At 42.9% G+C, this 72,089-nt stretch overlaps 1 protein-coding gene across 1 annotated transcript; it reads right to left on the reverse strand.

The window, feature by feature from the left end:
• Nucleotides 1–30,081: 30,081 nt before the first annotated feature.
• Nucleotides 30,082–32,919, reverse strand: MSX1 (msh homeobox 1). The gene is made up of 2 exons (XM_062493375.1): nucleotides 32,466–32,919; nucleotides 30,082–31,039 (listed from the first exon to the last, which is right to left on the reverse strand). The coding sequence occupies exons 1-2, from the start codon at nucleotides 32,917–32,919 to the stop codon at nucleotides 30,609–30,611; spliced, it is 885 nt and encodes a 294-aa protein (XP_062349359.1). The 3' UTR covers nucleotides 30,082–30,608.
• Between the last annotated feature and the right edge of the window lie 39,170 nt (nucleotides 32,920–72,089).

The following is a 72,089-nucleotide window of genomic DNA, read 5'->3' on the forward strand; positions in this document are numbered from 1 at the left end:
CTAGACAACAGTGTTTGTACTTTCTACTATGTTTTATGGAGATGGGCAGCTGTGTAACAGAAAGCCAGTTATTATGGCTTTGACAGAGATCTTTCCCTGGTGTAATTATAATTACCTTGCATAGCTAGGGTATAATTACTGTCTGGATAATGCCAAAGTGATTAATGACCATTTTTTCCTTGTGAAATAACATTTTTACAATTTCTACAATTGCTTTTAGTATCTGAAAAGTAGAAATCAGATCTATAATTCATTGTTGTCTAATCTTGTGTGTGCTCTTCTTGGACTTCTAATCTTAAAAGCACATTAACAGCAGTTAATTTGGAAATCTGGATTTTCAACCTTGGGAGCAGCCACATCTCACTATAATGAAATAGAGCACATTTTCAAATGTAGATTTTTTAAAAATCTCTTGTTTACTACAGAAAGGCTGCCTCGGGTCTTCAACATTGCTGCAGTTGATGACAGCTGTTCCTGCAGAAATCTCTCATGACAACTCCTTATAAGACTGTTTCATAGTAAAACTTCTTGGTGCACAGACTTTCCTGCAGTGGGTAAGGCAGAACATGTGGAAGGCAAAGCCAGAATGGAAATGCCGAGGGGTGTTTTCCCCATACAGTAAGATGAAGAATAAAAACATGAGCTATGACTTGTGAAAGTACCTGAAATCCAGTGGTCACTTACCCGGCTGGTCATGCCTTTCTGGTGTGACTCAAAGAACCAGATATCTAAAATCTTTCAGCATCACTGTTTAGTACTTTTTGAGAGAGATTTGATCTTTCTTTTCCTCTTTACCTTTCTTCCATGGGGGAGATTAGGAAATTAGATTTTTCCCTCACTTTCGTTGGTAGGAATAAGTGTGAGGGGATTAAGAAAGTTTTTCACCTCCCCTTCATCCCTCATCCAGTTTGGCTAAAAGAATTGTTCCACTTGTAAAAACTCAAGTGATTGCTAACACACCCACTAGTTCTCAGATCATCTGACACATTAATTAGAAAATCAAAGGTCTTTTCTAGCTGGGAAGAGAAGTCTTTACATTAAGTACTAAAATAGAAGCACTCTGGCATTCTGCAACCCTCTATAACAGATCATTATGCAGAGACAGACCGGGTTCCAATTTTCTACTGGGCAAAGCTAACAGTGTTTTACTGAAGAGAAGACCAAACACAAAGTTTCTGAAATATCTAAGCAGGTGCTGTCTTTTCCACAGTAAAACATGTCATGTATTTTGAAGTTTTTTCAATTGTTGTGACTTATTTTTGTGTGTAATTTGAAAGAAGTGCCAGATAGTTGGGGTGGTTTTTTTTTTTTTTTGCTTTGCTTTTTTTTTGTTTGTTTGTTTTCTGGGTTTTTTTCCAGATCAATCAGATTTATTTTTTTTCTTGTACCTAGGAGTTCAAGCAACTGTTGTTCCACGTATTTCCCATTCAGCTAAAAGACGTTTAGATTTCTTATTTTGTTTTTGAATTATGTTGCTTTGCTTTTAGGTATCAACACCTCTAATTTTCCCTCGGACTGTCTTGAATTTAAACATGTGCTGTAGAAATGTGTTAGGCAATACAGTCAGAAAAAATGTGGACAGTATGCAGTAGGGTACAGCACATGACTGAATACCCCTGAGCTACAGCAGCTCCCACAATGAACTTCCATTTGTTAACCAGTTTTTACTGTATCACAGTGAATTGTGATTCCAGACTTCAGCTCTTCTGACCTCAGCGAGTGACTAAAAGTAGGACTAGATAACATGACTGTAGTGGTGTTAGCACACAATGTACCAAGAGCTGTCTCAGCTAACAAGACATATCCAGACAGAAGAGGTTTTTTCTTGCTGATACATTACCCTGTTCAGTGGGACCCTAATTCTGAGACAAATTTCTTACACAATCTGTAAACAAATATACCTAAACAGAAGCAACCCCACAAGATAACAGACACACTAATAATAATAATCCATATGACCACACAAGTGGTGTAATTTAATACACAATTGTTCACATAAGGCTATATTTTAGCTATGGAAATATGAGGGAAAGTTTATACAGTTTCCTATCAGCTCCTGGTTTAACAAAGGCATGGTCTAAGATTGATTTTCCCTCTGCTTGCTCTCCTGTTTGTTAGCTACAACATAGGGAAAATTATTTAAAACCTTTGAATATGGATTTCTGCCTCCATAGCTTCTTGATTCCAAATGAAATGTCTGATCTCTGAGTCTTCTGAGGTTTCAGACTTGTGAAGTATCTCACTTTAGCAGCTGCACCAATAAAATTGCATATACAAGCAAATTAGTAGAGACCTAAATCTTTCCCTACATCCTCATGAAAATTCTGGAGCAAAACCAGCCATACTGATGTATTGCAATCTTCCCAGCTGTTTCTTACCACCACTGTAACTGTCAGAGGAATCAAGCATAAAGGTACCTGTGGGTATTGTAGGGAAATCTAGTGGGATAAACTAGTTCCATGTTTGCTAGACTTTGTGTTGAAGTGGATTTTAAGTGGATTTTTTCTTCTTCTATGATACTGATAGGTTCTTTTGATGTCATATTGTAGAGCTTTGTGCTGAGCAGTGCTTCAGTTGTCCAGGAGTTCCCACAGCTCTCCAAAAGGCTACTGCAGGAATAACCAGCAGCAGACATAGGCTCCTGCTTCCTGACATGCTCATACAAATGAACAGTGGTTGAAATGAGTCTTTTTTTTTCCCTCCTGGTTTGAGATTAGGAAACTAACTCACTACAGACTGAGAGATGAGAGTACCCAGCAGCAATTGATACCCACATCCAAAATCATCACCCTTGCATGGTAACTTAATGAGAAGAAGGGCAAGCAAAGTGTCTTAGCTTATATTCAACTAGTTAAGCTAGCTAAATAAATATTCAAACTGTTAAGGAGCCTTTTAAAATTACTCCTTCAAATTCCATAGGAAGGACATAGCTAGAAAGTGTTAGCAGAGAACAGCTGCCCATGGCCCCAGATTCTGACACTTAATACCTTTTTTTGCCAGGTACCAGCTCTGTTCTGCCAGCATCCCTCTCATTTTCTTCCAGGTTTTGACAGAAGATCTTTCCTTTTAACTCCAGCTTCTATTTTCCCAGTAACGTCCTGCTGAGAGGGTATCTGACTTCAATATTTCTTAACAGAAACAGCACTTCCAGATTTACAAGGCCCAAGAGAAAAGCTGCTTTTAACCAGATCAGTCTCTCTTATAGACAGAGTCTATAAGCAGAACTGTGAATTTTCACATGCTGGGCATGGGACTTACCCCACTGGTTTCTCCCTGAGGTCCCATGGTTAGGGATCTATCCACACAGTGCACTGTGTCCCCCTTTTCTTCTTGGAACAGAGTAGTCCAGAATCTGCTAATGAGCAGTAATTGATATAGGATGATGGATTTGGAAGGCTGGGGCCAGCAGGGCTGCCAGGGGTCCCATGTTCAAAGGTGCCATTGGAGACACGTTCCTCAGCTCCAGCCATGCACTTTATCTTTTCCTGAGCACCTGCATGAACAAAATACCTTTTGATGATGCTATTCATAGGTCCATCCTAACACATAATCTAGTGCCCAGACAGAGACTGCCCCTCAGCATTTGACTGGAAATAGAGCATTAGCCCATCAGATTCATATATTACACATTCGACCATGGAGGGGCTACCTACACCTGTTTGAATCACAGAAACTATTTTGATGTAAAAATCTTTTACACCCAAGAGCAGTGTGGTTAATGACTATCCGAGGCTGTTTGAGCAAGAAAGCCTGAGTTCACTATTTCTGGAGCCAAAATGCTGTCTGGGACCGAAATATTGTCACTCACACAGCGACCATGTCCATTAATGAAGCAAGACAGGCTTTTGTTTTCCATCTCCATCTCTTGCATCATGACTTCTCTTTATTTTGAATAAAGGCTTCAAAACTTTCACAGTTCATAGGCATGGGTACTTTTTCTCCATTAAAATTAGGAAGATCTCTAGTTTTAATGAGTAATATGCTGTGGCAGCAACTTGAAACTAATGAATTACAGAACAGATGTTTGCAGCAGAGACCCACCATAAGAAGCAATGTGCCCAGTTATGCTAACAGGCTGGGTAGCAACAAGTGAATTATTCCAACAGAATATAAACCAGCATAATTGTTTTCCTGCAATTTTTATATCAAATATCACTTTTTTTAAAAAACCACATTTCTTCTTTCCTTTAGTATAATCTCCTGTTGAGGAGAAGCTTAATCTATGCCTGATCAGTTTGTTGTACCCATTGGAAAAGAAAGAACCCATTGCTTATATGTGAATTAAGCTGCCTATTTCCTCACAGGTTTTTTTCCTCTGATCTGCCTTTAGGAAAGAAAGCTGCCCAAGGGCTTTCTCATGGACATAGTCATCAGCATTAACTTTCAGTGTGGGTAGGCTGCTACAAACCCTGAGCTGATGCAGCTCAGACTAGCTGTCGTCTTTTTGCTCATCTACGTTCTGAAACCCGAAGCAAAAACACAGCAGATGACAGGAGAAGAAAGGGCTCCCTGACAGCAGAGCTCCAGAGCTTCCTCACACAGGCAAGACGCAGTGACACCACCCTGGGTCTGTGTCAAGGGTTTTGCTGCACAGTTCCTTCCATGAGTGAATACAGATTCTTTTTATTTTATGATTAGTGGGGTTCTTTCCATGCTGTTATTCCATATTACATAGTTTGTTGGGGTTTTTTTGTTTTGTTTTGTTTTTTTTTTTTAAATAAATTCATTACAGGAATCTGGCCTTTTGCTGAGACTCTTTGCTCCGGTTTTGGGTGAGGCTAAGGAATCACTACATATAAAACATGGCTTGCAGCAGTTTTGACTTTTTACAGTAAGGATTTGAACCAAAATAGCTTCATGATGATGATGATTTCTAATGATGGAGGTCACTAGCAGGGACAGTTAAGAAAAAAAATTAACTCACCAACACTGATTTGTACTTGGATAATATTTGGGGTGAAATTTTAAATAAAAGTCAACAAGGAGCACAAGGGTAAAAGGAGTCTTTCAGTCTTTCAATTTGCCCTCTTCCAGGCGCACAGATTAAAAAGATATGACTGTTCTAATAGAAAGACTTTACACATTTCTCACTCCAGAAGCTTGTAAAAATAGTAGTCTGGGGTATATTTTATTTTACTTGATTTTATTTTATTCTATTCTATTTTATTTCATTTTATTTATTGCCTTATTTTCACAGACTTTGCAGATCACAGAGCCTTCAAGTATTCCAGCAGTATATGAAAGGGGCCAATGATTGTGGCCCTTTAGGAGTCCCAGGGATGCATTTTGGCATTCCCAAACAGCCCCAAACCATGGCATCTGGCCATGCACCCTGTGAGAGGCAAGGCCTAAGGAGAGAAACACCTTCAGCACCAGGAACACATGGACCATGCCGAGCCTCACCTTGGGACACGCAGTGCCATGACCTGAGAAGAACTCTGCAGCACCCTGGATTTCAGGCAACATTTTTGTCCCAGATGTAGCAGGGCATTTCCCTGCCACCACCCCTCTGTGCAGCCCCCTGCCCCTTTGTGGTGTGAGCTCACTCCAGAAAAGAATGTGCAATCAAGATCTACAGTTCAGACCCAGAAGCAGAATGCTGTCTTTAATTTATAAAACATATACACAAAGTGAACCCTCAATCTGATTTGTATTGTTTGTGCATATACTATTTTCCTAGTATCAACATAGACTTATGCATATAATTTCATTTGTTTCGGTTGGGTTTCTAAATTTTATAAATTATTTTCAGCTTCTACTGCACAGCACCCTTCCTGTCTCTTTCTTTCTCTTAGTAAATTCAAATATGTACATGTGGTTGTACAGATAAATGTGTACACACAGAGCCTCCATTCAACCCTGTTCTGCATTGAGGTTCCCAAGCTGTGCATTTCCTATTGCCCAGCTCCAGCATCTCAGGAGCTGGAATTCTCTCTATTTATGTGTAAATTGCTTCTTAATAATATTTCCTGCATCATATGAGAATTATTTCTGATTGTGTTTCCTGTGGCATTAGGAATGTCAGGTGAGGAGGGTCTTGAAGATGACAGCAGTTATTACTTCTGCCTCCATCACACAACAACTTTTAGAAACTCATCCCATCTTTAGGGTCTGCTGGTTACCAGAGAACTTAAAAAATTGTAACGAGCCAAATAAATTTTAAGAAGCAAAACCACTTCATACCAGCATCAAATTCAAGCAACATGCCTTTTAAAGCTCCTTATTAATAAGAAAAAAGTATTTTTGATTTTCACTGTATTTTTCTATGTTGTACCATGTCCAGAATCTAGAAGATCTACCTGGCAGATGTTTGAACACTGTGATTAGGCAAGCCAAGTAAGTTACTAAGAAATATAGGAGTTTTGTACACAATATTATGAACAATAGTGAAAAAATATTATGGCTAGCAAACAAACTAGAAACAGAAACAAAATTGTCTATGCTTTATAAAATATGCTAAATCGTGGGTTATGACATTTCTTCTTTTCATCCAATTAATTGGCCAAAAAGTAAAGTCTGGATACTTTTATTACTGCTGTTTCGGTACAGGATGTATTAAACATAATCCCATTGTGACTGAAGGGTGTCCTGCAACAAGTGCAGTGATTGGGAGGTTGATCAATGCCATCTGCTTCCAGGACTGGAGAACTTCTGGTCTGAGAATGCAACACTGGCACAAAGAAATGCAGTCCAGCCCCAGGACTGAGGGGTCAATGGTGAAAGGACAACTTGTGAATGAGTCTTCAAGGAACAGAATTTCAAAGGTGGAACTTGGCATGCAGGAGCAGGGAGAAAGCTCCAAGAGTAGGAATGAGTAACAAAAAAATTAAAATGCAAGTTGTGGGAAACTGAGACACAGGAATCAGTAATGAAATACAATCAGAAGTTATGGTTGAGAGATCCCAAAAAGAGGCGGAGAGGCTTTACCAACTTGTTTGTGGAAAAGTTGGAAAAAATGTCACATTCTATTTGCTGTGTATTTTGGATGTTTGAAAAACTCCTTGAAGTCTTCCAACATTTCACAGGAAAAGATTCAGGGATTTTTCCTGGGGGTGTCAGAAGGGGGAGGGGTCCTTTTTCATTTAACATTTTTAGTATTCAAATTAGAAGACTTTCAGCATCCTGGGGTGAAATTCAAAAGCCTTTCCCTAGGAAGCCTGGGAGCATATCAAAAATCAATGGCATAGAGGATGGAAAAAGTTTCAAAAATGTGAGACTGGCAGGAAATACTGGCACATTTCTGTTTGATATTTACTTTCTTGGCACGCAGAGGCTCTTTTAGCGCCAATGGAAAATCCTTTAGTGCCAAGCCACTCAGATAAATCTGCACACAAATACACTTTGAATTGGCATGTAGCTTTTGAGATTAAGGTTTAACCCTTGCCAAAATATGCATTTTTGGATCCTAGCATCTCTCTTAAGTTAATTAGGTAACTTCATAATACAAAAAATGCTACACATGACTGATTTTAATTTGATGCATCTAAGCTCAGCAAAACCAAATCAATGGGGAAGAGTGAAGACACCTGACATGGGAGAACAAACAACCAAGGTTCTGAATTTTGTAGAGACATCAAGGAAATTGCAGCAAAAAACCTATGCCTCCTAAACCTAACCTCTGGGAATGACTGAATCCCATTACAGGAGCAGAGGTGATTTCGCATGGGTGGGGAATGTGGAGAGGTTGAGGAAACAAGCCGGCCTTACATCTAGTCCTTATTAAACCCGTGCTTGCACTATAACCTACTCAAAATCATAGACTTTCAAGTTGAACTTTCAACTGAACAGTCTGTATAATCCTGAATGGAAAAACTAAAACCTTACATTATTCCAGAGTTCATGGTTTTCACCTTAGCCTTAGACAGTCAATAGACTGTCCTGTTCCTAGGCTGGTCAATGACTGGGTGGAGGTTTACTGCTGTCTGTTTTGCTAATAAAGCACTTATGTGGGAATATCTCAGATCAGTAGTGCCACTGCAGCAGTCTGGGAGCAAGTACTGGAGCCCCAGGTCATTGCAGGGGTTGAACATAACTGCATTTCTATATAGTAAAGCACACATGTCGTTATGGACACAGGCAGGGCATGTACATCACTGTAAGCAGTGCCATGGTCACTGAACCACGGGTGTGGTGAGGATCAGAAACCAAAGCCAGGCAGCACAAAGAAACATCTGCAGAGAAGAAAATTATGGATATCAACCAACGCCTGGGGCTGGATCTTTAGCCCATTTCCCAGTTACATCTTCCTTCTCATCCATAAGCATTGTGCAGAATATTTCTCAGGAAGGGAAGTTTCCTTGTACCCTCTTTTTTCTCACAACTTTGCGGAGCAGCACTTCTGCCATAGTGCCTTTCTGCTGTCAGTGGTACAATGAGAACTCATTGGCATTCTTGAGAAGCTGGAGAATACCACTGGATCAGCTGGAATTTTTGTAATTACAGTCTTTTTTCCTGGTGGTATGTGAAGACAATATAATTAATTGCAAAGAAATTAAAGGTATGAGGACAGAGATCAACTCAAGAAAATCTGCTGGTGTTGTTTTTATATAGAGTTTAATCAGGGAGTTTTTAAAAGGCTAGGATACATGAAATCAACATAAATCTGAATTACTTGTACTCCATAATCCCATTATTATACCTCATCAGAAAGCAATTACTTGAAATATAGCTCGGTCTCAAACAGTCCCTTTTTGGCAGCAGTAGAGCAAAAATCTTAAAGTTTGGCCACATCAGCTAAGACAAAGCCTAGTACTGGTAAAATCTGAAAGTATGCAAAGTCTTCCAGTGTAATTACTTCATTAAGTAATACTAACTTTTAACAAAATACAGTGGAGATTCTATTTAATAAGGTGTGACATACCTTGTTTATGTCATTTATCTCCTCTAATGTTGCTTCTTTGGCTTCAAACCAGTTGAGTCAGAGAACCCTAATACAGATTCTCTAGACCAGTATTTCTAGGCCTAACCAAAGCATAAACAATGTCAGACTCCAGATTATTCTGATTATCTCACTGCAAAATGACTTGAAATAGTAGATGTATGAAAAGAGGAACATCAGCTGTCATCCTAACTTCCCAGCATTTGGAGAACTTGCTTCTACCCTGTCAATAAAAGTAGGTTTTATTAACAGAGTAGGAACTCAAAGGAATTGCTTGAAGCCTGTTTCTTAGATACACAATTTATGGTATTGAGAGAAATTAACCAAAAATGTGTCAGGGGAAAAAGGTTGTTTCATATATTTTCTGATCAAAGAGCTCATTATTTAAAATACTGTCAGGTTGTCTTTCATCTACAGAACTGGCAAGCACAGGAAAACATATTGCAAATAAAAGCAGCCTTCCAAAATGTCATACTGATTATGCATTCACAAGTCAGCTACTTGAGGTTCAGTGAGACAACAAATATCACAGTAGCTCACTATGTGTTTTAGCTGTTGTGGTTGGAGAGGCTGGACCACAGCCTTTTCTGAACATATTGCCAGAACAGGCATGTCACAGTATGTATAACCAGTGACAGTATTTCCTAACCTATACATTTAAGTTTAGGTTAATTTCTTTTGGTGGTTGGTAGAACATGGTAGAGACAGGCATGAAGCTCCTAGCATTTCATCAGACCACTTATTTGACAGGACATTTGTTGAAACATTATGTAATTTGGTCAACTATTTTTTCCCCACTATTTCCCCGCACTATGACAACCATTACAATATATGGCAATTTGGCTCTAGGAACCTAGGAAAACTACTGCAATAGATGGCTAGACACTTTTTGTGCATGCAGGATCTTCTTCAGTGCTATGAGACGTTCCCCAGTGGGTACCTTTCCGACATTAATGGGGTGTTGAGAAGTAAAAAGAATGCATGTTAAATTGTAACTGTTAATGGACAACAATTCACTAACTTTAGCAGTTTTTCTCTCTCAGAAAAAAATCTTCAGTGTATATTTTCATTAGTATGGTATCCTCAGAAGAGCAGGGAAATTGAGACTATTTGATGTCTCTTGAAGGAATGCTTTTAACTGCTGAGAATGGAGGAGAAAAGCCATTGAAGTAATTTGCTACTGAATTTCTTCATAATTACAGGGTTACGACACATGCAAAAACAATGAGTCTCCTTTTGAAATTTTACGTGGGTGAAAGGTGAAGACCAAGCTGAATTAGGTCACTTGTTTACTCTGACAGTGATGACAAGCTTGAATATATAATAGTCAAGAGAAGCCAAGTGACATAAATGAAAACACACACTAAATTTCAGAAAAGCCTAAAATTATTCAGCCTTTCTTTGTAACTAAAAAATAGAAACTAAAAATAGTTTCTGCAGATTCTGGAAGCACCAGTAAAAGCTGATAAAACACCAATATAGCTTAATTATCCCCATATTTTTTCATGCCTATATAGTCTGTCTCTGTAGTAGTGTCCAATATGACAGCCCTTTCTCTGTCTTGGAAAGATGGCAATAAGTTAATGCTTGATAATGCATAACAATTCAGCTGAATTGATGTTTAGTGGTACAGTGATAAGGTTCCTGAAGAAGCCACTGCACTGTGTGCCACTGACATCTTAATCCACTAATGCTCTTTATCACATACAGGTAGGAAATTGTTCACAAGGATGGTGAGGTACTGGTACAGGTTGCCCGGAGATGTTGTGGAAGCCCCATCCCAGGAAGTGATCAAGGCCAGGTTGGATGAGGTCCTGAGCAACCCGCCTGAGTGAAAACTGTCCCTGCTCATGGCAGGGGAGTTGGAACTAGATGATCTTAAAGGTCTCTTCCAATGCAAATCATTCTATGACTCTATGAATTTCAGCTGAAATTAGAATCTCTTTGCCAAAGAGATGGTGAACAAATCATCATTCATTGTGACCAGTTCAAAGTCCTGCACAGATCAAACAGCATCACGGAGGGTGTTAACATGTGTTTATTTACAAATGTAAAAATGGTGTTGATAGGATTTCCTCTTCTGAAGAATTATAAATCTTTGTGAGCATAAGACACACCATTGCTTCATAACTTTTTCTTAAGCTGTTAGAATTCAACCTACATGATTCATGTAATTCCCAACATTTAATTTCCTGTTTTAGCTCTGTAGCTCCATACTGTAAATCAGCAAACTCTCCTGCTTTCTTTGGTTAGGAAAGGAGCCCTTTTGTGCTCAGATTAATTTTGTTGGCGTCATCCACTTGGGGATGAAGAAGCAGACTTTACCAGGTTTACATAGTAAAGAATTAGGGACTCCACATAATCAACTAGAGAGCAGGTAAATTCAATGAGCTCTTCACAGTCACTCTGAGAACACATAGCCAAACCTGGTCTTAAATCCAGACCTCTGGGAGCCAAATAACTTCCGTACAAGATCTTCTTTATTCATCACCATGAACACCCAAATCTTGATTAAAAAATAATCTAGGTAGACCTATAATTATAATTAAGGGTATTATTAAGAATGTGTCTTGAGAACATCTTGCAGGTGATCAAATCAGACTGTGATCTAAAAAGTGTTACTAAAAAAGTATTAGAAGAAAGAAATAATTTGAGGCTGAGAAAGAGTAACACTATGAACCAATGAATTAACATTTTCTTCTAGAAAAAATATAATGGCAGCAAGCCCAGTTTGTCATAGTGAACAAAGCAATTTATTAGGTTGCTTTCACCTCTAATTTTAAAAATAACTTATCTACTTTAACAAGATGGGATTTTTGACAAGGGCCAACAACAATGATGATGGACATACCCTTTTCATTTACAGGGTTTCTTTTATTTACATATATAACATTTTTCATAGCAATAACAGTATTCAAAAATATGCTGAAAAGGTAATTGAAGCAAGTCTGTATCTGTCTGTCATGTAAATATGTGGAGTGTAAATATCCATAGGATGATTATCAGTAGCTTAAGTGTCTTTTGTCATAATAGCATTTAAGCCTTATTTCATGTGTTCTGAAGTTATTTTTTAAATTCTCTTATCTAAGAAGAAAAATAATTTCTTGTGAGTTGTTCAGCCATTTGACTAAGAAATACTCTTTACCCTCCAAGGTCCTGCAGATGTTCTAGCATAAAACTTAAAGTCAAGATATTGTAAATATCAGGAATAATATTGCAATGATTTGATTTAAAGTGTATTTGTTTACTCATTTCGGTTCTCTTCATTCTAAAATATTCTTACAAATTCTTAAAAGCTATAGCAAGAACTAATTTAAGTAGCAGCTCAAAAAGCAAAGAACTCAACTCTTCCTCTTCCTTACTATGTTTGGTTTTAATTTTGTAAAATTATGCATTATATATACATATATATACATAAAATTATGAACTGAAGCCTGAAGCACAAAGATTAAGAAATACAGCTGTAACAAAAATGTCACCTTTCTCAGTGTATGGTTTCCTGCTTCTTCTGATCCCAGTATTCATTCCCCACAGTAGTATATCTATTTCTCTGCGCAGATATTTGGGGCAGAGGTTGATTTCTCAGGTATGGAAAAAATCAATAGTAGAGAATCTAAGTACATTCTTTTGCAACTTGCCTTACTAACCTACATATACCAACACCCTTCACTCCTGCAATGGTATGGTCAGACAGCATGCAAAGAAATGTCTGTTTCCAGAAAACTCAGCCTAGCAGTAATTGTGGGTTTGCAGGAATAACTCTGTCACAAGAATTGACCTAATCAGAGCCTAAAGCAAAGAGCAAACATTCCTTTTGCCTACACAGCCCCCTGTCATCCAGCTGTCTTCTGCACACCCTTGCAAAAGTCAGAAGCAATAACATGCTCTCCCAAAAGCAATTGTTATTTTGGATTAAAAAAAAAAGAACCAGGAGCCTTTGGCTGTACTGATCCACAGTACTAGATGTTGGTTCACAACACAATCAGATAAAGACAGAAAAGGGAATTGGGAGGAAATAATGGAAAGTGCTATATCAAGAGCCTGAGAAGAAGGTTTGTTGAAATGGGGAAATCTCATAATTATATTGAAGTTATTGAATACAAAGATAAAGATGGCTCCTAAGCTAGCAATGCCATGAGACACTTTTGATGGTAATTTTTGTATTATGACATCAGTTATTTAGAACTAGATATGTGCCCTTCCCAAGATGAAAAGCTTATGATGAAAACAGAAGTTAAAATTCATTTTTTCCCTATTAGTCTGTGTGATTTTGGAGAAAAGCCTTTCCACTAAGCCCACCTTTTGTCTCACTGGATGTGAATAATAAGATTAAAACTTCAAGGCCTCTGTCCCCAGCCAGTTTACATTTGAGTACAAGAGCTGAGGCTTAGGACTAAACTATTCAAAAGCTCAATTGTGTTTTAAAAATTCAAACAATCTTAATATTTTAATATTCCCCCTCGGGTTATTGAGAAAAATCCGATTTAATACTCACCAACCATCTGATTTATATAAATATCTTATAAACTTTAATACTGGTGCCTTTGCGCACTTAAGAGCCACATGGGATATGAGAACAGGGAAAAGTTGCAGAGAAAGTCAGTGGGAAAAGATCTGGTTTCTTAGTTATAAAGCAATAAAAACCATGCATTTAAAATTACATGTTTTAATATTCTACATAACCTGTGCTGGATGCTGTGGAGAATGAGGCCGTGGGCTCTGAGCTTTGCATGTGCTTGTTGATGGTAACAAGTCCAGGTGGGGGGCCCTTGCTGTATGCTCAGGCACTGTGTGGTCAAGCATGCCTGCTGAGGAAAAATCATCCTTCTGAACTCAAACTCCATGAGCACTCCTGCTTTTTGTGTTATTCTTATCCCTCATCTGTGGGATTTACCGTCAAGAAAGGTAACTGGGCTGCTGCTAACACTGATGGCAGTGATGTCATTTGCTGTATAGCACTAGAATGACAGAATTCATTAGAATTCATCACCTGACTTGGACGGAATTCCTCCCTGCATAGAGGCTTGATATGAAGTTAATGTCTGACAGAAGTTCCACTTAAATCTTCAAGACAAGCTTCCGGCTGGGGAACACAAGAGGGAAGCTGTGGGGATGGAGGCAAGGGGAATCAGAGAGTGGGGCAAGGTGAAAATGTGTCAGGTAGGCCTCAATGACAACCATGGTGCATGAATCCGAGGGTGTGAGCACCCCCTGTGCTCCCCTGGAGATGGAGAGGAGAGCTGGGAGGTGTCCCAGGGGCTTTTGGCATGGGATAGCCCTGTAATGACCTGGGTGTGCAGAGGGAGGACAACATGCACAAGGGGACCGAGGAAAGAACTCAAACCCATACTTTTATCTGATGTCATCTGTTGCTGTATTACTTCACTGTACTGTGGAAGGTTCTATTTTTCCAGAATTGACAGCGTTATCTTATGCTGTGGGAACTGAGGCCTGAAAGCAGGTCCCTGTGCTGAAAGCTGCCATTGACCCAAGAGTGAAACGGCAAAGAGCTGCAAAATGCCAACAGCCACCAGATGTGACAAAAGCCAAATCCCACAGCAGTTTTCGACCCATGCAAACCCTGCCTCTGCTCAGAACAACACTGTACCCTGACGTCACTTTGGAATCTAAGTGTATTTAAAGCCAAAAGAAACTCTCTTATCACAGAGCAAGCCTCTCCCCAGACAGCAGTTCAACAATACAACTTCACTGGAGCCATGGGGCAGGAATAACTGGTGAAGCTTTCCCGTGATGACAAGTCCTCAGCTTGATGCTCCCTCTGGAGCTCTTATGGCTGCAGATGCAAGGAGACTCAAGGGAGAGAGGCCCATGGAAAGGCAGAACCAAGGGGCAGCCTCTGCACAGTGTCCTCCTCTTCTTCCACTCATCTTGGACAATGTCATCATAGAGGGACAGGATCACTAAAAATTAAAAGAAACTGAAAAAGTTATTTAGTTCACTCTCCTTTCCCCCTTTCAAATGCAGGATCAAATTTAAATCAACTCATGATAGATGTTTGTTTCTCTGTCCTTAAGGAATTTGTAGTTATGGACAGTCACATTTCCTTAGTAATTCGTTTTTGTCTTTTTTCAGTCTTTACTATTAGACCACTAAACAAGGATATTTAAGCTCATAATTTATTTTAGCAGACAGAGAAGTACTTTTTCCCTTCCTCAATGAGGAACACTTGACATGTTTGAGGCTTCTAGGACATCTTCCAGAACCCATCTACTCAATTCCAGACTGGGAAAGGCAGGCAGATGGTGAAGTACTTACACAGAAAGTTTATGTATTGGACTATTGCACCCAAGTCTGTTAGTGTAACACAGATATAACAGGATAATGCGTCAGGAAGAAACCCTCTACTAGGAGCAATAATTTTAATGGTGAAATAGAGCAAATAGTAAAAATTAGAGGAATCCAATCTTTTTATTGAACTCTGTGCTCCAGAACTGACCTTAATTTGATTTATAGAGCTTCTCTTTTTGCTGTCAGTGAAAGAGTGGTAAATGATCCATAAATTCAGAGTAATAGCTGGGAGTGGACTAGGGGTGGCAATGCTTAGTTCTGATAAACTACTGCTCCATGATCCATTTTGTATATGCTCCTCTTGCTGGAGACAGAAGTGAAAATGATTTGCACATTGGCCAAGCCTTTTGTTCCATAAGAGTGTTTTATAAGTATAAAATGTCTGTATTACTCCCAAAAGAGGAAAATATTAATTTTCTATAACATCTTAAAGTTCCAGATGTGTCTGTGTCTCACTGCACACTGAGACCTAAATTCACCTACTCTAACTGAATCATCAAACTGAGGTCCTATACAGGTAGTACAGAAATATAGGACCCTCCACAGAGCAGCAGGAAAATCACTAATTGCCCATTGGCTTAATTGAGGAATTAAAAGCAATTTTATTCCCAACTTTGTCACTTCAGCCAACCCAAAGTTTTAATTATGTAGGCCTAAGAGAGGAGTTTAAGGAATATGATCTCCTACAGACTCTGTTGAGGCTCCTAGCCTACATACATTGATACCAACAACATTCTCCTGCATACATCGTTTTGATTCCTGGCCCTAGCTTTTCTATGCTGACTCCAACTGCAATCAGTTGCTCTGATATCTCTACTACATTGTACTTATGATACAGTGCACCTATCCAAGCTTTTTCTTCTACAAAAGTGTTGGCATTTTGAGCAGCATGAACAGAAAAACAATTCCGAAACAAAGGAAAACAGGAATAATTTTATAGAAAATTTACATCTTTCTAGAAGGAAATGTAGAGAAGAAATGAAGGCATACAATTATGTAAGCAAAGAAACAACTCTGATAGATTGTCAACAGGTATAATTGGGCCTGAGAATCCACCTTCAAAGCCTGAGACTTATTTACTACAAGCAGGAGAATTGTAAAGGAATATGTAAATTCCCACATCAAGGTCACCTCAGAAGTTCTCCATGTTGACAGTAACCCAAAAAATTTACCACCTGACAATCACGTCAGTGACCTGTGCCAAACAAGTCGATGGTCTCAGCTCAGTTTCCAGATGTAAGGTGGCCACAGTGTGGAAATCTCCATTAAAATTAACAATAATTGGCAACAGTGCCAGCAAGGTCTCAAATGTCCCTGGGCAGGAATGGGAAGAACACCTTCAGAGTACAGTCACTGATTAACAGCTTGCACCCAGCTGGCTGTGCCTTGCTGGTCTTACAGTACAGTAACCACTGACAGCCACACAACTTATTTGCAAATGCAAGATCTGAAGTATTATTTTTTTATTTCCTTTTACAGCATTTATTTCTCAACACCCTGAGTGTGTGCACAACATTTTTACTGAAAACATCATTTTTGTGAAGAAATCCTCATTTTATGTACTTCCACCACATAAGGGGGGAAGAATATCAAATTCAAACATCTGTCCTAAATAAAATAAAACACAGACTCACAAATCTGACAGGGAACTTTGTCAGCAAAAGCTTTATTAAGATAATACAGGGCACATTGTTTTTATAACTGGGATGTGGCTGCTGAGGCAGAGTTGGACCCTGCTTGGACAGCAGATGGTGTCCTACTGTAACACTAAGATCCAGTGCTCAAAGAGGAATCTTAAACCAGCCTTTAAAATACTCTCCAATTTCCATTTAATTACTTTAATTAGCTTTATAGGCGATGTAATAAAAATTATGGATTTGTTTGAGCACTAGGCTGAATTAAAAAGTTTAGTGTGTCAAAATCAGTGATTTTGAAATATATGTCCCATTTCTATGAGTATTATCCAATATTTAAATGAACTTTTGAAAAATGTGATCACGCCTCTTAGGTGCCTGAGCAGTCCTTTTCAAAGGTACCACAGGCAAATAACACTGAGAATCCCACTGAGTATCAAGGGAATCAAATGCCTCCCAGTCCTCTGAGCCTTTGAAAATGTTCTCCTTACAGTAAAAGTTATCTGCATATAAAAATGAGAGATTTAAACTTGCCATTTTTCCAGTAAAGGCAATGCAAAGATTTATGAGCCTTCATGAGAAAGGACCATTTTTTTTTCTTTCTGTGCTCTATAGCATCCTGTGCTGTATAAAAACTTGTTCAGTGAGCATCTGTTCCCTAGTGGAGCTCTCAGATACCAACGGTATAATTAAAACTTAACAGAAATTAAATTAATTCATGATAAATTGCATATTGCTGCTGCAATACTAAATCTTAAGGAATAATTTCATGCTTTCACTCTCTGACCAAAGATATTTTTCCTTGCATATTTTTTTCCCCGATCTTTGGGATCTGCAGAAATTCCCAGCACTTTGTGATTAATAAGGTGAGCTGGATGGTGAAGAGAAACCTGTTGTATTAAGAAGGTCCAAGTCTGCTGAAGCCCCTGGACTTCAGCTCCTGGAAAGCAGACAGGTAAAAGTGAGAGATCCTTCCAGGATTTCTACTTTGAGGAGCCCCTAAAGTTGCTGCACAGAACCTGAGTCATGACTGAGCCTGATCTGAAAACCCTTCTCCAGACTGTCCAAATCACAGCTGTGGTCATTGTGGGGTCTGATGCATTGCAGCAGACCAGTGTGACTCAGCTCAGAAATATCTGGAGTTTGCAAGCGTAGATTGGATTTACTGTCACTAGGAGGGCAAAATTTGTTGGGAACAGTTTTGTCATTCATACTGGGAGGTGACGAAATCTTTGCCTGCTGGAGCAGATAATCATCATCTTGTACAGCCAAACCCAAGCTTGGACAGTGGAGTCATAAATGGTGTTATGCATCCAATCATCACTGAATCACTTTTTTTTTCTTTTTCCCCACACAGAGACTCTTGTAAAATTCTTCTGTCTTTTTGTTTCTTTCAGAAAAAAAAAAATATTCCTCTAGCTCCAAGCTATGAGAGTAGTCTCACTAATTTTGGTGAGATTCTTCACATGAAAAAGCATGCTGGACCTGATCCCTTAGAGAAATAGGGTAGTAGTACCTGTAAGAATGAGATACCTGGTTTCTAGAAAATGCTTTTATTTTCTTCCTCATCCTAGATACGACAGAGGAATCAGGGGTCAATATTCTCCAAGGGCATTTACATAACTTCTAAAGCAATAAAATGATGAAACCCAAAATCTGCAAATTGTGGTGATTTGTAGTGCTTTGATTTATAGCCCTGTTGGGTTTGGAGTGAATGATTTCTACAGAGACCAGTCCCTCTAATCGGAATTTTACAAGAAACGGATGTGCTAAAAGAAACAGAAAGCTAACAGGGCTTCTGGTTACATTTTCAGCCTGATTTATAGAGCTGTAAAACTCTCTGTATCAGGGAGCTGACACCAATTTCTAGAAAGCTGTGAACATTTGTTTCCATCTGATTTTCCTGCAGGGCTCCTAGGCCCACTTCGTTCACAAACAACCCCAGTGAAATCCATGTCAGGTGTTAGAGAGGGTGGCACACTGGTGAAACAAGCCAGCCGGCAGCAAAGGAGAACAAGCTAGTCCTGGAATATTGATTTTGGGGACAGAAGTGTACTTTCAAGGAATCAGGAAAGGAAAGGGAGCTGAGGTGGGAGCAGGCATTACCAGGTTGAAATGGCTAAGGGAGGTCTGATCTGGCACAGCGAGGGATGCTGTTGAGCAGTGCCTGGTGGAGAACAAGCAGGTGCAGGAGGCAGATGGCCAAGTCTGGAGCTGCAACAGCCATGCCACTGCAGCAGCAACTTGCACCTTGACAGATGCAAATGCCACCTGCATGTGGATGCATTCAGACAGCAGAAGAGCACGGCTGTGAGAAGAGGAAGAACTGGAGAGAAAATGGGCAACAAGCCAGGGACAGGAGGTGCATTCTAGTCAAGGCTGCAGCTTTGGTTAGAGCACGCAGCGCAGCACAGGGGCATGGTAAGATGGTCAGACAAGCAAAGAAGTGCCCCTGAGTTGTCAGCAGGGAGAGGGTGGCTGGAGAAGTGCCATGGCTGCTCTCCTCTGCAAACCTCACCAGAGCTGGGCTGCAGAACTCTTGCACTTAACAAGAGATGCCCATGGCCACTTGTGAAAGCAAAATTCCCCAAGGAGAATCAAATCAAACCAGCACATACACCCGGCCAAATGCAGTGGGTGAGATGAGGAAGAGACTGTGGTGGTGAGCTAGACAGAGCATGGATCAGAACAAGGATGGGGAGAGATGTGAGTGAACTCACACATCATTTGTGGGTAGATCACCAAGAGCTGAGAACTGTCCTCCAGAGCTCGGCTGTGATTCACAGTAAAACATGCTCTGTGAGGATACTAAACTATTTGACCCACAGCAGGGAAAATCCGCAGCTTGGATATTTCCAGTTCCACTCCTTCTGATAGCTAGAAGAATGTTGAATTGTTTGTCTTGCAATTTCATGCCTGAAAGGAAGATGGTGTAGAGGTTCAAACAAAATTATCTGTTTCTCTTTTGAAAAGGTAGGCTGTTCCCTTCCAGAAAACAAATTATGTGTCAGTCACAGGTTTTTACAGGTGCTAATTTACAGGAACTAGCATTCCATCCAAAGAGAGTTACAGAAGATTTTAATGAAAAGGAAAATAGAAAATTATTTTAAAGCAGCACTTTTAAGCCTAGTGGTTCTTCAGATCCAAGGTCCTGATCATTCACTGTTCTAAGGCCCTCTAGATTCAAGGGCACTTAGCCGGATGCCCAGTTGGCAAAGGTTTGGGGATCAAAGTCTGAGCTTTGATCAAAATTTGTGTGTAGGCTAACAGGTGACCTAAAATGACAGCTTCTGTTGACATAGCATTTAAGAAAATGTTCTTACTTTGTTATGCTGTTTGAAGAAACCCTATTAACCTGCTTCACTGTATACAATTATTAAGCCCTAAATACATTATTTTCTGAAATGGTTTAGTAGTATGTCAAGTTATTTTGGTTTTAGAGTGTCAAATTAAAAAAACAGATACTAATTAATAAACCAAGATGCATTTTATTGCACTAAGTGCAGCTTCAAAGTTTATGACCACTTTTCAAGGATTTACTTCCTTTATCTAAAAAGAAATGTATAGGTGACTTAAATTAGATCAATAAAGATCAGTCTTACATGGAGAAGCACTGATCCAGCAAACGCATATGCTTATGAGTAATTTAACTGCATGAGTAACTTCACATAATTCAGTGGGTGAGAGAGAAGATGTGATCCATGGAGCTCCTAGTGTGGGTAAAGTTATTCATAGGCACAACTGCTTGCAGGACTGGAGCCAAGTATAACACTTTTATGAATTTCCATCTAGAAGAAAAGGCAAATTAATACATAGTGAAAAGCAATTACATGCTATTGAATGTTCTAACAACTATATATTCTACAAAAAATACACAAACACAATTATGGGTTTGAAGATACTCAGGTTCCACGCATAATTGATGGATAATAAATTGAGAGGTGGAATGAAATGGAGAAGTGAAAGGAGCCCAGGATACCTCTCTTCATGTCTGAATATCTCCCTAATCTAGGTGTTTCATAGATGCAATAAGTATACACAGGAAATAACGCAAACAACAAAAAAAAGGGAGTTGCTCTCAACTACCATCTTTGGACACTGACTGAATGAAGGTGTTGTCTAAAGAGGTGGTGTTATGCCTTCAGGAAGCTGTGCATTCCAACACAGGAGCACCAACTGGTTCTAGATAGCAGAAAGCATGCCAAATTGCTCTCCAAGATGTAGGCACCTGGAGTTTACCTGTGCTCCAGGACAAGAAGAATCCAAACGGCCATCAGCTCTCCCACAAAACCAAAACCCTACAACTTGGAGAGACTGGATAATTTCGGTTTTGGCCTGTCCACCTTATTAAATTGTTTGTGAATACCTTCAGTCCCTCTGGGCCTGGCTGTGGAAGCATTAAACACTCTGCAAGTTCTCCTTATGAATTGCCAGAAAAATAGATGGCTTGCAAATGTTTATGTTCCTGCACTTATTTTGCTCCTATGAAATAAATGCTGCTGCCAACCACAACACAATTCACCCAATGGCTTATGCAGTGTTCTTGCTGCTGTTCACTCTAAAATGCATCTTTAGGAGTGTGTTTCTATCTGTCCACCTTCCCACCCCCAGCTGTACTTTGGCAATCCCTATATGGAGGAGGTTGTGTTTGCCCTGTTTACACCCTGGACATTCACATGTGTTCCACTGCACGCTAACCGCCTATTTTTCCTTTGCGCTGCTTTATTCCATTCTTATTTCTCTGAGTTTGCTCTCCTCTCTGGCTGAGCTTGGCTGTCTTGCATCCTGTACATCTCCTGAAAGTCCTGCCAGTCTGGATGCTGCAGCAGTATGGTAGGAATACTATAAAAGGTGCAGTTACTTTGCCAGCCTTTCTTCCTGGTGCATGCTCGGGATGCACACAGCTGGTGACTGGGTATTTTGTTCAGATATGTAATATATAAAGTATACAAATGCTTCCTTTCTGTTTACACAGGAGGAAAAGAACACAAGCAAGCCTTAATGAGCCCTTCTTTCTCATTTGCAATTAGAATTTAAAAGAGACGTTCCTCTTCATGTCGACATTGAGTTTTGTGATGGGGCAAGTGCCACGGTTTCCTTGGTGTTGTTGTCACCTTACAGAGTTCAGTGTGCTATGACTTTCTAACCACTTCTCCCTTACCAGTGCAGCCATCAGCAAAGATCGCAGCTTTAAACCTCAGGCAACAGATGCAGGCTTAAAAATGCCATTAAATGTTTTTGACACATAGCAAAAGGGAATGAGGCTGTGGGCAATGGAAGAAACGGGGAATAAGGATAATGAGGAGCAGATAAGATAATACCGCCTCTAAAAGCCTCAAAAAGTGAAGCCACATCTTCAGGCACAACACAACCACTCTGCAGGTCATCAGATGCTCGTTACAGGCCTGAACGTGCACATACCTGAATAATCAGTGCTGCTGCTGCCACTGAGTTTATATTCAGGCTAAACACTCAGGTAGGATGCAGGAAGTTTCATCTGAAGGGAGCAGCCACTAAAAGTAAGTGTTAATCGTACCTGCAACAGAGAAAAGCTTTCTACTGGATCATCCAAAATAGTGCCCCTTCTGGGTTTTTTCCACCTTTACGAAAGACTTGTTTTACTGTTCTTCGAATGTGAGTTAACTTTGCTTATCAGTATCAGAAAAGCAAGCCCCTGCAGGGTCCTCCCTGACAAATGCTGCAAGGCAGCCATGTCCTTTCCTCTGCTCTGAATGCAGTAATCAGAGAAATGCAATTTTCCAGTAGCTCTTGACAGCTTACATCAAAGGCACAGAAACTGTTTCTGGACATTGAAAAGATAAAATTCTAATACTAACTGATGACTCCTTCAGTTTTTATTGCAGTTCAATGTAAACAGAGGCTGCTGGTTTTGAAAGCATATGTTCAGATCTGTCAAAGTATATGTATGGCAGAGGTGATATCTGCTAGTAAAGGCTGATGTTTGCCATCATGTGCATATTCTTGATTCAATCGTCTCTATGGCACTAGCTGTATGTGTGTGCTTACACCGTCCACAGATGTCTGTCTTTACATGGGCATGCATACAAACACAAACACATGCATATGCATTAAATGGAAACTGTAACCCAATCGTAACCAGGGGTTTAAATTAATCGTAATACATACACACACTTACAAACATTGGACTATATTTAACTTTCATATAAGCAGTGTAGAACTATTATCTTCTGAGGAGGTCTGCAGTGTATGAGTCAGCCCCAAAGCCTCTTAGCTAGCCCATGGAAAGATGCCACTGACTTTATTGGGCTTTGGATCAGTCTGAAACCAATGGTTAATTGTCTTGTATAATATAACTTTCCCTTCCAGCAAACTTAAGATAAACTTAGATTCTAATTCCAACAACTCTATATTTTTTTCCAAACAAATTCCTTAGGGAATGGAAATGCCCATTCTTGTTCTGGGCATTTTTCAATGCTTTTTTGTTTCCTTGTTTTGAAAATTGATTCAGTCATGTTAAACATTATGTAAGCTTGAAAAAGATCACAGTCTCCAACAATGCAAAGTGAAATTCTCATGCATACATAGCTCGGAAATAAATGTCATTAGCAACATCAAACTTGGCTAGTATTAAAGCCATCTTTGAGGAAGGGAAAAAAAAATCACATTTGGAGAAATTAAGCCTGATGTTTTAGAGAGTAAGAGTAATTTAGGATTACATGTCCATCTCAGCTTTCTTATTTTATTATACACCCTGTGCAAACTTCTATTTGCTTTCCAGGTGTTTTGAGATGGATTTATTTGAGTATGTACTTGAAATTCGCACATATTTAGTGAAAAATTAACATACCTGCACAGGTCTTGAATTAAAGGGATAAGTGTCTGAAGATCTACATTTGAACTCTGAGCTATTAAGGCCATTAAGTTCATCCTAATTCAGGTATCTCACCAGACAAAAATGTAGTTAAACTCATATTATTTTTAAGAAACTGCTCTTGAAGAATCTTTTGACTACCAATCCTCCTTTGACTAATTTCTAAATTAAAAATTTGAGTTAGAAACTCATGACTAAGATTTCTGAATGCAGATTTAGTACACGCAGTTAATACTTAAGCTGTCCTTAAAAAGAATGTGGCTGTGCTAATCACTAAAGCTCACATTTGGGTTATTATCTATATTGATACCAGTGGTATCTGATATAATCACTGTTGTGGAGACATCATGCTGCTTCCTGGCACTGTAGGCTCTCAGCTGATGAGCATCTCACAGGTTACTGGAGTTTGGGTTCCCTGATAAGAGGCAACAGAGAACATCTCTGTTCAATAACATACAGTCGACATATTCACTGGGTGCCTGCAGTCTTAATTCGAGGCAATTAATGTTTAAAGTGCTAAATTGTTTTGAAAACCACTGAATCCTATTTCTATGTCTATTCCAGTCCCATGCCATATGTACTGTGTTTTGCAACTCTGTATTTTGTTTTATAAATAAAATTTAGTGTATAATATTTATGTAGCCTCCTACCAAAAGAGAAGATTGACAATGTCACAGAAAGAAAAATCTTTGGTCAGACTGACAACATCTACAACATCCCACTGTCTCTTCTTGTGGTATACCACAGACTCACAGTAAGTAAGTTTTCACAATAAGTCAAAAGCTCGTTACAAGGTTTAGAAAAGCATTTATGGCTTTTAGTGAGTCCAGTGAGAGGAGCAGATGCTCGCCAGGACTAATGCACACAAGCTTGCCATAATGCGAGGGCAAGTCTCAGAGCCTCCACTCCCTTGCTGATGTAAATGGGAGCAGAGCCATTGGCTTACATCTAAATGTAATGTAATGTAAGTCAATCACCCCTTGAGTTTTAAAGCATCCTTACTTCGGTATTTGTGTTTGCTGATATTTGCATAATAATGCCCAATGCACACAGAACACTGCATCAAAAGAAGGTTGCTCCTTTCCTCCAGCTTGTCTTTTGGAAACAATTCTCTTTTCCTTCATTCCTGAGAGTTCCCCATACCACTCGCAATCTTCCAGCTAACATTTTTGCCATCCTTTGCTACCAGATCTCTTTCCCTCATTCTGCTACTGCCTTTCTCTCTGACATGTAAATACAGCCAGAATTATGGCAAAACCTCTAAAAACTGCCTCACTTGAGTGGTTTCCCTCTTTGTACCCTAACACTGGCCAGCAGCGGCGGTGGTCAGAAGGTCTTATGTGTGTTTGTTGTTATAACTCTTTCTCCAATACACATCACGTGCACACCCGCCCTGCCTGCTGCTGTGTGCCTGATAAAAAACACGGCAAAAGCACTGCTCCATTAAGCTGAAATTAATATTTAGTTTGGGCTGCATTTTTTTGTGCCTGGGTGCCTGAACCTGAGGTCTGTCCGGTGCTAATCACTGTGACCCCCCCTTCTCCGTTGTCTGCCCCAGCTTCCATGAGAACGGACCATAGGCATAGAATCAGTCTCAGATTTTAAATGTTGCTCCTACAAAACTATGTCCCCAGGGCTTGTCTCACAGCTCACTGGCAAGGCCTGTACTATTGAAGTGGGTAGCTTTGATGGCTGTATGACATACGCAAGAGATGTGTTTCTCTTCTAAGCTAGAAGAAATGCAGAGGGTGTTGTTCACACCGTCGTGAGAATTGGTTGTGGGCCGAGGGGCTCTCTCGCACTCCGGGCAGCAGCGGAGTGCACGGCGGAGCCGGCTGCAGGCACTCGGGTCCCGGGAGGAGTTTGGCTCCGTGCACAGTGGGATCCTTATCTGCGCCACTTCCCCAGATGAAAAGCTTTGCACGGGGGTTTTATTGCACATTCCTGGTCGCACGAGGGGGACTGGGTCCAGGTAGCTGCCTCCTCGCTTTCCCTTTAATCACTGCAGGGTGGGAACCGGATCCAGCCTGGAGGGATAAAAGATCTCTGAGATGAAGAAGTACAATGGAGCGGAGTTAATGTCGGTCGGTTTACTGCTGTAAGCAAATCACTGCCACATCTCTCTGTGCAGCACGTTAAAATTTACAACTCGTAGTTAAATGAGTCAGAGCTGTTGCTTCAGGTTCTGCTTCCAGCTTCTCCTGCCACAGAGCTAGACAGACAATGGGTCCGTGTTGCAGAAGGGGCCTCGGGCCAGCCCCAAGGAGCTGTGTTGCAATGCCCATTATCGCAATGCCTCATTTTTAGGCTCCCTGCTGTGGAACAGATTGCTCAGGCCAGGGACAGACACCACTGTGCTTCACATAAGGTGTGGAGAGAGTTAAAAGCTAATAAAAGAAAATTCCAGAGGTCCACAAACTCCTTGGGTTAGAATTTAAATATATTCTACTAGAGATGCATATATATAGATTATATAGATGTAGATGTAGATGTAGATATAGATACAGACGATATAGGTGATACGGACATGAATAGATATCAATATATCGTGGGGGCTAGAACTATGAAAAGGCAGGAAGAAGGTGTCTCTTTCTGCCACAGACTCCCTTACACTTCGGCAGAAGTCACATCAGCATGCTTTTTGTGAAGAATTAGAGAGTGAGTGAACTACCTCATTGCATCCAGGAGCTCACTGGGTACAGCATATTATATTCCAAGCAGTGGGTTACTTACTCACCAGTCACCACTCTGCTGGATTAATTTGGACAGCCCCATGACTGCTCTGAGCAGTGTCCTGGTCTCAAGACTGCTTATGCAGCTGCTTTTTTTGCTCTCTCTGGCCACCTCCGTGTCTAATATAAAATCAAATGTATCATTAGAAGAGATGAAGAGCAATTACCTCTGAGTCTCTAATAAGCTGGTGATTGGTATTTTGGCTTTGCATACAGAATACCTGAGTTCAGCTGTTTACCTAAATTCAGGTAGTGTTAAGAAGTTAGTGCCAAACACCCCACTTCCTCCTGAAGGTGTCCTGACGGTTTGTTCAACAGACCTTTCACTTTCCAGATTTTTAGGAAAAAGGTTTGATGTGACTCAGGAGATTCACACAAAACTATGAGCCTGGATTTAAGATCATAAGCACTGCTGAGAAGCACTCAGCCCCCTCCCCTTCCCCTGGCCTTTACAATGGGCAAGTTAGGCAGCTTCCCTGGTTTTGCCTCTGATTTCTTAAGGTTCTGTTCTCAGGCACAATCCTGAGCAGCAGGAGGCTGCTGCTGCGCCTAACTCACTTGCTGAATTTAGCCTGCCCTAACTTTAGAAAGCAAGCTTTTAAGCTGCCACTTCGTTTGGGCAATACGGAAAGCATTCGATAAAGTATTCGACGGGGCACCGACTTGTGTTTCGAGTGAAAGAGCGAATTCGGAAAGAAACCCCCAAAGCACGAGAAATTCAGAGCAGATGACAAATGCGCGGTTTAACCAACCATTTGCGCAGCAGGTTTACCCGGTAGTCACCTTCTCTGAAGCTAAAACTGAAGGAGAGCCTTTCCTTGCTTTTTAAGTTCTCAGCCCTCTCTGTGTGCCACTCTGCCCTTCTGCCACAGCCGGAGCCGGGCGCGATCCTGCGGCGTTCCCAGCCGGGGCTCCCGAGCTTGCACGGAGCCGGTGCGGGGAAGATGCGCCCGGGGGCTGCCCCTGTGTACGGGTAACGGAGCCATTCCCTTCCTTGTGGGAATTAGAGTAGAAAAATGGCTCCTCTTTTATTTTGTATGTGTTTCTGCTTGTGTTTGCTTCCTCTCGGTGCTCTGGCTACTGTGAACTGTATTTCCTACGCTCCGTGGAAAGTGTCTCACCAAGGCGCTGTCGCTTTCCCACGGCAGAGCCAGCCTCGGCTGTGAGTCCGTGGCGGTACGTGGATGTGCTCGGGGCCCCTCTGCTTTCTCTCGTCTGCCGAGGCTCTCTAGGAGTGCGTGTGGAGATATGGATGGAGGGGAGGAGGGTACCGGCGTGACTGGGGAGGGGTGGCGGGGGAGAGGGGAGTTATTAGGAAACTTTGCTTTGGCTACTCTCTATCCTTGGGGCTGCGTGGCGCCAGCACCCTCAAGTTGAAAGGAAAACAGCCATTCTCACTTCCAACTGCCCACTGAGATCCTTAAGGCGACAAAGACACAAAAGTGAGTTTTATTTGCTGGTAAGCCAGAGGCAAGAAAAAAGAAAAGCCAATTCCCCCTTAAAAAGAGCCGACAAATCCTTTTTGCTCTTTTGTGTGAGCTTTTCCTATTCACATGGAGCGTTCATCCGTGTGATTCCCAACTTATTGTCATTACTTAGTTATTAATTGTTCTCATCTGGGTTTAATTGAGCAACCAAGGACTTTAGCCCAAGGGTCAGGGAGAAAACTTAAAGCAAAGACATGTTCAATAGGAATCCTGCGCTTCGAATATCCACCCCGAGTTAACATAATGTAAAAAAAAAAAAAAAAAAAAAAAAAAGACAAAGCAGAGAGATGAAAGGGTCCCGCTTTGCCCGGAGTCCCGCGCCGCAGCGCCCAAAGGTGCCGGCAAAGAGGAGCAGCGCTTGCGGGGAGCCAGCTCGAGGTAGCCCTCCCTGTTTAAAATTTAAAATCTCTCTCGGATTTTAAGGACATCTTTACAGGATAAACCCGGCCTCCTCCGCGATTAGATCTCCCCAAACCCGGGATCTAATCGCACAGAGGCTAGGTTAGAGAGAGATAAGTTGGAGATATCCAGCCTTTTTCTGCCAGAGACACAACGTGGGAAAAAGTCGACACAGATCTTTCCCTCTCCGGCGCGGCGTTGGGGTCAGGATCACAGACACTGTCATTTGCACAGAGAAAAGAAATGATCGGAAAAGAAAAGGGTTAGGGAAAAAGTACAGGAAAAAAAAAAGGGGGGCAAGAAAAGAAAACAAACAACTACAGAAGCCCCAGACTCACCCCAGCTCAAAAATGACTGGGCGGCCACAGCGGAGCGAGATACGAGAAAGGGGATTAGAGCAGCGAGCTCTGGAGAAAGTGACTGTGTTCAGGTATGTTGTTTCGCTGAGTTATTGAAAGCATCACTGATACTCAGGAGATGATAAAAGTCCTGCCTCGCCCCCAGCTACAGTCTCGCTGGAGCCACAGTGCCTGCAGAAGATTGCCGAGCCTCATTACAGTTAATTATTTTCCTTCTAACTTTGCTTCAACCTTAACGTTTTAAATTGCTGTAAATGAAAGCAGCGGGGTAGGGGGGAAAGACAGAAAAAAATATAGAGTCCCAGTTTCTCAGCACAAAGTACGAAATTAAAAGAAAGATAAAAAAAAGAAAAAGAAATAAAAAAATAATAAAAAGGAGGAAACCAACGCTCTCCCTTACCCGAGGGATTCGTCAAACCAAACCGGGTGGAGCGGCGCACTGAGGGGGCTCAGGGCGCAGCCGGGCGGGGAGCGCGGCGAGGCGGCGGCGCCGGCACGGGCGGGATCGGAGCCGGGGCTGCGTGTCCGCCGATTTCCCCCGCGGGGCTCTCGGCCGTCGCCAGCGGTTTCTTCGGGGCTGTGGTCGACCGGACGGGTTTCCAGCGGGGCCAGCCGCTAAGAACGGCGGAGCGGCTCGAAAGCCCGAGGGTGGGCAGGAGACACGGCGCCGAGCGGTCCCAGCCGTCAGACCCGCGGGTTCCGCCGGGCTCGCACCCGTGCCCAGCACCACCATCCCCATACCCCAGCGGCTCCGGTGCTGACACCGCCTCGCCCTTTGCGTCCTTTACCCCCTTCTTCAGCACCAGGCGAACCGCGACAGCCGCCGCTCCTCCCCACCGCCCCAAAGTCCGGGGCTCCGCTCCCCCGAGTAAACTCGGCCGGCAAATGGAGCTCTGGTGAAAGCCCTTTATCTCCCGCTAGGCTTGGCGCTGAGGAGTGGGGCATGCTAAACCCTCCCCAATCATCACAGCCAGCGGGGCCTGCAGCCGGGACCCTCCCAGAAACGGGACCGGGAAGAGAGAGGAGCAACTTTTCTCTTTCCTCCGGCTAAAAAAAACACGACAGATCCCAGCGCCACTGGAGGAAGCAGCAGCAATCACATGCACTCTCAGGGCAGGGATGCAGAGGGAACTGCTGGCAAGGAGCAGTGGGGGGAAAGGAGAAAACCTCAAAGAGCTGCGAGGACAGGGCAGCTCTGGGATATACAGAAAGTTGAAAACACAGCTGCCGTCTCACCATTCAAGTCTGAAATTTTCTGGACAAGAGGTAAAGTGGCTACTGTAGCCAATCTCTCTTTTGTCCCCCAACACACAAATTCCATCTCCTCTTCTGTCATCCCCGAGAAGGCAAAGAGCAAGTAAGCAATTAAACAGTAGCTTAAAATTAATTTATTTAACAAATATAGCTATAATATAAATGATAATAAAATTTCAAATATACAGTATATTACATAGTACACAGGGCCCCTTCCAAAGGAGCTGGTGGAGGAGCAAAGAAGGTAACAGACAGCACTGTTACATGGGAGTGGGAAAGGCTGTTTTACACTTCTGCCTCTTGACCTCGCCTTGCAGAAATGAGAAATGTCCCGTTTTTCAGTCCCCTTTTTCCATCTGTTCCACAGTTCCTTCCCCCGTGGCAGGGGGCTCTCTGCAGGCTGCCAGCTAGACCCAGAGAAGCAGGACACAGTTGGCCCATTACCACCCTGCACCTGGAAAAAGCGATGCCTCAGGTTTCTGCCAGCTCCCCAGGACCGCTGAGGAAATCAGAACAGTGCTGGGAGAGGGGCTCAGCATCAGAGGGGGAAGCAGATAAGCCAAGCAGAGCCAGACTGGAGGAGTCTCTGCCACAGGGTCCATGGGGAAGTCCACAGAGAAGAGTCAGAGGAGCAGGGAAAGAATGTGTGTGGAGCCAGTGGGAGCAGCCAGCCAGCAGTGCTAGGCAGGGCTCACCTCAGGCTCTATGTGAGGTGGTACATGCTGTATCCCACATGTGCTGTGTACAGTCCCACAGGAGCCACGGGCAGCCCTGCCCGCTGAAAAGGGCTGGAGGCACCGTACAGGGAAGCACCAGCCACAGCCGGACCACCCAGTGGGAAGGAGATGCCAAAAGCAGCAGGCGGGAGCATAGGCTTGGCTGCCATCTTCAGCTTCTCCAGCTCGGCCTCCTGGAGCCTCTTGGCCTTGGCGCGACGGTTCTGGAACCAGATCTTCACCTGGGTCTCGGTGAGGCTGAGCGAGCTGGAAAACTCTGCCCGCTCGGCAATGGACAGGTACTGCTTCTGCCGAAACTTCCTCTCGAGGGCCAGCAGCTGTGCTGTGGTGAAGGGCGTCCGGGGCTTCCTGTTTGTCTTGTGCTTGCGCAGGGTGCAGGCAGGGGGGCTCAGCCGCCCTGTGCCCGGGAGCAGCCGGGGGAGAGGGGGGGAAGGAGAGACATCTTGGTTAGCAGGGCCCAAACCCCACAGAACCTGCAGAGTCCCCACCCTACCACAGCCGAGGTGTGGAACGGGGGAAGTAGGGTCCCCACTCGAAGCAAGCTGCCCCCACCAGGGTTGCCTGGGGCACACTTAAAATTCCCATCTCCCGTTCCAAAAAAGGAGAGCAGTGGTTCGTATCAGGAAGCTCTGACTCTGCTGAGAAGAACACGGCAACGGGCAGGACTCAGACACCCACAAACCCTCTATCTCCTGCCTTCACGGCTACCCTGGCTCATGCAGAGGAGACACAAAGAGAATGACCCTCCAAAAAGCAGAAAAAAGTCCTGTCCTTTTTATCGGATTACAGGGGAAAAAAAATAAACAAAACGGGCTGGCTTCTCAGTCTCACACCCTCTTCATTAGGCCCCTGGGAACCGGATTAAGTATGCAATTAATTACAAGGTCTGAATTGACACTCCTGCTCTATCTACTCTTCACCGGCCTGCTCCTCTCCTCTTATTTAACATGTCTAAGAACCTTCAGCATCCATCTGTCCCGGGTTTACTTAGCATCCGCAAATTTTACTTTGCAATTTAAATACATTAACTGCTGCTGTACTCTACACAAGTCCTGTCGGGAAATCTGACGTTCTCCAAGGGAGAGAGAAAGCATCTCTGTTTGTAGCTTTACTAAGGGCACCCCAAATGCTTGGATAGCCTCAGCCCAAGGTCACCCCTTTCCACGGGATCCCTGGCAAGAAGGGAGCGCGTCCAGGCCGAGGGCAGCCAGCCCATGCTACCCAGACTCCGGCTCAGCGCAGCCCCTGGAAATTAACGGGCTTCTCTGATCTCGGCTCCCATGTTGTTATCTGTATTAATTTGGATCACTCTGCATTAAAGCAGGAAACCATCGCTGATTGTGGCTCTTCAGACTTTGGAGATACACCATTTAAGACATCAGCCGGCGGGGCTGAAGCCCGCATAGCTCCCGCTCCTAGGAAACCGGTCTGTGCGGATCCTTTCGGAATTACTTGAGCCACTTTCTGAGAAAGCCTCAGTGGTGTTGAGTCAAAATTTCCGTAGCTAGGTCGAACCCCAGGTTAAATTAACAGACTAGACGTGTTGCTTTTTCTCCTCTCGCCCCCCCCCGCCCCCCGTCAACATTTGGCATAAGATCTCACCCTGGCACAGCCACTCTTCCTGTGCGTTCGCAGCCACCCTCCGCACATTCTCGAATCCGTTCAGTACTTTAGACAGATCGAACTGGCGAGAAAAGCGCGAAACGCACGGCAGGGCGAAAGCGACAGGAAAGCCCCGGCCACCCGCTCCGCTTTGCCCTCGGTCCGCCCGCCCCTACGGGAAGGCCGCAGCCGCCCCAGAGAGCTCCCATCCCATTACTTACTCGGGGGAGGCGGCGAGAACCGCGGGGTTTGCATCCAGGGACTCCGCTCCTGCTTCTCGGGGCTTTCCGCCTTGACGAGCGTGTCTTCGGGCAGCTTGACCAGTCCCCCGACGGAGAAGTGCCCGCCGAGGGGCAGCGGGGAAGGAGGCGCCTCGGCCGACAGCGCGCCCAGCCGAGGGCTGAGGCTGGAGCGGGCGGCCGGCCCAGCGCCCGGCGGGGGCCCGGCGCCCTCGGGTCCGTCCCTGCCTCCCGGCTTCCTGTGGTCGGCCATGAGCGCCTCCACGCTGAACGGCAGGAGGGATGGGGAGACCTTGGGCTTGTCGCTTTCCTCCTCCCCGCCCATCGCCGCCGCGACGGGGAGGGCGCCGCCGCCGGGACTGCTGAAGGCGGATGCGGGCAGCTCGTCGCTGCGGACCCCGGTGGGCGCGGCGGTCATATCCACAGCCGGGGCCATGCAGGGGCGGCCCGCCGTCGCCACCGCAGAGCCGGGCGGGAGCGAGCAGCGCCGCCGCTCATGAGGCCGGGGCACGGGGGCCGCGGACAGCCGCCAGCAAGCTCCGGCCCCGCGCTGGGGGCGCCGCCTCATAAAGCGGCGCGCGGGCGGCTCCGCCCAACCAGCGCGCGGGGGGCGGGGCCGCGCAGCCCCATTGGCTGCATCCCCGGCGGCGCGCGGGGGGCGGGGCCTGGATCGCCGTCGGAGCGTCCCGCGCGCCCCGCCCCGCCCCGCCCCGTCCCGCCCCGCATTCCCCGGTCCCGCCCCGCATTCCCTGGTCCCGCCCCGCATTCCCTGGTCCCGCTCCGCGCCCCCCAGTCCCGCTCCGCGTCCCCCGGCCCCGCTCCGCTCCGCATCCCCCAGTCCCGCCTCGTCCCGCATCCCCCGGTCCCGCCCCGCATCCCCCGGTCCCGCCCCGCATTCCCCGGTCCCGTCCCGCATCCCCCGGTCCCTCCCCGCATTCTCTGGTCCCGCTCCGCGTCCCCCAGTCCTACTCCGCGTCCCCCGGCCCCGCTCCGCTCTGCATCCCCCAGTCCCGCCTCGCCCCGCATCCCCCGGTCCGCATTCCCCCGGCCCCGCTCCACGCCTTAGCTCTCATCTCAGGAGGGGGAGGAGAGGAAGGCCGGGGAGCAGGCGCAGCGCTCCGCTGTAGAGACGGGAAGGCTCAAAACTCGGGGAAAACGTATTAACGTTGGAAAAATTCCTGCCTTTCTGTTCGTAAAGCGGAAGAGAGCGAGCCCGAGCCCGCTATTCTGCAAAACTGGCAAATACCGGACTGTCCCGAGTGCAACCTCTCCAAGGGAAGAAGACCCTGCCCGTTCCGCAGTCATTTTATGGTTTTGGGATTTTTGTTTTGTTTTGTTTTTATTTGTTTGGTTTGGTTTGGTTTTTAAATGAACGCCTGCGGTGTGTTCGATGTGACATCTGCGTTTATATATGTACCCACATAAACGACGCATAAATTGAGCTACTTCTCGTGGCATAGATGTGTGAGTGTCTGCAGATAACAAAATGTTCGTTCACGTCAAAAGGAGCACATAAGCCCCTGAGCCCTTAAAGTCCCGGCTATTTTGTTTTGTAAATTCGTTTTACGATCCCTTATCCCCGCGTCCAGGACGGATGTGCAGTAAAACGGAGCCGCTCTCTAATAACGGGATTGGCCGCTCGCTGAGAAAAGTTTATTGATAGCTGCAGGGCTCTAATCTCCTCGGAACACAAGAGCCTCTTGCAGTCATTTAAGGGCAATTATCTAAACGGGGAGGGACAGCGAATTCCCTTTCCTTTTAACTGGACCCTATAAAGACGGTAGATTAGGAGCATATAGATTATGAAATGAATTGACATAATAGACATTTTATTAACTGATAAGCAACAGGATCTGATTGAAATGAATTGTCCTGTGCGCAGCTCCATACACACTTATCTCACACACACGTGAGCATATGCCCTTGCGGGGTATTTCCTGTGTCCTGCAAGTACATCACACCCACCTCCCGCATGTGCTGTGCTCACGGAGGAGCCCTCTCATCTGTGGAGGTGATCTGGAGGCGGTTTGCGGGCTACTCCCGCAGATTCCTATACATGAAGGTGAACGCACTTTGCGCTGGCATATAGCTCACATTGGTACATCCAGCTGCTCTCCCGCTCCGTGCTGAGCGCTCCTGCGAGGCAGGAGCAGCGGTGCTGCCGCCCAGCCCAGCTCAGCCCGGCTCCGCGTCCCGCCGGTGCCGCTGCCGGTGCCGGTGCCGGTATCCGCAGCCTCCCCCGCGCCCCATCGAGCCTGGGGGCCGGGTCGGGCCGCGTCGAGGAGAGGGGGTGGGGGGTGCTTGGAGAAGCGGCTGCATTGCTAATTGCGAGAATAAACAATCTGTCACGATTAGTCAGTGCCTCTAATAGGCAGACAAGTGATGTTGTTTTTAGGCGCCAGCAGCGGTCTGATCAAAGGCTTCAGCTGGAGGGGGACTATTGAGGACGTTAACCCGCATCAAGGGAGCAAGGCGCCTTAGCCCTGGGACATCGCCACATTCAGCCTGACAAAATTAGTTTGCTCTACCAATCACACGACATTTTCCCAAAGCTCGGTACTCGGCACGAAGATGCACCCCCCCCCCACCCCACCCGCGACTAAGAAAACACGCACATGTATCGATGCGTCGTGTTTCACAGTGTCACGGTGCCCCCTCCACCCGATCCTACAGGTAGGATCTTGTTTTGTTTGGGTTTTAAAATTGTTATTATTTTTCCCCGATTCCAAACTTAACCATGCAGTAGAAGAAATTATGTGTTTATTAGACCTCGAGGCAGCCCCTGGGCTGAGTTCAATCTCATTGTTTCATGGAAATATGAAAATGAAAATTAGAGCTGCTGGCTTTTTTTCCCCTTCCTCACTTTTCTTTGGCATAATGATTTGAACATTGGGATGTTGCTGAGGTTTGAAGAGATCCGAGTGCGTCCCATACCGGGAAGCGCGATCCCGCTCTCATTTAGAGTTGACAGAATGAGATAATTAGCTCTTTATTTATCTCCCAGCAATGAGCGCTTTGTGTTTACATTTCTGTCATACTCGCTGGTATTTCAATCACTGTAGCAATCACCATAGCAAGGACTTGATTCTAATTCACATGCTGGCTTTTCATCTGTTGGGCTGAAATCGAGATGCCAGTAAAGTTTCTTTCGTTTCTTGCTCATTTTTTCTTTGCCTTCTTTCTTAATGAAATCTACAATTCTTAAGTTAGGAATGGAGAAAATAAATTTGCAAAACGAAATCTCCCCCAAGACTGATTTTTGTGTTCAGCGGGAATTTTTTACTTTCCAAACTCTTCCTCCCTTGCTTACTGCACTTTGGGTGACCAAAACACCACTTGATTTTAGGAACATTTTTAGTACCTGTTTCGTGTGGTTGATACTCTGGTTTGCTTTAAGGTACCTCTCTTATGTTCCGCCTTGGGCTGCAAGGAAGATCGAAGTGAAACGGCAGAGGGAAATAGGTGACTTTATTGGTGCTTGTTCCAGTCCGGTGTTTTTATTGGGAGCCGTGGCGTTTCCCTGAAGGCGGTTGTGCTAGATAACAATATTGGGCAATTAGCATCCTAAACAGTCCCGTTTCAATATAATGAATGTGCTAGGCAAAGCCATTACCCATAGCATTTTATTTCGGTGGGAATACAACAAGGGCTGGGAAGAGTGCGTGGGGGATGGGGAGAAAGGACAGGAGGCAACGCTAATCCTGTTCAGGGCATTGTCTGCCTTTTGCAAATGTTATCTTTGACTTAAAGGCAGAACTCGGAAAGGAGAGGGGTGTTGTTGTTTCCCTTGTTTCTATTTTATTTCTCCCGAGACAGCAGCTCTTAGGAGACCAGACAGTCCCGCAGGACACGAGCCGGCTTTGGGGACGGGCAGGCTCCGGGGCACTTCTGCGCACTCCCTGCGCGCTCCCTGCGCGCCCTTCAGCAGCCTTGCTTCATCTCTGCGAGACTCAGCCCTGGGGGCAAAGAGTCAGAACCGTCGCAAGTGCTAAAAATGTCCCGCGGGCTTTACAAGCCCTCAAAGCCCTTCAAGTGTTCAAAGCCCTCCTTGATTTAGTCGTTGATTTCCGAGGGTCGGCAAAATGTGAAAATGCATCTTTACTTTATGTCTTTTCTCCCCCCTCCTTTCTTTTCCTTTTCTTTTTCTCCCTCTCTTTCTCACTACTCTTTTTGTCCAGATTTAACATAGCCCAAAATATTTTTAAGGCTTCAGGCACCTGGACTGGTCCTCGGGAGGTCACCAGGAGCTTCAGTCGCCGAGGCGTCCTCGGCTCTTTGAGAGTCGGAGGAGCCGGGCTGAAAGGAAGGCACTATTTCAAGTGGCCTAAATTAATTTGATCGCGACATTATGATGCACTTGGAAAAGATGAAAGAAAAGGCTGGACGTCTCCTCCAAGATCTCTATAATTATAGATAATATATCCTATTTCAAAGCAATTAGCTCAATCAGGCGTAACGAGGCACTTTGCTGCCAGGGAGTAACAATGCCTTACGGTTATTTAAGCTTCAAGATGTCAAGCAGACTTCGAGACTCTGCTCTGCCCAAAAGGGAACTTGGCTGCCTTGGTGAATGCCCCATGGCTAAGGCACTGTTTTCCCTTCAGTGACAACCCCCCTGTTTAATTTGATATATATTTTTAAATCTCTTGCAAAGGTGTCGGGTCTGTTCGAGAAAAGCACCGCTCCTCTAGGCGCGTTTGGGGCTGGTGCCTGTGTGGCATCACCTCTGCCCCTGCCCGCCAGCACCGACCTGCATCACCTCGTCTGCTCGCTCCGGGATGCCTGTGCTCTCCGAGCCTTTCCCCCACTCTGTGCCTTGCTTTTTGGGGTGATTCCTGCTATGTCTCACGGAGTTCCGCAGGAGCAGCCGCTGATGGGGCGCGCTGGTCGATGCGCGGCTCCCAGCCCCGGCCTGCCGAGTGAGCGCCTCTTCCCAGCCCCCAGAGCTTCACCCTGCCCTCTCCTCGGCTTTTACCCGAAGCGCTTGCAGATGGCAAGGTCCCGAGAGCACCGTGAGCGTCGCGTTAAACACGAACCCGCTGTTCTGTGTGTGAGCCTGCCCGTGTGCGAGCGGGCTCTTCAGTAACACCTGGACGGGAGCACGGCCCCATGGCCGGCACCCCCTGTCCTGACCCAAACCCGCAAGTGGGGTGCGCAGAGCGGGCTGTACCCCCGTGCCCGGGGGCGGCGGCTGTGGGTGCGGGTTTAGGCCGAAATGCAGAAAAACAACTTGTGCCCGTTTTCGAGCGCCGCTGCAGCCCGCCGCGCTGCCCTGCTCCCGGTCTGCCCCGCCACAGCCGCGCCGTGCCCCGGGCCCTCCGCGGGGCTGCCCGGGAGCCTCTGCCCGGGAGTGTCTGCCCGGGGGTCTCTGCCCGGGGGTCTCTGCCCGGGAGTGTCCGCCCGGGAGTGTCTGCCCGGGAGTGTCTCCCCGGGAGTGTCTCCCCGGGAGTGTCTGCCCGGGAGTGTCTGCCCGGGAGCCTCTGCCCGGGGGTCTCTGCCCGGGAGTGTCTGCCCGGGAGTGTCTGCCCGGGAGTGTCTCCCCGGGAGTGTCTGCCCGGGAGTGTCTCCCCGGGAGCCTCTGCCCGGGGGTCTCTGCCCGGGGGTCTCTGCCCGGGAGTGTCTGCCCGGGAGTGTCTCCCCGGGAGCCTCTGCCCGGGGGTCTCTGCCCGGGGGTCTCTGCCCGGGACCCTCTGCCCGGGAGTGTCTGCCCGGGAGCCTCTGCTCGGGAGTCTCTTCCCGGTGCCCGGGAGCCTCTGCCCGGGAGCCTCTGCTCGGGAGTCTCTTCCCGGTGCCCGGGAGCCTCTGCCCGGCACTCTCTGCCCGGTGCCCGGGAGTCTCTGCCCGGGGGTCTCTGCCCGGGAGTGTCTCCCCGGGAGCCTCTGCCCGGGGGTCTCTGCCCGGGGGTCTCTGCCCGGGAGCCTCTGCCCGGGAGCCTCTGCCCGGGAGTGTCTGCCCGGGAGCCTCTGCTCGGGAGTCTCTTCCCGGTGCCCGGGAGCCTCTGCCCGGGGGTCTCTGCCCGGGGGTCTTTGCCCGATGACCGGGAATGTCTGTCCGGCCCCGAGAGGCCGCCAAAGCAGAGCCGTGCTCTAGCGAATCGCTGCCGAAGGAAAATTATTAACTGTACAATTAGCATGTCAGCGCTCCTTTCAAGGATTTTTACTGTTGGGGGATAACCGAAGGGAAGAAAAATTAAAGATAAAATTAAAAAAACAGTGCCCTAAACTGGTAAAAAAGTTTAAGTGAAAGAGGAGGCCGGCGTGAATGCGAACTAAACAAAGTTTAACCACCCCTCCTTCTCCCTATGCGCAAAATGGAAACCTTATTACATGATTCACTGTGAATCACTAGATTGAATGCGATCATTATGAGTGAATGATAGTCGGAGCTCTGCTGGCCGTTCCTTTCCTAGAGGCAAAATTATAAAATATGAAGGATATAAATGATCTTCTGCTCTCTCATAAAGGACATTCATTCAAAACCGCACTCTGTCTCTCTCCCAATTGCTTTGGGTCCCCTCGAATTCCACAACGATCAAGGTAGATTATGACGAGTCCCAGTTTATTTGTCTTCATGTCCTTGTTTATTGGTGGAATATCACAAAATGTAATTTGTCCTAAATTCTTTAAGATCAGAAAATAGTTTGTGGTTGAAGGAATCCATGCCAGTACTGCCAAGGCAGTCTCCCGATGCTCAGAGCCAAGTCCATTATCATGCAATTTTATAGCATTTCCATATTTACTTCTCATTTCTCAGGAGTCTTTTACATATTGTTGCATAAGAAAAGGATTTCGACAGTTCTAGTTATGAGATTTCCTACATTTTTTACAGGCAGAGCCAGTTTACAAAAGCTGTATTGTTTGACTGAGGTCTGGGTTTCCATTTGGGGTAATTATTGTATTCCCAGTCTTCTTCTAATCATTTGCTCACAAGGACAGGGTTGTTTTTTTTTTTTCCTCGCCTTTTGAAGAAGACGAAATACCCCAAAGTTGCGAGACTATTGAAATAATCCTGCTGCTTCTTTGCTTATTGTGTAAAAGCTATTTCTTACATCTCTAAATTGCTGGAAAATATGTGACACAAAGGACCATATGAAAACATACAGCACATTTTGAAAAAACTCCGCAATCCTGATCGAAGACTGATCCCACTAGAGAGGTGTGTTGCAAATGGAGGGGGGGACCAAGCACAAAACAAAACCACTTTTCAGAAGGAAATACATTTCAGCTCTATAATAATCACCTCCTGAGGAAAAAAATGTCTGTAGAAGGGAAAATGAAGTGAAAGCAATGCCCGTGTGTGTCAGGGTTGCCTGTGCAGAAGAATTTCTCTTCCAGCTGCTCCAGCTGCAGAGCTGAAGGAGGGCCGTGAGCCACGGCTCCACAGGCAGACACTGCTCAACCTGCGGCTCAGCAGTGGAGCTTGGCAGGGCTCTTCTTTCCAACACCCATTTTTCACCTTCCAGCTGGTGAAACAGCATCCCAAGCCAGACTGCTTCTCCCCCCTGCCTTTAATTTGCAACGGTAAAATCTGAGTCCCAAAAATATCCCTCTAAACTCACAAGGAACAGTTTAGGGGAAAATGTTTATTTTCTTCCTCTGCTAAGATGGTTCAAAAGAGATTACCTTAAGCCAAAACCTTCCACTTAGGAAAATTATATATTCATGCAAATACATATAGAAAGATTTTAATTTCCTTCTGTAAAGGAAACTACAGCTAAATAGCAGAATAACTGCTGAACTGCTGGTTCAGGTATCTTCCTGAATATATATATATATATAGACATATATATGTATATATATGTATATGAATATATATATATATGGTATAATGTCAGCTATCTTCCAGACTCTGTCAATTGAAAAACAAAACATCATCATACTCCTGCAAATATCAAAGTCATCCTCAAGTATCTGAAACTGTCCTGATGATATACAACCCCCTGCTCAGGAACTCCAGTGCCTTATTATTTTGGTGATGTGATCTAACCACATCCTTTTGCTTAGTGGCAACTGATGGCTAGGTATGATACTGGGAGCTACATCATTCTAATAAACCAATATATCCTAACAAGTTCACTGCCAGAGGAGGAGGGGAAAAAAATCCCAACTACTTTGTATGGAAACTGTCTTTTAGAAAGCTCATGTTCCCCTTAGACTTTCCATCAACCACAAACATAGTCATAATCTAAATGCTTCTGGCATTCCCATTGCTGGGCTGATTAGCCTTTGGAACAGAAGAGATAACATTTCTAGACATTGGTCTGCTTTGTGCTGCCATCATGTTATTCTCAGTGTAGGTACTTTTGACATTATTTATATAGCAAGTGTGGGCTCTCTCTTGGTGTGGGGCCACTTTGCTTTCCATCAGCTGGTGATTTTTCTGTCTCTCAAAGCAGGACTCATTTCAGCCTCTCAAACAGTATCACACTTCTTGCAATTTATGGATTCAAGATACAGCAGCCTCCATGCACCCTGCAGCCCCTGCAGGGGCAAGCCCAGGCCATGGGTGGCTGTGGGATGCCCAGACCAGGCACACTGGCTGCTCCCACCTACCCCAGCCCTGCCAGCAGCATGGACCACACTATGGAGCGGGATGATGTCCTGCCATTGGGGCTGAACTATGCCAGTTTGGAGCAGCACCAGATGCAGTCTGTCCCCTGGTGTTAATGGTCCTATTGCCCTTGGGTGGATTTAGGTCTGCTGGATTTGTACTTCTGAAACAATCTTAAGATAATACAGAGACACAAAGAGGAGGCTCTGACAGCAGGCAGAGCAGGGGCACGTTCCACACACGGAATTAGTTATCTCCCTGAGGTTTGCTAGTGTTATTTTGCAAGCCATTTCACCTCTTTTATGCAGAAGTCTCCCATGAGAGTCCAACCTTTACTACTTACTAAGTGCAGCTGCAAACCCTGGCGGTAGGTGACACATGAGCACGCGCACACACACACACACACACACATACACACTGCTCATCCTGACTCCCACACTGTGGTCATGGGAGCTTGGATGTGGGGACAAATCACGATTCACTTGACCCAGCAGGAGGTATTTACTGGAAAAAAAATCATGTGCAGGAGCCTCACAGGTACATTCAAGTCCTCTCTAGCCAACACATGTAGCTAAAAGTCAGTGATGTATAAATCCAGGGACAGAAAAAGAAGTACCACAGGAGTGTACACAGACCTGGTAAGGAATGGAAGCAGTACATTCACTGATTGTGACAGGGAGCACCTCTATTCCAGCAGAGAGTTTGAAAAATAAGGGTGGGGGCCAAGGAGAAGAAGAAAAAAAGGGAGAAAGGAGTACCACGAGCATCTTGGAAAGTCACTGGAAGCTTTGTTCTTAGGAATAAATCTGGCTTCTTGTGATCCCCTTTCAGCAGTGCTGGCTGGGAGCCAGCTGGGTCCCCTGGAGTCCCCCTGGCCTTTTTGTCTGGAGCCTGGGAATCTGTCTAGAGCACAAGGCTGCTGGGACCAGACTTGTATTTGCAGGAGGGATGGGTTTAGGCAGTGGCCACGTAGAGGAAAGGGGGTTTGCAGTCCTCAGACCTTTGGGAAACTTTCCCCCAGGGCTGGTAGGTGGGAAGGGAAGCTTTTCCCTTCTTTGGGGGCACTCTCAAGGGAGGTGTGTGTACTAGGGAGCAGGAGGAAATGCAGGCTGGCTGTCTCCAGGCCTGAGATGCTAGAGCAAATGGGGTGGGATGGAGGGATGGAGGGGAGTGAGCAATGCTCTCTGGCCCTCACCCAGCTGGCCTATGCAAGTTGTCCCAGGGTGTATCACCCTCCCCAAGATATTGTTGTGAAGGCAAATGCCAAATAAAATGATAAATTACAAACAAATAAAACAAAACCAAAAGCCTTGGACCCATGGAGCATTATATTTCCCTTGCCCCACTAGCCCTTCCTTTCTGCAGACCTCTTTTAGGGTGATGAAAATTGGACTCTCAAATCTCCCTGTCAGATACAAAGATGCTGATTGGTATCTTTCCAACACTTATGGGTTTTCACACATGATTGGGACCTTTCTAAAGATTTTTTTCATTTATTCTTTCAGATTCAGTTTTCCTGGTGTCCAGTTATTCTGTCTTTATTTTTGTATTTTCCCCCACCCCCTTTATGACCTTTGGAAATAAAATTCAATTTATTTGGCTACTTCACAGACAAAATCTAAAGCCTGCCTTAATGTGTAGTTTACTAGCCCTCTGATGTGAGACTACATAGAGAGCCCCTATCTGATCAAATGGCCGGTACCCTGACACAGTCCAATTATGTGAAAATATATCCTTGCTTATCATTTCAAATATCATATAAGTGCAGAAACTGAAGTAGCTCCCTGACTGTTTGATTTTCCTGTTCAGACACACTTGTTTAAACAGGCACCGTGAGACTTTTCTGTAATCTTGGAGGAGTTCAAAAAGCATTTTCTCCTTGAAAGCCCCGAGATGGGTGATGGTGGCCACCTCCAGACAGCTACTAATCAGGCAAGGCAGGGGTGTCTCCTGCAGCTGAGCACTCTGCCCTCTAGCCAGGAAATGCACCTGTGGCCAAGTCTCTCCCTGCAACCTCCTCCAGCCCTGGTCCCCAGGCTGACTCTGCTCCTGAACTGGTACTCACCTTGCCACACAGAAGTCAACGTCCCAGCCTGGTCTCCCTGCATCCATTTTCCCCACCCAGCAAAGGATTTTTGCAGCTTTTTGATAATTTTGTAGGAGTAGGTTTCTTTGAAATTAATATTAAGATAACACTTAGAGTTGAACATATAAAAATGTCTTGGGTATTTTAAGTATTCTTATGCTTCCCCTTTCTAAACATCTGCAATAATTCTATCTTTAGTAACTGGATAAAATTGACTATCTGTTAAGGCATATGCAGAACTGGTAAGACACTGAGGAAACCAAACGTCACTGCTTTTGAAAAATAATATTTTCTACTAATTTCCTTATTTTTAACTTTTTTACTCCTTTTTTATCCTCAATTGTAAATTGCATTGAAATTTACTTTTTCTTGAAATAAAAATATGTTTAATAATTATATTTGATAAAGAAGATTCCCCCCTTTTGCTTTGATCTGGTTTTGTTTATGTTTGTGTTGTGTTTGGGAAGACTGACATGTGCTGACTAGGTCTTCCACTGTGCTTCTCTGTTATCCTTTAAATCAAGTTATGCCTGAAAGGAGCCAACAGATAAGCAGTTGAAGCGCTCAGTCTTTTATTTAGCAGTGCTATTAGTTTTCAGGTTTGAGAAAAACAAATTTCTTACAGAGAGATGAAAAAACCTGTGAACATGTTGAAGCAGACTGTAGAGTCAGAGATATTAATAGCCAAAGCAGTCAGAGGCCTTTCCAGACACAAGGATGTTGGAACCAGGTGGGAGGCATTCCCTGGCCCAGCACTGTAAGGGCAGGGTGCTATTTAATGAACAGCTTGCAATGACATTTTTCAGGTATCTTTATGGGAGGTGTTGAAAATACTCAAGTACTGAAGAATAAAATAGAAAATGAAACAAAAAAACCTCTCCTGCAGGGTGTAATCCTTAAACACAGAGTTCTCTGAGTTCCTGCCTGGATTGGGGGGAACTGAATAACTGAGAGTACTCCATACAGAGCCAAGGGCACTCCATACAAAAGCAGGTGTTTATCCCAGCCCAGAGTCAGGCTTCAGTGAAAGGAGGGTCAAGCTGGCAAAGCTCCAGGGCACAGAGGCTGCTTTTAATTCACATATAAGAGACCGTCTTGCAGATGATGCTATCTTGCAGAAGGCAGTGGAACCATGCAACTATAGGCTTGATCACAGAATTCTGGCTGCATTGCTTGAGATGGGGACTTGTACTCTGGAGGTTGCAGTCTTCACATCTATCATCACCCTGAGAAGTTTCTGGGTTCATTTATGATCTACGAGGACTTATGGGAACATCACATTCCTTAAAATTGTCTTCTAAATATATTACAGGCCTTTTAATTTCATTCAGTTATAGTAGCACTGAGTTCAAAAAAGTGTGTAGTTGGATAAAAGATAGCTGCTTTTAAGCTGGAAATACTAAAATATGAAGAAGTCATCACTGATACTCAGCGATGTTTTTAGCAGTTAATTATGTGAGCAATAAGAAGCCTGTTTTAATTCCAGTATAACTTGTTGTTCTCAGCTTTTGTGTGTTGTTCTATACAACTATCACTTCTAAAATAAGTGATGCATGATCTTTCCTCCTGTAAGGAGATGAAACACTCTCTCATGTTTCCTTTAAGTAGAGAACACCTGGCTGGAGTTGTTTCTCCATCTATCTGCCCTTGTTTCCAGCCTCTAGACTCATCTGTGTAAGTCTGGTTGACACTCCCTCCCACGCTGTGTCTTTCTCAAGGTGCAGACATGAGGCCTGGGTTTGCTGTTACAGAGGGCACTTCACTGGGATGATGTACACTGATGCTCTGTCAGCCTGTCCACACTTCTGCTCCTCATGTCCCAGTGCCTGTGAACTTCTATCACTGAGCAGTCATCCTACTGCCCAAAGCAGCAACAACCTACCAGGAGCATCCATAGAGTCAGTGCTTATGAATTATTTATGTGTTCTCAGCATTTACTCAAGAGTCTGGGCTTGCAGTCCTCCATACAGTGTGAGAGGTGAAGAGGCATTGCCAGCTCTCCACAGATGACCCTCTGCCCTTTACAGCAGCCTTAAAGGGAAAACCCTGAAGCAATTGTCAGCTGTATTTGGATATGCAGTCACTTCTGCCCCTCATGCATATCCTAAAAAAATCATGGGATGCACCATAGCCTGCAGATCTATGGCAGGGCTTTGTAGATCTCTGAGCTAATGGCAACAGCTAATCTATTACACTGTTTTTCTCACCCTGCACCGACTTATCCATCACTTTTCCTCCTCCATTTTTCCTTTTAACACTTATGTGCAGTTCCTGTGCTTGGTGTACCTAACAACTGGGTCAACAGTAATCATTAAGTAGGTTGCAATGTACATGTTACCCACTTCTGTGGAAACATACATTTGCTGCAAGCCTCCCAACTTTTGCTTTATTTGTCCCAACATTTGAGAGCAGTGGCTTGTTTGAAGGCATGTGTCCTGTGGCAGCAGAGGATCTTGTCCTCACTCTGTCTCCACAGTGTCCTTTGCTGGGTATTTGGTCCCAGCCAGACCATCATGGTGTGCTGCAAACACTTGGGCTGTGATCCCATGGATTCTGCAGAGTTCGTGGGGCTTGGTGCATGATTTTTGAAATTGGTTGTCTTTGCTTATTGTCCTAATTTCTTTGCATGTCAAAAAGAAATATGGGATGGGAGGATCAGGAGGAAAAAATGGGGAGTCCCGGAGAGGAGAGGCCATATTCAGCAGTAGCTGAGTTTGGTTTCTAATGTCACAGGGAATCCTTGTGGAATGTTTTTCCTTGATGTGGTCAGAAATCTCTCTTTGGGACAGACTGCTACAACAGCTTGGCAGCCTGACACAAGTTTGGCTTCATTGAGGTTTTAGTGAGCAGGTCCATTGCACCTATTCACATCCCTGAAGGAATATGCACGATCAGAGAAAGACAGTGCCCTTCACTCTGAGCATGATCTGGAAGGTAAACTCAGAGTTTACCACTTCATTCTGGAAACAAAACCAGGCAGTCTCCTGTTTTTTGTTTGTTTTGTTTTATTTCAGTTTCTGTTATAACATCCCTGACATTTCTAGATTGAAAGGGACAAATGCACCTTAACCTGGGGTTCAGTTCTGAGGTGAAAAACTGCTTGTTCTAAATATTGAAGTACGTTGACTTGAAGTCCATTGACTCCTGTAAGAGGCTTGTTTTGGTCTTGTCTGTGATAGCAAAACCTCCTTGAAATTAGCAAATGCCAGCCTGGAGCAAAAATCAGCTCAGCACAGAGGAAATCATTTTATCTGAGGGATACTTGGTATGGGCTTCAGTAACAGTTACAGGAAAAATATGGTAACACTTAAGAGTTCAACAACAAGCAAGAACAAGTAGTGGACTTGTTGCAGTTAGTGTAACTCCCTTGAAGTCTACAAGACAAATGCATGGGGGCCAAGGATCTGTCCCTCTGTCCTATGGGCAGTCTCGGATCAGATAACACAGATGTGTTAGATTAAGGAGAGAACCTTATAAAATAAAGTACTGGTTGCACTGGGAAAGTTTTGGTTTTTTTCTTTCCCTTTTTTTAAATCTTTCTATTAAAACATTAAAACACAACAACAACAAAAAAGGCATAATGCAGAGCAGAGAGGTAAATCAAAGAAGTTGATGCACTCCTCCAGTTTTACACTTTTAGACTTTCTTTTTCTTTTCTTTTTTCTTTTTCTTTCTGTCTCATGCACCCAACCGGTTTAAAGGTCTATTCTCTTTGTGGTACATGCATGCACATAACTACCATTGATGTGGAGTCTCCAGGTGATTTGATGTGCATTCCACATAAGGCATGGTGTCAAGTATATGATCCCCACACAAAAGAGCTGCCTGAGAACTACTCTTTGGAATATTTTTTTTTTAAAGATTCTTTTGCTCTACATCTAGAATTGAGCAGATCAGAGTGCCTAACCAAGCAGTGGAACTACCACTGCTACTCTTTCATCAGCTTTGATCTGTGTCAATTTATGAGGGGGAAGGGAGGGCCTAATGGGAAGAAAAATTTTAAATATGGGTGCAGTCTTGCAAAATATTGAATATTTTATAGCAAAATAACAGGAAATAAGTAAAGGGGCTTAAGATTTTTTTTTTAGCAAATCAAAATAGGCAAGCAGGACTGAAAATGTAAGTTTTGGAACACATGAAGAAATCATTCCACACATCACTGTATGGTGTCTGTTAAGGGTTTTTAGGTTTACACTGTGACTCTTTCCAACTCAAGCCTATAGCAAGCCTGCTCTCCCCTCCACTGGGTTCTGCAATCCCAGGTACACAGGCGGTCACAGCTCATGTGAGATACAGACATTTAGCAAAACTGGCAGGTGAATGTACCCATGCCCAGCAGTTGATTTCATGCAGGTGTCAACCACTCCACCGTAAGTCAGGATGCACCAAGACATGCTTTTAAGGTGGACTAAAGCTGCAGATCAGACCTTCAGCTTTCTATTCTGGTTTGATATATTGTCCTTCCATGGCAAATACCATCATTTGAAGGTAGGATTTTTGTACAGTAAAGTAATAGGTGGCTTTTTCCAGATGAAACCTAAGCCCAGTGTTCCATGTCAACGTTAGACTTTCCTGTTTCAGAGACAAGCACCAACAATCCTTGTTGTACCAGATTTCTTATTTCTTGCAAACACACATGCAGTTCATCTCCCAAGTGGGAGCCAGTTAGAATTGTGATAGAAAAAACTCCTAAATTAGTGTTAATTTTATTGTGTCAGTAGACATTTCCCACTTTAAACCAAATGAAAATTTGGCCCTTTTGGAACAGCTGTATGTGTATATTATTCCAAGTTTTTCAACTATGCCTGTCTTTCATTCTTCTACTCTCCCAAATGCACTTCTTAAACGGAGAAGCAGACTAGAAAAAGGAATGAAGGATTTGGAGAAAATTGTGGTGCATGGTTTGAGGGAATGAAAGGAGTAGATATACATAGGAGGTACAGAGAGGGTTTGTGACAGGGCTAGGATGGGCTCAGCAGAACACTGGAAACAAAACATTATGAGATTCATATGGATATGCTGTAGGTATTTTTTTCATGGAGAAAGAGGAAAAAGGAAATTTATATGGTCCTGATTTATTTTTTTTATAAGGAATCTGAGCTGGAAAGAATCACATATGGTAATAGTCCTTTCAGCCCTCTGATCTAGTTGCTGTCTGAAAGATTTTTTTGCTGGAAAATGTACACTTAGATAAGACAAAATAAAATACTATCAAATTTGCTTTTTTTTTCAGTCAAACTCCCCTCTAATTCAAAAATATCAGATTTTTTTTTCTATTGATACCTACTCTTTAACACTTGCTACTTCTTTAAACATGAGTAACTAAAAAACTAAACTAATTTCATGATTGAACAAATTGCAGATCTTAATATTTTTCTTTTTTTTTTTTTTCCTGCATGCCAAGGGAAATTTTAAATTAAAATCCCTCCTTCTCCTCTGATTAAATGCATAACAGCTTAGACCCTTCCTTCTGCAGCATAGCTGCCATTTCTATGCACACTTTTCACCATTCACCGTAATGAAACACCAAACATGCTGTTGGGTTCTCTATCAGAGATCACAAAGAAACTGATGTTTTCTGGTACTGAAAAAAAAAACATGTTTCAAAACCACCATATGCCATCTGACCCTGGGCCTCATGGATTCTTAGCAAGACAAAACTGGAAGAGTTACCTGTAGCAGGAACCACAAAAACCACAATGGGCCTTAGCACTTCCCAAACTCTTGGTTTGTTATCAATAAACGCTGGCAGAGGTCAAAGGGCTCCTCTGACTGTGGGGCTGAAGATGCTGAGATGTGGCTGGGGAGCAGGACCAGACAATGGCAGGGACTGGAGAGGGGCTGCAAAATGGGAATAGGGAAAGCTGAACTACCAAAATACTTACCACCTGGTATTTCATATCCTTTTGCAGGACTGCTGTGCAGTGGGACAGGCTTAATCCAAGCAAAGCAAAAAGCAAGGAAAAAAAACCATTTGCTTCTGACCTAGATAAGTAATGATTTAAAGAATGCATGTAGATGTGAACCACAGCATTTCCACAAATACATTTTGAGTTGTAACTTTCCTGTTGAAAGTACTGGGGCAGCACCTCCTCAAACTGAGGACCGAAATACTTTTATACAGATTATTGTGATATCTTTAATCATCCAAATGAAGGTGCAGTTATACTGTATATTTTGAGGTTTTGAGAATCTTTTTTTTGCAACATGTATCCCTATCGTGCACCTGCAGAAAGACCAGTAAAAAAAACCTCTTTTGTAGATGCAAGTGCTGTGTGGAAGGATTTGTTTCTAGATATCCCTAAGGACTATATTTTGCTTTTAATATTTTGATTTATCAGACCCAGAAAATTTACATAAATAAAAGTTTACTTAGTGGAGAAATGTTTGTCAACTAGTCTGAGATACACACACATTGAGGCAATATTAGCCATTAAAAAAAAAAAAAAACATTCAAAATTTTGGAAGGGAGCATGGCAGGAAAACTCAAAAGTACCATGACACTGCCAGAAATTTGCTGACAGATTGTTGTGGATTTTTTTTTAAGTTTATAGTTTCTCTCTTTAGATTTAATACTAAGAATACTTTTCATGAAAACACATGATCAATCTCTATCTTGGAATTCATGTGCTTCACTCAGTTATTCTGTAGTTGAAGACAGCTTGTTATTTATGACAACACAGTTATTCTTTTTCTTAGCAATGAATAGAATGACAAGACAATCATTAGTGTGTGGGTAGAAGACCAGAAGAAAGCAGAAATTGCTGCAAACATCTGATCTAGAATTTTGTAGCCTGGCCAGAACATTATTTTGCAGAGAGTTTTAACAATTATATTCATGGCCTTTGAATAATTTAATTATTAATTCAAAAATGGTTAATTGCTCCTTCTGCCTTTTTGAGTTTATATTTATTCCTGTATCCACATGGTATCAAGAGAAAAGTTTCCATCCTCCCCAGGTTTTTTTTTTATCCTCCCCAGCAGATTGAGCCTGCTAAGGTCTACCCCACCCTGTAGCTGACCAGTAATCCAACTTCCCACTGCTCAGAGGAAGGGATAATAATCCTGTTAAGCCTAGTGAGAATTTTAGGTCACAGTTGTCCTACATCCATACCGGAAGCTGTTTTCTCTGCCTTTCTTATTCTGACATTTCAGACAGCTGAAAAACAGCAGGTTTTCAGGTTTGCAGGTCAGTGGCAGTGCCATGACTGACTGTGCTGGGAAGTGGGCAAAACCTATGATGCAATTTCACAAACATTAAGACACTTGGGCAAAGTAGCTCTCAGGAAGTGTATCTAGAGTTTTACAGTTTTGAAACTTAGAAAATATGTATTATTTTGCTTTTTAATTGCCCAGGTCTAAGGCATTTAACATCTCAGTGTTTAAATGGGATATACTTTTTTTTTTCTGTGAATCAATGTGGAGGGGGAGAATCCAGACATAAATAATCTGTCATCCCAGCTGCCTGGTATGAATTCAGACAAATATGTTTAACCAAACGTGGATGCTTCAGAGGGTGTTCTTGTGGTTACTCCAACTGCTTCCATTATATTTTTATATTAACAGTGTGTCTGCTCACCATGTGCAATAAAACAATTTCTGAGGCTCAGCCTCAGAACATGGGGCTCATTCACTGTCTTGGATAATAGCATTGCTTGTTTGCACTGTTCTTATTGAACTTTCTAAATATATGTCATTTTCCTTTTCATTCTAGGAGTGATTGTACATTACAGCAATTACAGACAAACCCTTCCAGACAGTTTGAAGACCAAAACTTTCTTTGTGTGGAATTCCAAAGGCAATTATTGGCATTACAGTTTAAGAGAAGCATTCCATCTCCCTGATGCAACAGCAGTAGCTTTCTGTGGCATGTTAAATAAAGCAATTTGCCCTGTAGGAGACTAATGCATGCAGAGTCATGATGAAAAAAAAAAAAATCAAACAGCTGCACTGAAAGAATTAGAAACCTCCTCTTCAGAAGACACAAAACTTATTCTGGCACTGTTTTAACCAAAAGACACCAAGAATCTTTAACCTTTGCCTTAAGCTCCTTGACATTTCTTATATTGCTTCAAGACTGAGACTCTGTAAAGACACGGGCGTGCTAATTATCAGTCAAATAGTTGCTTTTTAACCAAAAATAGTTGTTAAAAATGGAATAAGAGTGCTTTCATAACACATGCCAGAATATAGAAGTCAGTTCAAGCCAATTTTTCTTCTCATAGCAGTTCCCATTTGCAGAAAAGAAGGAAATTAATAGACTTGAGCTAGAAGTATTGAGATTTGACCTCTAAAGTAGTATCTTCTTATTTTGGGGAGTCTTAAATACTTGTCAAATAAGACCAAAATTACTTGCTCCCTTCAAATATGCAATTTACATTTAATTAATTAAATTATTCACCTAATATAACTGTGATTTTTTTGCATAGCTTAGGAGATTGTGTGTGGGGATGATCAAATACTCTCAGACCTGAACACCTTAGTGAAAGTTAGAATATATCTTCAGCAAAATCAGTAGACACTTTCCCATCATTTTGAGATCCCTGGAAACACTAAAGGCTTGATTCTAAAACATTATTAACTGCTTACCCTAAATGTATTTACATCAGCTGAGAATTAGTCTGGAATAACAATTGTAAGAAGAGGACACAATTAGTAAACAAATAAATGTATGGCAAGCAAAACGTCTTCAGAATAATATATGTGAGTAAAATAACTGTATTACATATTACAGCAGCTCATTGTCATCTATAAATGGAGTTGCAGCAATTTTTTCCAGAAAAAATTCAGCTCAAGAGGATAGAAAAAGCCTTGAAGAGAAAGGAATTGATTTAACAGCTCTATTATAATAATGAAATGCAAGAGCAGCTGATTTTACCACCCATCACACAGACTGCTCTTTTGAATGGTGAATGTGATGAGGTTTTCAAAGTAGAGAACATTAATATTTCTGAGATGGAGCCAAGTTTACTAAGACAGGCTCAGAACATGAGGAAATTTCCCATTTTTGAGAACAAATTAAACCATTTAACTTTCCCTGGTGTCAGAATGAATTTTTGTCTTGCAATTTGATGGAAAAGCTGGAAGATTGGATTCTTAAAGAGGAAGGAAAGATAGAAAATATTAGCCAGTGACTGATGCTTCTTTGAATCATCAAGTGATAAGGCAAACAGCAGCCATTCCATAAGCCTTCAGCATGCAAAATCATGGACTTGCTTATACTGTATTGATGCTCTCACAAGCACTTCTTAAAATGTGAATTGCTTTAAGGGTGGTTAGTCAAATGTGACCATTAATTTGGGTTTTCATGTGCTGTATGTGCCATGGAAGGGCTCAGTTTGTATTGACAGTTTAAGCCCTGCATGCAGTGTGATTATACATGGCATCAGCTGACTGGAAACCCTGTCACACCAGTTGCAAGGCCAGATTAAGCTGATTAAGGGTGAACATTGATGAAGTACTCTCCCACTGGTTGCCAAGAACTGCACCATGAACATCTTTCATCATCTGGCACTCAGCTTTTTGTGTATGGTCTGGGTTTAGATATAATGGTGACTCTTCAGAAGGCAAAAGGGGGTATTCAAAGAAAATGTTTTTCTGAAGTTGGAATAAACAGCCTGGCTATTGTTTATTCTCTGACCACACAGATACCTTGTGGCAATTTTGTCTTTAAAAACTGTAGCTCTCTCTTGCTCCTTACATGTTAGCTCTGTAATAGCAAATAACAAACAACAAAAAAATCAAAACAGAAAGTCAGCTTTCTTTTGAAGTTTAGAGGAATTATAACACTGAGTAATAAAGTGATAAACTCAGTGAAAGGCAACTCTCCTGCTGTGTGTGTCAGCACAAGTTGCTTGCACCATGGTCTTGTGTTTTGGGTAAGGACCTTTCAGTGCTCTACATCACTCTGTTCACATCACTTCCGTGGCAGGGGACTGGAACTGAATGGTCTTTAAAGGTCCCTTCCAAACCAAAACACTCTATAACTCCACCATTAATACAGAGCTTTCATGTTCAGAACTGTGTAAATAAATCAGATCACACCCTCAAAAGCAGCTTCTTTGAAAAATGTAACAGAAAAAAGGGAAGAAAATTGACTATCAGACAACTTCCACCAGAGAAACCAACCTTGCCTTTTTTCCATCCCAAACATTTCATCAAAAAATGGAATGAACAGAAATATATGCGGGCTGGGAATGTTTCGGAATGTAATTAAAAATAGGACAGAAGAAAATAAAGCCTTAGACTCTCCAACAAATGATCACAATTAATCAACAAGAATGGAAGCTGACTCCTTAATAAATGTGCTGGAATTATCCTCCTTTCTGGGGGCAGGCTCTCAGATGTTACAGAACAGCTCACAGTGTTTATGGCTTTGCTGCCATGAGAAAGAGCTGTGGGATGGCATCCTCTGTGGTTTAACATGATCCATCAGCTGATGGCTTGTTCTGCTGCAAGGCAGATCATTGACACCATTACGATTTCATCCGCTGCCTCAAAGCCAATTTCCCTGCATAGAAACGCTTCATTCAGAGCACAGAAAAAATACATTAGCGAAACAATATAGCATACTGTACAACAAGGATTTTCCTGCACTGTAACTCTACAGCTCACCAGGCAAAACCCACTTCTTTTTATTCTAGTTCCCCAGGGTGCTACATGGAGACACCAATCCTGAGGCGGATTAACTGTGGCGCTTTCATCAAGAGGAACTTGTCTTCACTCTGACTTTGGAATAGAAAGGACATGCTATTACCCTTCGACTTTGAAAGAAAAAAAAGCTTTCTACCTGCATTCCTCTCTCACTTCCAAAGTTTAGCTCATAGGGATTAGAATTTGCTAGATATAGGATAAGCCCCTTTCAAAATACTAATATAAAAAAGATGGAGAGAGCTTTCAAATATATTTACTGAATGTTTATTAGTGTCAGAAACAGGTAAATTGGAGTTGAACTATGAGCAAAATATTAATTCTTCACGTGAAATATATGCAAATAATCAGAAAAAGTTGGCTTTTTTTTTCTGTTACTTTTACATAAGATCTGCTATTTTTTATTGAAAACCAGCTTTTTCTTTTCCTTAATACATGAGTGATTTTTGGAGGTACTTTGATTTTGGGAACCTGACTCGATCCATACTGTGGAGCATAAAGTTTCTGGCAGCAAGTGTTTAATATCTCCTCAGTATTGAGATCTCTGTAAGGTATTTCATAATTAGCTTTGAAGTGTGCAGAAGGCCTAAATCACTACAGATCTCAGGCCAACATCCCAGCCCCACCCGAGATGTTTTTGTGTCACTGGCTTCAAATGAGGCTGAAAATGCTAAATATTGGGTTAGGAGGTTTGGTATCACATGATGATATTGTAATTATTTTATAACTATAATTATCGCAGGTAGGAGAAGAGCAGCAAAGCTCCTTCTATGTTTGACTTGGATTTAATTTATACCTGTTTTAAACCCTGCTGATTTCAGCTGATTTCACTGCCACTGAACAAATCTGTAATATGAAACATCACCTACAGCCTCCTGTCCATCATCAGGGTCAAACAAAGCCCAGTTTTCTCCCTGGACTTTCAGAGCAGTGTAACCAGTCACAGAAAACATGGGGCTGGCAGTGAAATAAGTAGCTAGTCTGATTTGGGAAGGGATATTCTTTATGGCCAATGCCCAACCATATTGTTTCTGAAACTGATGCCTCCAGTTTTAGATAAACAAATAATTTAGAAGGGCAGCAGTGTGCAGAGGACAGTCTGACATTGGCCTTGACTGTGCCAGGGCATGAGTGAGCCAGGCTGCCCCTCATGGTACTCCTGCTGTAGGTCAGAGCTCACCCCTCAGGAAGGATTGTCACTCTCCATGGGAAAGGCTGTCCCACACTCTGGTGGCAGGTGACCATGGCATGGTGGCTGAGACTGATTGTCCATGTTGGCACAAAAATGCTCTTCACACACCACCAGCTCCTCTCAGATTCTAATGGCAGACCAAGAGCCTCAAACACTACAAGAGGACTGAACTAATGTCTTTTATCAATGTCTCAAGACTTGCAAAAAAAAAAAAAAGTGTATCTGTGAAAATACTGAATTAGAGTGGTCAGTGGGAGTATATTCACTGTTTTTAGTAAAAAAAATGCCCATTATTTCTAGTGGGAAACACATCTGGTAGGGAACAGCAGGCAAGACGCTTAATGCTTTCTCACCTTTCCTGTGCTGCCCAGCCTGTTGTTGGCAAAAGTGTTTGTGCTGCTCTGTCAAGGAGAAGGATTAGGGTAATTGCCCTAGCAGAGGAAGTCCTTGCAGGGAATAAGGGATTTTTCTCCCCTACATGTTAGCCAGCCTAATTTTCCCCTTGCCTTCTTGGCTGGAGAAGCAGCTCCATGTATTGGTGGCAGCAGAAGCTGGAAATGCTCATACAGGAAAGAAAGAGAAGCCAGGAGGCAAATTGCTTTCTTAAGTGTTTAAACACTTATCAAAAGGCAGTGTCAGTCCCATGGGTGTGTCTCCAGTGGTACACAGCACCCTGGGCAGAGGCTATAGACTGACCCATCTTTCTGTCCTGCTGCTGCTCAGGCATAGCTCTGCGCCTGCACAAGAACCGGAGCAGGGAATCGATCTTGCAGGAAAAAATTGTGTTAAAACACCCTCCAAAAAGCAACGTGTTTTTCTTTCCAGGCAGAATCATTTCTCCCATCTGGCCGGGTGCACAGCTGCACAAACAGCTTCAGTGTGGGGGAGTGTGGGGGCACCGCCGGTGGAGGGGAGCTCTGATGGAAAGGGAGAGCCCATGGAAGGGGAGCTCTGATGGAAAGGGAGAGCCCATGGAAGGGGAGCTCTGATGGAAGGGGAGAGCCCATGGAAGGGGAGAGCTGATGGAACGGGAGAGCCCATGGAAGGGGAGCTCTGATGGAAGGGGAGAGCCCATGGAAGGGGAGAGCCCATGGAAAGGGAGAGGCCATGGAAGAGGAACTCGGATGGAAGGGGAGATCCCATGGAAAGGGAGCTCCAGTGGAAAGGGAGTGCCGATGGAAGGGGAGCTCTGATGGAAAGGGAGCTCCAGTGGAAAGGGAGCTCAGGTGGAAAAGGAGCTCCAGTGGAAAGGGAGCTCAGGTGGAAAAGGAGCTCCAGTGGAAAGGGAGGTCCACCCGAGCTGGCCCCGCACAGAGCGCCCCGCAAGCGCCCTGGCCTGGTGGGCACTCGGCTGCCCCGCTCCCCTCCCGCACCCACAGCAGCAGCCTGCCTGTCCCTGGGAGGGGATGGCTGCTCTGACACAAGGGCCAAGGAGGGTCATTTGCATTGGTTTGTTTCTCTGACCTTCTCCTGGAAGACAGTCTAGGAGAGAGAAGGATGACCATATTGCTCAACAGCCAGGAGCAGTGAGTCCTGTTTCAGGTCTGGAATTAGACGGGAGATTCCTGCAGAAAGGTCTGGTTTAAGCCTGAGGTACATTTGAATAGATTGGATAGAAAATCATATCCAAATTATGCTCCTTCAGAGAAATTTAAAATACTTGAGATCATAAATAACTTTCACATCCAAAGTGCTTGTGACCTTTGTGCATGCTAGCACCGCTGGATGGTGGCTGGAGTTTTTCTTCCACAACCAGAGGAGAAGATGGCCAGGAACTGAGCTCTTTTTACCAACACACTACAAATACAGAGCTGTTGCTCAAGTAACTCATCACTAGATTAGCTCAGTATTTGAAACTGGACTAAGGCAAACCAAAGCTGGAGGTAAAACTCAGGCTGCAATAACTGCAGACAGACTGACATAGTGTTGTGAATCTAGAGCACTGGGAAGTCGGTCAGCAAATGTTCCTTCATGTAAAGATCATGAAATAGTGCTTCCGAAACTTAAAGTTTTAATTGCATCATAGTCTCTAATATTTGCTGTGAGGCTGATATTCTCATACCTTCTATCAATCGCAATAATGAGGTTTAGAAAATATTCAAGGTACAAAGAGCAGAGCTGGCTGGTCTGTTAGGCAAAGGAAATAGTTCAACTTTCAGTTTTCAGGTGCAGAATGCTTGAACTTACCTTTGTGAAAAACTTTTTCTCCTGTGAATCTTCCTTCATATGGCAAGATTAAAGTCTCTTTAATCTCTAAAGAGATCTCTACAGAGTTCTATTGGTTTTGCTTAAGTAGCATAAATTCCCTCCCCAAAGATGCACTAAGCATGTGAAATGCTGTTGGTAAGATTCCTGACAGCACCCTGCACCAGAATTGCTGGATAATGTTGCATCACCATTGTCTTTGGATAACTACACAGCACCACAAGAGTATAGGCTCCAGCTGGTGGATTGGAAAAACGCTCATAGAGAATGGAACAGAAGGTCCATCCTCATACCACTCAACTGGTACTGCAGCTAAATATCAAGCAAGATGGACTGGTCTGCTGACATACTCAGTGATGGGTACTGCTAGAGCCACTCACAGTACTGAATGTCATATTCAACTGCATTAACATTGAAATTTTTTTCATTTTTAGAAAACGTCCTTCTATTTCTGGTCAAGCAAATTTTGCTGTAAATACAATGGATAAAACTAAAACAAGCTACTCAAGCAGACTTTGACATAATGTGCATAGTGATTATGTGCATAATGGTTCTAAATATTCAGGCCTGTGTTGCAATTTTAAATTGTAGGAGTTTTCATTCAAGCAGGCATGGAGTAAAATGCCACATTTGTCTTGCAAAGGAATTTTTCTGTCTTTAGCTCAGAAAGAAGCTCTCCCTAGATTAATGAGAAATACATTTGAATAGAAGATGAGCTGATTTGTATGGAATCAGTTTCTACTTAACAGAAACATTTCTTTGCATCATATTATTACTATTATTAAACATTTACATTTTGGTACCATATACAGAACATGATGAAAAAGGAACAACATACAGTGATGATTTTTTCCTTGTATTATAGTTCTGGGTCTTTATTAGCTGTGCCAGTAGAGATAATATTATATTGCTTCCAAATACCAAGAAAAGTGTATTAAAATAAATATACAAATTACCCCACTGCTTCAGCATGCTCCCAAACAACAATTTCTCTGATGTATAACTGTGGATCAGTAATATTTTTCTCCTATTTGTGGAAGATCATTTTATTTGATCTGTGCTGACACAATACCTTTAAAATAACAAAAAGAAGAGAGTTTACTTTAAAAGCTGATTCTTTTTCCTTATGGTCTACAACTAATTTCTAAAGTGGCCTATTTTCAAGGGATTGTAAACAACTTAGAAAAACAAATTCTTTGAAAAAACATTCATTCATTCATTCATTCATTCATTCATTCATTCATTCATTCATTCTTCCACTTATCCAAGGCACAAACTCTAAATTAAACCTTTTCAAAAAATATGCACTTAAAAGTTTCACCCTCATAGCAGACAAAAACCTCTTTACAGTATATCTGAAATATGCAACAAAAAGTAAATAATATTTTCTTTACTTTCTTGTAACTCACAATACACAATTTTCCACTATACAGATTTTGAAAAAGTGTGCTTTGGTTATTTTTTGTCTAGGAATTCAGGATGCATAAATATTGCAATAACTAAGCGGAAATCCTTGGAGCCAATTTATCCATTGAAAAGAAGTCTACACATCTTAAAATATGGAAATGGCAAAATATCAAGGGGAACTTGTTTACTTTCTCTACTGGAGACTTCACTGATCTAAAGCTAAATATTCAAGAATAAACCCAGTCTTTCAAATGCACAGGTGCTTGACTGGAATCTTTCGTTTTGCAGCAGCAGAACCAAGATGAGAATCTGGCCTTGGAGCCAGCAGGAATGCCATATGATATCTGAATAGTAATTTTCTCTGTATGTGCCACAATAATGCCTCAGACTTGACCTTTGGCTTTGTTGTCACCAAGTATTATCATATGTATAATTTGACCTTTCTTACTTGTATGAATGCTTGGCCTTGAACTCCATCTAACCTTCTAGAAGCTGTAAAGATAATCTCTATGCATTTGCAATAAGGTTCCTGATTTGACCTATGACTCAAATGAACAATAATTTCTTAATATTCCCATTTCTCCTAAGACTATTTCCTGTAATAGTATAATAATAAAGCAATAAAATGTCCTTCAGTGTGAACTCCTGTTATTCTAAATTTTGAAGGTCTGTGCTTTAGGGCATTCACAGTTCATTACATTTCTGTGTTGTCAAAAGATGGTATCAAGGCATCAAAAGTTTCTAGAATTTAAATAAAAATGGATGAAAGGACAAAAGTGACATTATTTCACTATATCCAGACAAAACTAAAGACAATAACAAGCTTAATTTAGGGACAGTGAAACAAAATAATATCTTGGCACTAGCAGAAGTCCATTAATATTTTTGCTACTTCTATTTAGTAATTTCAGAACAGAAAAGGAAGAAATATTAAAAATTTAAGTTCTGACCTTTGGAAAAAAATTGTACATTCCATCATCGTGCAACAAAACAATAAATAATTCAACTTCATGGTATTCTTCAACAAAATACAGTAAATGTGATTTTTTTTCAAGAAAAAACCTATTAATATTGTTACGCAAAAGAAATGTAAACTATTAGAAGTGTGCAAAAGAGTTGTGGGTATATTGAAAATGGATTCAGCCTGATGACATCAGTGTGTGGTACAGAAGCACCACTTTCAGCTGTGTAAGACTGCAAGATCACTCTTCCAACTACTCAGTTTGCCTTCAGCACCTAAAGCTGTATTTCACACCATATTTTGCTTAGAGTGGAATGCTAATGGATTGTCATATTTGATGATCAGGCCCAGTACAGAAGTTTTCACTTTTCATGCAGCTGCACCCAAAATATGAATACATTTAAACACTGCCTGCATATAAAAGGCTCTGATTTGAAACTCAGTAACTCAGGATTTTGGTCCTGTACAAGGAGAACATAAAATATATACAATTAGATATCAGACTCATGGGTAAGGTAAATACAACAGCCAGCACATGGTGCTTGAAATCTGTAGAGTTAAGAGCAGCTGCCAGCCACTGCTCAGATTTTGCTGATATCAAGGCAGAGATGAATTCTAGGGACCATGAAGTGACTTTGTCAAGGTCAGCTGTGACTGGAATATTTGTGAAAGGGGGTGTGCAGCAATACACCTGCACTTGCTTCAGTACCATGACCTGGGTCTGCAATCCTTACAGTGTCTTCTTTTACAGCCACCCAGGAAACCCACCTCTACATATACTTTGTAGAAGATATTCCATATACTCCTTAAGATTTTCTTGTTTCGTTTCTTTTTCTTTGAAACTGTACTTATTGGAAATTACTTTGCATAGCTTTCACTCTCTTTGGCTATTCAAACAAGGCTCTTTTGTGAAAATGAATCTTTTCTACTTAGAGCTGAAGTGTCCATGTAACTGGTAGTAATGCAATGACATGATCAATGTGACTCTCCTCCTTATACAAATTGCTCCCTCCGAGCTATCTGTCTTGCTATCATAGTTTTCTTCCTCACTGCAAAGGCTGGTGACACAAGACTAGCTCAGACACATCACTCAAGATTAATCTGAAGCTTCAGAGTACAGAGAACAATGCAAGGGATAAAGACCAAATTATTAGTAGAATATGCAAACCAAGAGTCAATTCAAAACCCCTATGCTGCTCTTTTATGCTTTCAAGCAGAGGGTTTATATACTCCAGTCTTGGTGGCAAGGGCCAGCCTCCATTGTCACTTGGAGGTCAGCTGCCACAGACAGAATGGAGGCTTGAAAACTGAATGACGAAGGTGCCTGCAGATAAACAGATCTCTCCTAAACATAAAGTGTTTCTTTGGCAACAAGTAAATGCTTTGGGTTCTTTAAGATTAGAGAGATATAGTATGGTTGGCCAAAAATAACAGAACATTCAGAAAAGTTTGGCTCCAGAGTGTATCTGTATCTTGAATAAGCAGATTAAGAATCACTTATTTTAAGCTGTTTTCCCAAGAAGAGTGAGCTCGAATGTTTGGCTTGTTGCAGATGTACTGGTCAAGAGATACTAAAAGAACAAAACCTCAAGGATTGAAGTTTTAAATTCATGTTCTAAGAGCCCAGATTTTCCAGAAAAATGTAAATTTGACACTACTCTCTGATCCAAGCTTTGAGACTTCCATTAACACCATGAGTCCTTCCAGAAATATCTAACAACCTTTTCTTCCCACTTACAATCCTCTCACAGGGAGGGGTTGCTGAGGCAGCTCACTGACATGGTAAGATCTGGTGAAATAGGGATCACACTGGAGCATATCCTTCTGCTCCTTCCACCGAGCCCCAGAGATCCTGTCTCCTTGCAGAAGGACTCACATGAAAAGGCACTCTTGAGCTCAGCTCCTCGCCCTCCTCCCAAGCATTATCACTGTGACAAAAGCAGAGTATCCCAAGTGTCCAGCCTCACTAAATTGTTTTTCAGGCAGTAAAAGGCTGTTGGCTTCTAACCCCAGTAACACTGGGGAATGAGTGGTTGTGCTGGCTACATTTGCTACCCTATATTCCACTGCCAGGCTACATCCCAACAGCACCCTTAAAGAGAAGGGCTCAGCTACCTTACACTCTTCACCCACAACAGTAGGGCAAACACATCGGTTGTGGCTCAGGTGCAGCAGAAAAAGAGAGGTAAAAAGGTAAAAAGAGAGGTAAACAAGGAAAAGACAGAAGGAGGTTAGAGCTCTAAGGGATTGAGTGGATCTAGCAGGGCATTTCAGGGAACAGGCAATCACCTGGCCAGAAAAACAATACTACCATGGAAGGTGACAGAGACACACAAGCAGGAGCTGGGCTTCAATGGCTTTTGGGCCTCACACTGGCTCTCTGCTGAGGGTGAGCAGCTTTCTTGGCTGTCAGACCATTGGAAAAATTCTGTTTTCCACACTGCTGTTCTAGGGATGCAATCACAGCTCTAGTTCCTTATGTGAGAAGGTTTCACTCTCTGGGAAGTCCCTTTTGCTCTAGAAGCCCCTTTTCCCATTTACTATCCAGCAATATTAACAGCTCCATCATAGGCACAAAGGTTCTTCATCCTGCATTAAGGAGAAATGAGTGTAAAAGCATTTGTTACTGCTGAGAATGGAACTAATGTAGGGGTCTTTTTGTTTTGTGTGGTTTTTTTTTTTTACTAAAAATTCGTTATTATTTGATATTGTCACTGAAAGGAAAACAGCTTTCAAAGGCTGAATTTGCACCAGCCCCTACAGATTTTTATGGGGAGTTTGGCATCTATCTGACCCCAACAGTGTCATAATTCTTTGCTAATAATAATGAAAACAATACACAGTACTTAGAACATAAAAAGGCAATTTTTATTTTTATTTAACTTAAAAAGGGGAATGGAAGGTTAAGGGGAGGAGGAAGGGGAAAAGGGAATGAAAAGAAGAAGGGGAAGGAGAACAACCAAAAAAAAAAAAAAAAAAAAAAGGAAGAAAAAGGAAAAGGGGGAAAAAAGGACGGAGAGTGCCAAAATCCAAACTTTACCTTTTCTCCCACTCCCTGCAAACTGCTTTCTTATGCAGTGGATTATGAAGTTTTCAAGGCTGGATTAGAGACTGCTATAAAACAGTTTGCCTGACACAGAACCACATTTAAATTAGCAATGCCATAAACGGCACTGCGAGGGAGGGAGGGCCTGCTCGTGATTCAAGGATATCGTCTTTTGTATAATTTTTCCAGTATCATAAATTTCTGCCGAAGTTCCTAGCAGAATAGCAATGCTCCAACATATATTGAGTGGATGTCTTTCATAAAATGTTATACATGGAACAGAACTACAATTTGTGGATCACATTTATTTAAGATTAGCATAATTTATACATATGCACATCAACAGCATGATTTAAACCCGTAGGTTTTTAGATGTAAAGTTTTACCTTTCTGAGACCTTTGTGCTTAGCTGGAGGGTGTTTACTGTGACTGAGGCATTTTTTCTAAACAGAGAGGTGGATTATTTAAAACCTTTCAGTATGGAAAACCCACAGTTTGTCCACCTCAAACAATCTCTTCTCTTCCCCAGTTGTCACAGCAACAACTTCAGCATTTGAAAGGAATCTACTTCAATAATCTAAGCCTCTGATCTTTGACAGGCTTATAATGAAGGAACAGTTTGTTAATGCTGACATAAACATTTTGAAAACTTAAAGGTACAATTATTTCATGTTGTTTAGGAAGTGAGCACTGCATGGTCAAGAGAACAACACTCTTCAAAAATATTTACTCATGTAATTTCCTAGTGAGAAAAACAACTGCTGACTGTACAGCTGAACTGAGATTCCAGCCCTGTGGTTTGAGCAGCAAGAATTTTTCTTTGTCTCCTGCCCATTTATAGCTCTTTTTTTTCTCTCTTATAATCCCATGATGATATTTTTGGATAATTCCAGGATATATCAACCCAATCTCTATTTTAAAAGATAAAACTTAAAAAAAACTTAAAAACCCAGGCTGAATCAGACCCAATTCCAAGTGGGTCTCCTGACTATGCTGCCTGTAATAAAAAGTCAGAACTGGTTCTCAGCCAGCCAGCTGTAATGGAAGTTGTTTGCCTGTTTAGCAAACAAAACTGTTATTTCTGCTGGGAGGAGGGCAGAAAGCTGACACGGTGACAAATTTCCCCAGGCTGTGCACAGCGAAGTAGACCCTGTGCTTTCCAGGCAAAGCAAAAGCCAGAGCAGGCGACAAACTCGGGGCTGCACTTTGGAGTCACAGCTCCAGTTGCTCTGGGGACACCATCACTCCCCGAGCAATTTCCTACAGTAGCACCAGGGCTCCAGTGGTCCTCGGGGTGAAATCCATCATCCTGCATGCTGCACTCTATCAACCAGGGCTCCGAGAAAGGGTCAAGTGGTCCGCTGCCATGCTGTTTGAGCTCATCAGAGACATATTTAATTTAATTAAGGTTGTCAGCACTATTGATTTTGGCAGTTTCAATTACCGTGCTGTTATGGCTTCTGGATCTACTGATCTGTGATGAGCCCTATCAGCACTGGCACACATTGAGGAAAAAGCCCTTTGTCTCCTTTAAAACCTGACACATCCTGCCATAGGCCATAACTTATTGCTTTTATCCAGCCCAGCTCCTCTTCTGTTCCTCATAATTAATTTCTCATTAGACAGCTCTTTATTGTTTAATTTGTGCAGTTTATAATCAAATTGGGCACATTAATTGTAGTTGAATTTAAGGCTAATGAAAAATAAAGGTTTTCAATAACTTACTCTTCAATTATTTCAGACAAGATAAAATAAAACACTTTAAGAGTTGTCAGCTTTTTAAATTATAAATTAGGTTGTTTAAAGAGCATGGGCATTTAGGAAGCAGTTATCACACATTTAGTAATTATAAATCCTGTGCTCCAATACAATTATTAGGATATATTTACTATTCCTCTTAGTTTTTTCCACCCTATTGTTAGTTAAGTGCATAACATCTAATTGTTGGTGGTTAAAAATAACATAATCTGAAGTCTCTGGGCCTGATTCTTCTTCTTCTGCAGACTGAACTGTAAATCAGCACATCTGAGGAAGTCCACATCCATGACACTGGAACAGGAGAGGTGTCTGGCTAAGAGGAAGAGGACCCCATTTGGTAGAGATTTTATAAAACACTGATCATTCTTCTAGGCAGCACTGTAGGATTCAGCCCCTTTCCTTCAAGAAAATGGCAATGCACGATTTACATAAGGACCAGGACATCAACTGGCAAAAATCAGCCAAGTCCTCTGGATGTAGACTACAGTTTGTCACATGATGTGCATAATCTTCATTTTATCAATGGGAAAACAGAGGCAGAGAAGCAGGTTATTTGAAAGGACACATGGGAGGTGAGGCAAGGCTGCTAGTTTCCTGTTTTGTTTTTATTTGTGTGGGTTTTTTTTATTTTTCAGTTAACAGTGAACAGGGAGGGTGAAAGAGCTTGGGAAAGAATACGGGACAAAAAAAATCAGTTAATACCCACCTTCTTTCTTGCCAAGATGAAAATCAGGAAAACTGAGTTTTCTTCTTTTCTCAGAGATTTCACTCAGTGCATTTTAAGGGTGAGCAAGAAAAGCAAAGGAAAGAAAGGCGAGTTTCTCGTTGCTGCTGACGGGAAAGTTGGGTTGCTGTAGGTCCATAGTTTGGATGTGAGGAGGTGATGGGAGAATTTGATTCCTTGTGCGCTCTAAGCCCTCTCCTTGGCCAGGTGTGCAGGGTCCCAGCATGATACACTGCGTTAGAGCATGTTCTGGGCATGTGCCCAGGGCACCCAGGGCAGGGATCCCTGGTCACAGTGTGAGTTTGGGAGGGGTGTGTGCGAGCTGCTCCACATTCCCTGCCCAAGCAACTAAATGACCACCCCTGCTCCTGCCCAGTGAGAGCTAAAGATGTGCCTGATAATGCATCTGCATCAAGGAAAGATGGGCCAGAAACAAGAGCATGTCCAGTAGCTCCGGACCAGAAAAGGTATAAACTGAAATACTGTAGACAGTGGTCACATCCACTGCTGCAAAAGTGCAAGGCCGCTTGTCTTTTTAATAAAATAAAATAAAATAAAAATTAATAAAAATAAAAATAAAAATAAAAATAAAAATAAAAATAAAAATAAAAATAAAAATAAATAAAAATAAAAATAAAATAAAAATAAAAAAAAGATGTTTGTGGTGTTCAAAAATGGTAAAATTCACCCACATCCTCACAAGATCTATTTACTAACCAAATACTGTATACAAAAAAAAAGACAATGCCAGAGATTTTCTTTGCGTATGCCAGTTCAAACTGAGGTTATTTTTTATTTCAGCAAAGTATCTTTGTCCAAGATTCCTTGGTGGGGACCCTGCCCTTGTGGATTTGAAGGAATCTTCTAATTTACATATTGCTTCCTGTCTGGAATGAAGAGCAGGTCACTATTGCTAAATATTTTAGCATGATGTACATTCTCTAGTTCAAAATTCTTTGGAACAGCAGGAGGAGGTACTGTTTTCCCAAATACTCCCAAACACTCTACGTCAATCGCCAACTGAATATGACAATCTTCACCTGCCCAGCTTTTTGGTAGGGAAAGAGAGAATACCTCCCTTCAGTAAGAGCATGAGAAATTCTGGATGCAGGAGTTTTGTCACCAGCATGTACAGCCAGAGAGCAAGAGAGCTGGGGAATCAGGGAACCAGGCTGCACTCCCCCAGTGCTGAGTGCAGGGGCAGGAAAGGACATCTGTGCATTGGCAGGAGAAGAGGGCTCCTGGAAACTCAGCGCCTGATAAGGATACGTGGGAACAGCAGGGGAAAAACAGATCAGCAAGCCTTGAGTAATGTGTGATGGGAAGGCAGCACACACTTTGTCCTCGGCCCAGCTTGGTGTAACCCATCCAGTGAGAGCATGGGTGCACCTGGTGAGCACCACAGGCAGAGGTTACAGACTTTGGGCAGCTTGAAGTTACTCTACCAACTCAGTGTGCACAACTCACTTCTGAGATGGTGAACCTACTGCTGTTGTGCTCTTTCTTCCCTAAAGCTTTACATTCCTGGATATATTATTTCCAAAAATTTCAGCCTAAGGTCTTAACTCTTTCTAGGAGCTGGTATTATCTGAGTAGACAAGAGCAAAAGATCTTCCATGCAGTTTGTCATCACCCACTGACAGCAGTTCAGTAGTTTTGTGCCATGCCACCCACAGGACAATCAGACCCCCCAGTTTCTGGCTGGCATCTAACTCTAAGTAGAACCATCAGACCTGGTTGTATGTGCAGGGAGTAGACATCTGAACTGACAAATATCTTTCTCTTTTAATTTAAAAATAGTAGAAAGATTTTTAAAAGGAAATTTATATGAAAAATATTAATAATACTTGTTCCCAGGCAAACTTTCCTTCAGCCATATTTCAGCTGTGAGGGAAGGTTTCATTAAGCAAGAAATGAGCTAATGAAAAGAGAGGTTTATAGTGGAACCAGTGAGAGACAGCAGCAACACTGCTAACAGGTGCCACTCTTACAGCATGGCAGGGTAAGACTTCTAAAGACACAATACTGAGGGCTGTGGCCACCCATACAGCTACAGATCTACCAGGATTTCTGTTATGAACCTCTGTTTGCAGGGCCTTGATACTTTAGTCATAAAAAGCATACCACAGGCTGAGAGTGAGAAAATAAAGACACAGTACTCCAGGGCAGTTGGAACTCAAAATAATAAAATCCATATAGGTGTTTTGAAGGATCTCTTTGGGATTTTGTAATTTAAAAAAAAAAAATGCTTCTTTTGCAATTAAATTTGGCAGATTATCAGTCAATAGCATTAACTTTTTGTTCAGTTTGTTGCATTTTAATTTAGAGCCCCTAAAATGCCTGTGGCATTTTTTAAGCTTAAAAAAATCTTATAGCTCAATTAAGGGATAACAGAAATAAACCAGGATTACCTGTGTGTAATTACACAAAGTTAAATCCAAGAAAACAATGCACTACCACAACTCTCTTGGGTAATTTGAGCAGTCTCCCTAGGATCTCCAGAGGCAGAAAAAAAGGTTGTCTTAGCTCATACCTGAGCATTTACTGCAATATAGCAAAAGATTCTGAAGCCCAAAAGACCACAGCAGTAGATGGAAAGACCTCTCTTTTGTCTTGATCAACTTTTTAATAGCCTTGAGGGATATGCTACAGAACTGAGCAAACTCTGTACTGGGGCACAAATTAGATTCAACACTCAGCTCTCAAACTTTCTTATTGCTCTTGCTCTTGCTCATTTTGCTCCCACTGCCTTCTCCTTATCCACCAATACAGTACTGCAGTCCAGTCTGAGCTTCAGGGCATATACTTGGCAAGAAATAATTCAAATCAGCTAAGTGTACCCAGATCTGAAGAGAAAAGCTATTGTTTAATACTTCCTAGCAGGGATAAAAATTTTCTATATATGTCAAATTAATCCTCAAACTGGTTTAAGATGTAGAGACACCTTCATTGTAACTATTTGAAAATATCAAAATCAACCAAATACCCTGTCCCATTCCTGAGTAACAGGAAAGAATGGCAGAAGAGTTAGCTGGGGGAGACAAACCAGTGGTTCTTTCTCACTATATTCTGGGTGGGACTACCTAAGATCAAGGCACTTTTTGACTACCAATACCTGCAGGTGCAAGGAAATGTTGGCTAAATTCAGCTCTTCGTGTTTGGGCATTGTATAGCTGGATGAAACTCAATTTGTTTGGGTTTAAACTTTTTAGTCCTGAACCATTTACCCAAGCATCAGTATTTGCAGAGTAAATGTATACATGAATAAGTATATATGAATGATATAAGTATATATGAATGATATATTCATATATGAATTGTACATAAGGACAAGGGGACCCACACCTCGATTGCTTGAAAAAATTGGCCATAAAACCAGTGTCAATCACTTTCTTCCATCAAAAACTTCCAAAGGGAATAGATTGACTCCATCTGCAATTATAATATTAATTTCATTATAGCCATCCCAACCTGGATTTAAACATGAGTATGTGATTGGCAGCACCATGTACACAATATATATGTAGTACTAGTATATACCATGTCAGTAACTCGAAACATATGTCATATGTTTCTTAAAAGCAGCCAGGTAGAGTGTAGCCGGAGTTCCCTACCTGGACCAAGTGTACATATTTATTGGTGTTATACACAAAGTGTTCCTGCCCTCAGCTGTATTTGGTTAAACTTGGTATAAACGGTACCTTTCAATCCTGAGGTCCTTCACCAGCCTGGTGATAAGGCATCCGTTCCTCAGTATATTATAGCAGTATATTATAGCCTGTGAGTTGGGTTAATTTACACCAGCTGAACTAGTCCTGCACAGACTGGGCAGACACAACACCAAGACCCTGGGAGGCTCCTGTGTGTTATAGAAATCCCTGGCCTCCCCTTTGGAGCAACCTTTCCGCCCTCACCACTGCGGAGACAGTATAAAGCATGTTAAGCTTGGGCCCTAACCTTTTATCTTTGAACTTCTCAAATTTATTTTTCTATGCCTGAAATATTTGCTTATAAAACTAACATGACCACGAGAATAAAAATGAGCAGTGACTAAGCTTTGTCTTTTGCACTCTGCTTGACAAGACGTATTCTGTACACTCACACAGGGAACGCACAAGGAGCACCAAAGGCAAGGGTTTAGAAACTGAACACATACACCATCTCCATTCACCAGGGGCAGAAATCTATTCTCAGACTAGGGAGTGCAAATGGATGTTTATTTTATTTTGGTGCTTAATTTTAAGATACGTATTGTCATTTCCCTGGCAGCAGGGTGTCAGAGAGGATGAGATTGCAAACTCAGAGGAATGACCCTTTCCGTGCCATCTGCCCTCATTTAGAAGTGATGGCCTCAATTTCTTTTTAAATTTTTTTAATAGAAAAACCCCCCTTCTTTATTCTGTCCTTTAGGCAAGTTCACTGAGTCCACTGTATTTCAACAGGAGCTAAAGACATGGTTCTATTTACCCTCCCCCAAAAGGTCTCTATTAATTGTTTTCAAATGTTGGCAGTCATGTGAAACCCTGCCTAGCAGGTCTGGCTCCTTATATGATTTTTATTAAAATTCACTTTGCACACAAGGCACATGAGATTTACGGCTGAAACTAATAGGTTGGTTCTCACTAAGACATAAATCCATAGTGTGTTTATTGAGGCTCATGGACATTAAGAACACAGGTAATTGTTACTGTGAGTGTTCGGCTTAAAAATACTCAGTTATGTCTCTAAGGAAATTTGTTTAACTTAGCACACCACATAAGCTCCTGAAAAATTACTTTATCTATGATGGTGAATGGAAGGACCATGCAGGGTAAGTTATGTGGCTCATCTGTACATTTAATTTCACTTGTAACATTTTTCATATTTTCCTTTTACATGGTGTCTTATTTTATAAAGAACAAATGTAAAAAAGATCGCATTCATTTTCTTTTCATGCCTGTTTTAGCCATTCTCAGTTTATACATCAGAATTTCTGCTTTCTTGACCCTTACAAACTCCAGCTGAGGTTTTGCAAGTGCAGTGCCTCATGGCTCACTCACAATCCCAATCTGCCTCATGAATATCATTCACAGGGTGGAGCAGAGCCTGGGCTGATCTTTTCCTCTGAGGCTCCAACCACATTGCCACAAGCCAACAGCTGCCAGCTACACTGGCAGGTGAGCCAGCTGTACTCTGGAAGCCATTTAGATGTGTCAGCTCAGTCCTGTGTCCCAGCAAATAAGTCCTGCTTCTCAACATTATGCTACCTTTCAGCAAGACCCAAACCTGTCCAAATGGCTTTCACCTCATATTTGTTTTGCAGCATGTCAGCTCACAGGGGAGAGAGAGGGAGCTCGTGCCACCTGAGTGGATGTGGGTCTCACATAGGTGCCACATTAGATCTGCCAGCTCCATGTGACTGTCTTGAGCACCCTAGGACATCTCACATAGCCCTTGACATTTTTATCTATATAGAGTACACCTCAATAAAATACATCAGCTGCTTCTACAAAAAAGTAAGGGTCGCAGAATCATAAAATGGCCTGGATTGGAAGGGACCAAAAAAATCACTTAGTTCCAACTCCCCTGCTGTGGGCAGGAACACCTTTCACTGGGCCAGGTTTCTCAGAACCTCATCCAGCCTGGCCTTGAACACTTCCAGGGATGGGGCATCCACAACCTCCCTGGACACCCTGTTCCACTGTCTCACCACTTTCACAGTGAAGAATTTCTTGCCAATGTCTAATCTAAACCTACTCTCATTCAGTTTGAAGCCTTTCCCCCTTGTTCTGTCACTACATGCTCTTTTAAAAAGTCCCTCTCCATCTTTCTTGTTGTTTTCCTTCAGGTACTGGAAGGCTGCAATTACGATACCCCAAAACCTTATCTTCTCCATCCTGAAAAATCCCAATCCTCTCAGCCTTTCCTCCTAAGAGAGGGGCTCCATCCCTCTGATCATCCCAGTGGCTTCCTCTGGATTTGCACCAACAGGTCAATGTCCTCCTTATGCTGGCTACCCCAGTTAGATGCGGTGTTCAAGGTGAGTGGCTATTGCTTTTCTGCCACTTTTACCATACCAAACTTCTGATATCAGATTTATTTATTATTGTGGCCATATCAAAGCCAGCCCAAACAGGTCATTTCATTGAATGTTGCGCACACACATGGGAAGGCTCACCCACCAAGGTTACTCACTGAAGTCTCAAGGAGTGTTCATGCTGTGCATGGATGCCATACAAGAAAGCAGTGTAGTGCATCGATCTTGGGTTCAGAATAACTAACCATTCTGACTGATGGAGTTTAGTAGCTTGTCACGTTGCTATACCATCAGAGACACACTGCTTTAGCAATCTAAGCTGCCAGTGTCTAAATGTCTAATCTAAATGTCAAGAAACTTTTGCTTGGATGTAGATTTTTTGTCTCTTTTGCAACATGCTGCCAAAACCAAAGCAAACCAGACCTACAAAATAAGGACAGAAGGGGGGGGGAGAGTTCCTACAGTGCAGCTGACTATATTTTTAAGTTGATACCTCATTCATTTTAAAATGGTATGTAAATACTGAAACCCCCCAGACAGCTAAAGAAATACCTAAAATTCCATAAATTCTTTAGCAGATGAGGAATTAGCACTAGTACAGACATCAACAATTTGCAGGAGCTTAGGTATCTTTATGTCAGTGGTATTTACCCTGAGTGTCTCATACATACTGCTGTTGAGACAAAGAAAAAGACATTTTTGGAACACTTTCTTTCTCTCTCTCCCCCAGCTTTCCCTTCTCAACAAGCAGCTTCTGCTTTGTTCCTTTTTGCAGCATGTCTTGGTAGTCTATCAGTTATCTAAATCTGTTAGGTTGTTGCTTGCTGATGAAGTCTCAACGCTCTTGTCTGATCTAGTGACTAGGTCAGCAAGGTTGTGTGTCCTGGGGACTTGGGGAACTGTATGGAGGTGACCTCTGACACTCATCAAAGGCTCCACAGCACTGTTTGGCTCCTATCAGTTTAATCAGCTGGCTCGTTGCTGCTCCTTCACCATTCATGACATGATTCT

This window comes from Cinclus cinclus, chromosome 5, assembly GCF_963662255.1.
Source record: "Cinclus cinclus chromosome 5, bCinCin1.1, whole genome shotgun sequence".
Lineage (NCBI taxonomy): Eukaryota > Metazoa > Chordata > Aves > Passeriformes > Cinclidae > Cinclus > Cinclus cinclus.

Coding starts and splice junctions, on each gene's coding strand:
- MSX1 (XM_062493375.1), bottom strand. CDS start 32,919: ATGGCCCCGGCTGTGGATATGACCGCCGCGCCCACCGGGGTCCGCAGC. Junction 31,040..32,465: donor GTTCTCGCCGCCTCCCCCGA/GTAAGTAATGGG, acceptor TCCCGGGCACAG/GGCGGCTGAGCCCCCCTGCC.